The sequence below is a fragment of the Camelus bactrianus genome, chromosome 13, assembly GCF_048773025.1.
Source record: "Camelus bactrianus isolate YW-2024 breed Bactrian camel chromosome 13, ASM4877302v1, whole genome shotgun sequence".
Classification (NCBI taxonomy): domain Eukaryota; kingdom Metazoa; phylum Chordata; class Mammalia; order Artiodactyla; family Camelidae; genus Camelus; species Camelus bactrianus.
In genome coordinates this window covers 66,080,060-66,151,365 of record NC_133551.1, presented here as the reverse complement: position 1 = coordinate 66,151,365, position 71,306 = coordinate 66,080,060, and the positions used below count along the sequence as shown (strand labels likewise).

Sequence of the window (71,306 nt, the reverse complement as noted above, 5' to 3'; positions counted from 1 at the left end):
ACCTCCTTTCTGTGTCCTAGTTGTTTGGACTAAGAATGGGAGTCTTGGAAAAGAGGAGTTGCAGGAAGAAGCATTCTTATTTCACCGTAAGGCTGTCAGAAAAGCTGAGGGGTGGGTCATGTCAGACACTGTTGTTTTAAACCATCAGACAACTAACTCTATCAAATGCCTGGCCGAGAGAAAATTGATTTGGAGGAGTTTAATTCATCTGCTCCTCCAGATCAGCATTACTCAACTTGCCTAGCTTTCTATGAGCTTCTAAAAGAGTTTCCTGAAAAAACTGGAGATGGGCGGGGAGGAGGGTTCCATAGACAAACACAGGAAATAAAACATCCTTCACCTGAACATGAGGATTCACATGGGCATTGGAGTATTAAGAGCTCCTAGAGCTCCTACAGTTAACAAATTTGCTTGATTTTGTTTAATCCTGATTTTGTCCCAAGCTTATTTCCCATGATATCCTTTTCTTACTGAACACTTATTTAATGCTGTATACAATGCCGGGGTTCCAAGGAACACAGTTTGGGAAAGGCTGTTGGATCAAGCTAAGCCTTTAGAAAGTTGCATTTGACCCTGCTTTCTAAAGGCTCTTATTGGGTAGGTTGTATTTTGGGGCTGTTTTGTTGGCTTTCTTCAGAGGATATTCTAAGAAATAGTCTTAGGAAACCCGTTACTACATGTACATTCAGGGATGTGGCCAGGGAATCCTGTGCATGACACTATTTGGTGTCATTTGTATACATGTGTGAAATTTTTCTTGTTGGGTTAAGTGCTGGAAAAAGCTTTGTTTCCTCCGAAGGCAGATTGTGTCTGTTCATACTACTCAGATATTCTGAACTACATAGTTATAGTTTCCCATTTTGCTTTGGCCACCAGGGAGCTCTTCCATAGCACCTATGGAATATCACATTTGGCATGTGGTCTTGCAGTCCCTTCTTACCCCCCAAGCCCAGTTAATGGTTTACTTAGTCCTGAAGGCTGATGTTTTACCTTTGTATTTATATGTTACTTTTATATATTTTTGGTAAATGATTCCAAAATGTTTGTAGAAAGAGGAGATGTAGAAAAAAGAAGAAAAGAAATGAAGATAGACTAATAGGGAAAGAATGGGTAAATCCAGGCAGACCTCGGAGATATTGTGGGTTTGGTTCCAGACCACTGCAGTAAGGCAAATAGCAATAAAGTGAGTCATATGAACTTTCTGGCCTCCCAGTGCATATAAAAGTTATGTTTACACTATACAGTAGTCTACTAAGTGTGCAATAGCATTATGTCTAAAAAAAGCTGTACATAATTAAAAGTAATACTGTTGGGAAAATGTTGCCAATAGCCTTGCTCTACGCAGGGTTGCCACAAACCTTCAATTTTTAAGAAACAAATTATCTGCACAGCACAATAAAGTGAAATGCAATGAGATAAGACGTGCTTGTATAGGACAGAAGGCAGAGGCGGCGGGGAGAGTGTGGGCATGGAACCTGGCATCCTTTCTTGAGATTAAACCCCTGGGCTCGTTCCTCCTTCGACTCATGTTGTCCTGGTTACTGGAGGCTTGGAGACGACGTGTGCCTATCAGAACACCTCTCACTTGTCCTCTGCCAGCCACAGTCCAGGGAGCATGGACCTGGACCATGTGAAAATTAATCCCCCCAAGCGTGACCTGTGACTCATTCGACTGCTCTTCAGGGTGATCCACCCAAGGTCACGGAGCTGCCAAACCAGCCCCTCTTTTCTCCCAAAGTGTTCAGTCCTGACCTTTGCAGAGACCCCCAGGGAGGGAGACCCTCGACTAGAAATAACAGAGGCTTCCGGGCACTTGGCCTTGGAGTTGGTGGTAGGATGGCTGTTTTGGAGCAGACTGGAATGTCAGATGGACCTGTGTTCAAATCTTAGCTGTGTGTCTCTGAGCAACCAACCCAGCCTCTCTGATTCTTAGTTTCTTCATCTGTCTTGTGGAGATCAAAATAGTGTCTATGCCAGGAATCTTTTGGTCGTAAGAGTCAGAAAACTCAACTCCAACTAACATAGCTCACAAAGAAAAGGCATTCCTTGGCTCATGTGACTGAGACGTCCAAAGGTGGTCTGGCTTTAGGTGAGCTGGACTGTGTGGCTTTCATGAGAACCATCATTTGTTGAAGGCTTTCTTGGATTAGTCATTTATTCCTCACAACACACCTAAGAGATGAATATTATTTCTGAATTATGCATGAGAAAACTAAGTCACAGAAAAGTTAAGTGGCTTACACGGCTGGCCAGGATGCGACCTGGGGGAGTCTGGCTCCTAAAGCAGCACTCTAACCACTACACCTTGCTGAGTTAGATTCCTTTGCCGGCAAAGCGTGACAGTGATCATGTGCCCCTTATGTAAAGAGGGAGCCCCCAACGCCAGCCCTTCCCTCCCCCAGCACTCCTGCCTCAACCCTGCCATCTGTCATGAGCCTCAAGACTCATCTTTAGAGGACCTTTATCCTCGTGTTTGTTTACAACCACTAGGGATCCAGATCTTGGGCTTGCTAATCACCAAAAGGCTCTATCATGCCCTTTCTATCCCCTTCTCTGCCCCTCCCCAGCTCCGGAAAACCTCTGGAATTCACAGTTGGTTATCAGCAAAAATCCCCATATCTTGACTTCTTCCCTGGAAGTTCCTGTCACCCATGTGCTCTAACAGGACCCTGGCTCCCCCCTGGGACACTGCTGTCCCTGCTGCCCTCTGGAGCCATGCCTGTTTTCCCTCCCACTGCCCTTGAGCTGCTGGACCTGGAGGTGGGCAGCCAACCCCTGCACTTGTGAACGAGATCCCATCCCCTTGGGTCTGGTCAAGGACACTGCACAGGCAATTCATTCTTTTCTACAACATCACATCTTTTGCTCTCTTCTGAATCATTCCCAGTAGCATAAAAACATCTATTATTTTCTCATCTTTGAAAAAGTCAAACTTATGTTGATTCCATTTCCCCAGTTAGTTGCCATCTTATTTCTTTACTCTCTTTTGAAAAGAATTCGTTGAAAAAGTCATCTGTAGTCTCTGTCCCTTGTTCCTTTCCCCTAACATTTTATTATGAAAAAAATACTGTGCACTTGAAAGAATTCACGGTGAACACCTGTATATCCACCACCTAGAGTTTCCCATCAACATGCAACTATACTCACTTCATCATATATCTAATCATCCATCCATTCCTCTATCCATCCATCAATCCATCTAATTTTTATGCAGCTCAAAGTAAATTGCAGATGTCAGTATACTTCCCCTAAATACTTTAGTATGCTTGTTATTACCTAGTATATATTTGTTCACAGTTTTTTCTTTTGTGGAAAAATTTGTATATATTGAAATGTACCTGTTTTAGACATATACTTTTTTTTTACTTTTAAACTTGCTTAAATCAGACTTTCATCCCCACCATTCCAACAATGACCTCCATGTTGCTAAATCCAATGGGCAATCCTTAGTCCTTGGTTTACTGATCTAACACAGGCAGCATTTGACCTGGTTGATTACGCCCTCCTTTCTTTACTTGACTCTCAATACTTACCTTTTTCTCTTATCTTACCAGTCACTTCTCAGTCTTTTTTGCTAATCTTTCTCATCAAGAGGTCTGGATCCTCTTCGCTTCTCATCTACACTCACTTCCTTGGGAATCTTTTTCATTTCTTGGTTACTACATCACCTTGATGCTACAACTCCCAAATTTATGTCTCCAGCCACGAAGCTCACTCCTGAGCTCCAAATTTGCATATCCAAGTGCTCACATCTCTCTTTGGATGTCTGATTGATAGCTCAATTTCTCCACATCCCAACCTGAACTCCTGTTCTCAACCTCTCCCTCTCAAACACCCAGTCTACCTGCAGCCTTCCCCCTTTTTCCCAGTTGATGGCAACTCTGTCATTCAAGTTGATCAAATAAAAAAAAAACATTGGAGTTGTCCTTGACTTTCCTCTTCTTTCACACTCACAGTCAATTGGTCAGAAATCTAATTTCCTCCGTCTTCAAACTCTATCCCAAATCTAACCACTTCTCACCATTGACACTTCCGCCACCTTGTCTGAGCTGCTGTCGTCTCTCGCCTGGGTTCTTGGTGCTAGCTTCCTGATAGGTCTTCCTGCTCCCATCCATGTTCTGCACATTCTCAACACACCAGCTACAGTTAAACTTTAGAAATGATTCTCATCTCATGTCTCTCCTCTACTCAAAACCCCGCAGTGACTCCCAGCTCACTCTGAATAAAAGCCAAAGTCCCTACAGTGGCCCACAAGGCTCTCCATGAGCAGCCCTGTTATCTCTCTGACCTTCTCCTATTGCTCTCTTCCCTCTCACCGCACTTGACACACTGACTCCCAATTCAGACCGAGGGCCTTTGCTCTACCTGTTCCTTCTGCGTGGAATTCTCTTCTCCCAGATACTGACTTGCCTTTCAAGTCTTTGCTGAAATATCATCTGCTCAATGACGTCTACCCTATCCTGTTCGTTACAACAAACTCTCTCCTCCATCTTGTACTTCTTATTCCATTTATCCTTTTCAACATACTATATAATGTGTGTATTTATTATGTTTATTGTCTTTTCCTCATTCTACTTGGATGTCTAATGACATCTCAAACTCAGCATGTCCCGAACTAAACTCCTGTCCCCCGACTCCAGCCACAAAGCCCATTCTGCCTGCAGCCTTCCCAGAGGGCAGGTATATCTTTGTCTCTTTGGTTCACTTCTGTATCCTAAGTGCCTAGAATAGAGCCGGGCCCATAGCAGGTGCTAAATATTTGTTTATGGACAGGTTTCTATAGCTCTGTGTGTCTCTGCGGTAGACCGTGTTTTTCTCTGGCTTTTGAACAGCCATGGCCTTCCCTGTCCTTTTTGCTTGCTGGCAAAATGCTAAATTACGAAGGGTTAAACAGCACAGAAGTTGTGTTAATCCGCTAGGATTGCCATAATACAATACCACGATGGAGTGGCTCAAGCAACAGAAGTTCATTTGTTCAGAGCCCTGGTGGCTAGACGGCTAAGATCAAGGTGTCACTAAAGTTGGTTTCCTGATGAGGCCTCTCTTCCTGGCTTGTAGATGGCTGTCTTCTCGCTGCATCCTCACATGTCCTTCCCTCTGTGCACGTGCAGGGAGAGAGGGCTCTGGTGTCTCTTCTTCTTCTCATAAGGACACCAGTCCTGTTGGATTAGGGACCTATTCCCATGACCTCATTTAGCTTTATTACCCCCCTTAAGGCCTTATCTCTAAATACATTCACATTGGGGTTAGGGCTTCAACATATGAATTCGGGACGTGCATAATTCAGTCCATAACAGAAACTTATTTTTCTGTCCCATGAAGTCTTGATTGCTGATGTGGGGATGGTATGACACTCCACAGTTCAAGGATGTCCTTCTTCTTCCTCTGTCTTTACTGGCCTCCATCTTCAAGTTCACCTTGTACTCCAAGTTGGCTTCTCAGGTTTGCATTTCATCCTTCAGGAAGGAGGAAAAGGAAGACAGAGTGCACTGGTCCCGCCACTAAGGACACTTCCCAGAAGCTGCACTGACCAATTCTGCTTACATCTTATCGGCCAATCCCACAGCCACTCCTCTCTGTAAAGGAGGGTAGAACATTTAGTCTTTCTATAAGAAGCCGAGTGCCCAGTTACAATCTCAGTTTTATTACTATCACTTACAGAAACCTGATCGAACGAATAAGGCCTTTACTTGCATGTAACCTTAAGAAAATTATTTAACCTCTTTTCTGAAAAATATAACAGAAACTAGTTTGTGACAGACACACGGTTTATTTATTTTTCCAGCAAATGTATATTGAGCATCAATTATGAAGCAGTCCAAGGGTGAAGTATTAAGGACACAGTGGTGAACAAGAAAGACACAGTCTGTGTTCTTGGAGACAGCAAATAGAGAAAAATGTCAGTGGTGAAGGTAATAAGGAGAATTAAAACAGGATGACATGGTTGTAAGTGACTGGGTGGCTATCTGGATTGGGTGGTCAGGAAGTGAAAGTTATATTGAGATCTGAAGAAACTGAAAGTGTTCAGTCAAAAAGTAGCCATTGTTTTTAGCTATTCCAATGAAGAAGGAACTGAATCACCACGAGTCAGTAGATCTAGGTCTGTTCCTGGCCCTGCCTTCGCTTGCTTTGTGTCCTTGAGCAAGCTACTTAGCTGGTCTGAGTGTTTATTTTCTTGTCTTAAAAAGAAAATTGTTACCCTCCACGTTCTTTTCTTGAACAGATTAGTTCCAAAATCACTGTGTAGGGGAAAGCAAGGTAGGTGTCTGCGCTGGAAGGAGGTGGGGTGGGAAGCTGCAATGACCTGGAATCGGGTAGGAGGGGTGTCCACACACTGGTGCAGCCTGGCACAAAGAACCAGAGGTCAGTAAAAGGAGAATATTTGTGTGAGGTATGACCCGGTGTGTGTTGTCAGAGCCCAGGAGGGGTGAGACGGATACTCTATCGTGGGGTATCAGAGCCTAGCGGGGTGAGGGGCATATCTGCACAGGGCCGACGTGGTGGCATGCTTGGGAGATTTGTGACATATGAAGACTGACCAAGTAAATAAATATTAATTAAAAGTTAAAAATTATGAGACCAAGTTGATGTCAGTGAAAATGTCAGAGTAAAGGCCGCTGAAATTCCTTCCCTTTATAAAAGTGAAGAGAAAACAGGCAAAAATAGTCAGAATCCATTCTTTTCAGAACTCTGGAAATTAACCAAAGGCTTTCAGCAGTGCAGGGAGCATTTACTCTAGAAAAATGGCTACATCTTGGTAAGAACAATCAGCTTTGTGGTATTTTAATGTGTGATTCCCACCAGTCTCTCCAGCTCTATGGCAGCCTTGAAAGTTAAGACGGTGAAAACCAGCAGCCAGGCAGCCAGTGGAGAGGCACAGTGGGGTTGGAGATCCCTCGAAGTATTGCCCTCAGAGAACTGTCATTATTTGACTTGTCTGATGGTTAACTGGAAGACTTCATTTGCAAGGCTATTTTTATTTGCCCTGACTTGCAGCTCACCCAGTTTGCAAAGTCTTTTTTTCCAAAGGCATTTGTCAGCAACGTTTAGAGGGAGTTGTTTAATGCTGAGGCTGCCTGAGGTAGTGGATAACATTTGGTGTAAACAAAAGGTTAACCAAAAAGCTTGAAAGGAGAAGTTGGAGAATCAAATATTCACAGGGTCTGTGAAAACCTCTGGCATATTCCTGGGAATCCTAGAAAATCACATGCATGTGAGGGCTGTGAGCATGTGGAGGGTTACACGTGTGCTCAGGAAAAACCTGGGAAGAGATATCACTTTGCATCCGCTAGAATGATTACAATTAAAACGAAAACCTGACAACTGTTTTAGGGGGGAAGATGTGGAGAAATCGGAACCCCTCTACATGGCTGGTGAGAAAGTAAAATTATACAGACACTTTGGAAAACACTTTGGCAGTTCCTCAAAACGGAAAACGTAGAATTACCAAATGATTCAGCAATTGTGCATCTAGGTAGATGCTCAAAAGAATCAAACGCATGTTCACCTAAAAACTGTAAATGAAGGATCATAGTAGCATTTTACTTACAACAGCTGAAAAAGTGAAAACAACCCAAATACCCATTTACTGGTAGGTTAATTTTTTAAAGATGGAGGTACTGGGGATTGAACCGAGGACCTCGTGCATGCTAAGTGTGTGCTCTACCACTGAGCTATTTCCCTCCCTGCCAAATTTCTATTTACTGGTGAGTAGATAGACAAAATGTGGAATATACATACGATGGTGTATTATCCACCTGCAACAGTGAACGAAGTAATGACACACTACAACACGGGTAATCCTGTGCTAAATTAAAGAAGGCAGGCAGAAAAGGTCACATAGTATTTGATCCCATTTATAGCATCCAAAATAAGCAAATATGTACAGTCAGAATGCAGGTTAGTGGTTGACAGAGGATAGAGAGAGGAGGGGTTTGGGGAGCGACTGCTAATGGATTTGGAGTTTCTTTTTGGGGGGTGACGAACATATTCTAGTCCTAGATAATGATGATGGCTGCACAATCTTGCGAATATTCTAAAAGTCAATCAATTGCACATTTTAAACTGGTGAATTTTACAGTATATGATTTACATCTCAAAGAAAATAAGATCTAATTTTTCACTGTTAGAGGAGAAAGATACAAGTATGGAAAGGGAGAAAATTGGAATAAACTCTGAGGTTTTGGGTTGGAACTGGAGGTCCCATGTGAGCTCATGGCTTTCAGTACATACAGATGAAAAGATAAGAGACATAAATATAGGTCTCAGTGTGTGTGCATGTATGTGCGTGTATGCGTGTGTGTTTGCACGCACATTCCTTACCTCTGTCCAATCAAAGGGCCTGGGAGCAATGATGTTCTCGTAGCAATGAGCACAACTAGCCAACTCAGATCTTGGTTTCTAAATATCGTTCTCCACTAAGGACTTTGCTAAGGAGTCCAAGGGATAAGGACATGTTGAGAAATGGCTGATTCCAAGGCTGGAGTGGAAAGACTACAAGCTGAGCCTGGAACATCGTGTGCCAGGGAGGAAGGAGGTGCTCAAAGAAACAATGTCCCACTGTCCAAATCAGCGACAATTTAGCATTAAAATAAGCAGTGATAATAACAGATTCAAATCCGTGAAATAAAATAGGAAACCATGAGTCATCCAGGTCTAAATCCATCACAGAAGAGCTTGAAAATGCCCTGAGAAACAGGATATGGACATAACTTCAAAGTACCTCTCCATGCAATACTTATCAATTACAAAAGGGAAAAAGAATAACCCCATGGTGGGAAAGCCTGGCAGACACCACTTGAATCAAGGGATTAAAGTGAACATCAATAATGGATGGAAGTAAATGATGCTCCCCTAGTAGGGGATAGGATTGCAATGGGAAGAACTCAGCGCTGCTTCATTAGCTTTCCTGCCAATGATGAAAACCTAGATAGAATCACGAGGAAATATCAGTCAAATCCTTAGCAAGGAACACTCTGTGAAATAAATGGCTTGTAATCTTTAAAAATGTCAAAATTATTAAAGTCAAAGTAAAACTGAGGAACTGTTCCAGAGTTAAGGCGTTGAGAGAGACCTGCTGTCTCAGTGCAACATGTGATTCTGAACTGGATCTTTTTTGGTCTAATTGTTGGGACAATTGGTGAAACTTTCATGGGGTCTTTGGATTAGAGGGTGTTCATTTCCTGATTTTTATAGTTTTAATGGGGTTGTGTAAGGGAATGTCAGAGTGTGGGAAATATATCCTTAGTATTTGAGGGTGATGCATCAGATTGGCAACTTATTCTCAAATGGTTCAGGAAAAAAAGTTGTCAGTGGTGTGCTGGAGATCATATGCTTATATTTTTTCAACTCTGCATTCAGTAACATCATGCTGGTAGCTTGAAATTGACTGGTGCATTTACACCACAGAAATTAGCAAATGTTACAACACAGACCTTTTTTTGCCCCGGGGAGCCAATTGTTGAACATTTATCAGCATACCATTCTTTATAGTATCTTTCCAACTTTTTTTGGTGAATATTTTTATGGTTACAAAAATTATCAAATTAAAAAAAGAGAAAAGATTTAATAAGTTACTGTTTCAACCCCTCCTTTGAGCAAGACTTGCCATAAATATAGAAGGAGCATTTGTATAGTATTTTATAGTTAACAGAAGTCTATTTCTATACTTTCACTTAATATTCCTGACAACATTGTGAAGTAGAAATTGTCACACCCATTATAGAAACAAGTAAATTGAGACCTAGATTAGTTACGTCCTTAAACTTTAGGACAATGACTCTTTTTCTTCATCTATGTACACTCAGCGCCTGGCATATTCCTTTGCGTATAATAGTTGATCAATAAATGATGGCAGAACATCTCCAAGTAGAAAAGACAAGTCTGAAATCTGGAATTTGTAGCTCCAAATCTCAAGTACTTTTTCTGTTAAATTAAACTTTTAAACATGAAGTTTAATTACACAAGGATCGCATGAGTATATACCCGTCCTAAAACTTAATATACTACATGTAAGACCAACTTCTCCTTGGCCACTTTACTGTCCCCTCCGTGGCCCCCATCCTATCCCCTCTATAGGGGCAGCCTCTTATCAATTTGTTTCCCTCCCACAGACCTGTTTCAATACATTTGTGTCTCCTCTGAACCACACCGGATAGCAAATTCATGGCTATCTTTGACAATCCTGGAGCATTTATGTTTTCCCTGAGATTAAACTCTGCCTGCTTTTTCCATCTCTTTTTTCTGCTGAACTTGATTTTCTGTCTCTCTTTCATTAAAAAAAAAAAAGCATTAAGTTATCTTGCCAGTAATCAAGCCACCCTCCTCTGTACAGAGGCCTCAGAAAAATGTATTTCCATCTCAGAGTAAAGTCCTGGTTTGTAGTCTTGGCCCCAGCACGTCACAGGAAAAATCACCAGGGTTGTTCAGCTGTTCCTTGACAATGACCTTGTGTTCTAAAATAAATGGCTGTGATCCAAAAACAGGAAGAAGGAGAGACGGAATATTTTTCAAATGTAAGAGTATGAGGGTGAGAGGGGGCAAAGGGTGGGGGTTTGGAAAAAATCTCCTTTCTCTGTTTGCCTTCTGTGGGGAATGTCTTCACACTGGGATCAGTGTTGCCTATTCATCTTCAAGGAATTTAGCTGACTCCTAAAACAACTGAGCCAGCAGCTAGGGAGACCTTCGTCCAGTTGGTGTTGGGACTGAGGTCAGAGCACGTGGTCGGCAGTGTATGTTTTCTGCCAGTGGCGCAGTTTGCTTGATTACAAATGGATCTTTTATTGGAAATAAAGTGAAGCTCAATCAGAACAACTCATCTTAAATCCTTGTGTAAGGAGTATAAAGGATGTACTACTGGTGTGGACACGATCGCGCCTTCCTTTTCTGGGTCTGAGTCTCCGTCCTGTGCCTGACTCCCCTTGGTTGCTTCACACACAGTTCCTGGACTCTCCATCCATTTCCAAATAGAAAATAAGATAAAATTGAAAAAGGAATCTAGGCTGTATGCCCCTGAATCCCAGCTTGAATGTTAGTACCTGCCCTCTTTTAAAGTCACCCCAGGAGCAGAAACTCAGTTTTGACTACCATCTTAGAAGCATCATTATAATAGAAGCTCTAATTCTTACAGCTCAGTGTCCCAAAGTGAATCCCGTGGGATGTTTTGCAAACAAGGGATTCTACTATCAAACAGCTTGGGAAACGGAGTGTTAAGCCAAGTTAAACAGAATTCGAGTCTGGTTTCTTTTATTATACAAACACATGTTTTTGAATTGTCAAGGGATGTACAGGTAGATGTATATGACATTGTCTCCCAAACTTATTTGATCATCAAACCACCCCTCTCCCTTTTAAGAACATCTTCCAGGACTAGGATTCAGCAGAATATGGTTTCAGAAACTTGGCTGAGGTTTCATTTAGTTGAAGACTAAATGTGCGCCCATGTGTGCCTGCAACCACCACCAAAGTGAACCTTGTCTCTGAAAATAGCAAAGGAAAACGGAGCCGATGTGCCTTCCCTCGCAGGAAAAGCCGCTTTCTTCACACGCAAAGATGATGGAGTTTGATACGCAAAGATGACAGGTCACTGTTGGACACTGCAGCTTCAGGGTTGTGAGTGATGATCGGAGCAACCTCTCATCTTACAGAAGGGAAAACTGAGCCCAGGAAGGGAAACCAACTTGTCCTCAATCACCCAGCCAAGACCACAGTCCCTGCAGTCCCGATGTCCAACATCAAGGGGTTAAACGGCATTGAGCTCCAGACACTTAACACACTTTGTCTTGTTTCACTTTTTTAAAAGGTATGTGCACAGAGTTCATACACTTTTCATTCATGGCACCAGTAACTGTTTGTAAAAGGTGGGATTGCCAGAGTAAATTCAGGACAACCAGTTAAGTCTGACCTTGAGATAAATAACAAATAATACTTGTAACAAAAAACCTGTTCATTATGTAACTGTATTTTTACTTGCTAAATCTTCCAATCTTGCATGAGTTCAAAGTCCTTAGGGAACTTTTAGCTAGTGCAGTGGGAAGCATGAAAAAGTTTTGATATTAGGTTCACATCCTAATTTGGCCCCTTACAGACTCTGTGACCTGGGGCAAGTTGCTTAACCTCTCTGAACTGCAAAGAGTTGTAGTAAGAGTTAATTGAAAAAAGTATTTGGGAAGGTTCCTAGTAGGGCCTGGCATGTAGTTGGCACTCAAAAATGGCAACTGTTACTATTATTATCATTTGCTTAGAATAATGCCCTTTCTCAGGCTCTTGTCCTGGCCAAGAAAGCATAAATGTGGATGCTGGGGGATTTAGTTGGAAATGCATACTTGACTTGGACAACCTAGGCACTCACTTCACTTTATCACCCACTAAAACCAGAAAAATTCAAAGCAGAAGGCAGAATGTGGGTTTTGACATGTGTGGCAGGCACTGCGAGATGCCTGCCAGGGATAGATGCAAGTTTTGTGGAACCTGAAGTTTATGCAATTTGGGAGGTGTGCTGTTAAGAAAAGAGAATATAAAGCTAAATATATAAAATTAGGTATAGGGCACTAGAAGGGGAGTGACAAATGAGATACCATAAAACTTCAGCTAAATTAGCTCTTCAGTAATCTATTCTGATGCCTACACAATCCCATTCTCTACTTCTTATTTTTTAACATAACTTAAATTTTGTTCAGGCAGTGCTATGGGCTGAAGGTTTACATTCCTCCAAAATTCATATGTTGACACTTGATCCCCAATGTGATGGTATTTGGAGATGGGCCATTGGCAGGTGATTAGGTCATGAGGGTGGAGTCCTCATGGATGAGATTAGTGCCCTTAGAGACCCCAGATTGCTTCCTAGTCCCTTCTGCCTTGTGAGGACGTAGTGAGAAGATGGCCATCTGTGAACTAGGAGGCAGGCTCTCACCAGATACTGAATCTGTCCATGCCTTGATCTTGGACTTTCCAGCTTCCAGAACTGTGGGAAATAAATTTCTATTGTTTATAAGTCACCAGTCTATGGTACTTTGTCACAGCAGCCCCAACAGATGAAGACAGGTAGACATGGTCTCAGATGAAAAAATAACAGCTTCCTTTTCTAGATTCTCTTGCAGCAAGGCATGTCCATGGGACCTACTTCTTGCCAAGGAGATTTAACTTGTAGAAAAATAATCGTTTTCCTGATTAAAAGGCATAAATTTAAGTGACATACTCCTTAGCCTTTGCTCTTTCCCTTTTCCCTTCTACTCCTTGGAATGAGGACAGATTCTAGGAGGTGCAGCAGCCACGTTGCAACCATAAGGACAAAAGCCACACATTAATATGACTGATCAGAAGGATAGAAGACTCCTTCATCCTTGGTGGCACCATGGCACCACCACTCCTGTACTGGATGGTTTGTCTCTAGGATTCTTGGGATTCGAGAAAAATAAGCACTTCCAGCCACCATAGCCTGGTTTTTGTTATATGGAGTCAAATACAGTCTTAACTGGCACAGCATCCGACATACCTGAGTGGATTCAAATCATAATCCCAACATTTACTATTTGGGTGACTTTGGGCCATTTACCCAAATTATCATCATATTTTTAAAAACAAGGGTTATGGTGATAACTAAATATCAGAACAGAGAATTAGAAAACAGATTGTATATATGGGACATTGATATATGATAGACGTGTCTTCACAAATGAATGAAGAAAGAACAGATTATTTAGTAGGTGGTGTTGGGGAAATCAGCCCACTCTATGAAAAACGTTGCATCTCTGTTTCCTACAATATGAAAAAAAAATTCTCCAGTGGATTTAATACCTACCTATGAAAGATAAAAATTATAAAGCTAATAGAAGAAAAGTGCCATTGTTTATCTTGGACATATTGGCGTGGGTATGGATTTCAAAAACAAGAGCATGAAACACACACTTTAGAAGGAAAAAAATGGATCCAGCTACATGTAAATTAAACATGTTAATGTTTTTTAAACAAAGGGCATCATAAACAAAGTTAATAGATGGATGAACCAGAAAAAGATGTTTTTAATCTTAAACCAACACAGAACTATGAAGTAGGGTCTAGAATCTAGGCTTGCACTGTTCAATATACCACTAGCCACATGTGGCTATTAAGCACTTTATATGTGGCTACTAGAAATTAAGATATATTATAAATGTAAAATACATACTGGATTTCAAAGACCTAGCATATTCAAAGGAATGCAATATATTTCAATAATATTTATGTTGAGTACATGCTGAAATGATATTTTAGATATATTAAAATAAGTATCTTACCAAAATTAATTTAATCTGTTCCTTTTTACTTGTTAGTATTAGAAAAATTTTAGTTACATATGTGGCTTACATTCTATTTCTATTGGACACAACTGTTCTAGACTATATGAGAAACTCCTATATAGCTGCAGGAAAAAAGAGTGGAAACCCAAGAGAAAAATGAGTACAAGTTATGAACAAGCAATTTGTAAATTTACCCCCCAAATGGGGAGAAGGTATCAACAGGAATTTACAATGAAACCAAAATGGCTAAAAAGTGTATGAAGAAGTGTTCAGCCTTACTAATAACCAGAGAAAAACAAACAAGTGTAACAATGAGAGTAACTTGACGCCCATCAAATCAGCAAAAGTCAAAAGTTAAATAGTTTCAAATGGGGACAACATGTGAGAAAAAAAAAAAAAAAAGAGGCTCTTCATGCACTGCTGGTGGGAATGTAGACTGGCAGAGCTGTTCCTGAGTAAGTCGAGTGGCCTGATGAAATTATGTTTGTGGCTATTCAAGGCAGATACTCAGTTCGTGGGCACCAAGACGGCTTATGGGCAGTGTCTGTTCTGAGTGACCACTAACTGCCTGCATCTTGATGGTTGTTAAATATTGAATATCACACATGTGTATAACCTATAAACCAGCTGTCCCACTCCTAATGAGCCCCAGAGAAACTCTCTCTTGCATGTCTGTAAGATAATCAGAGAAATACAAATAAATACAACAGGATTGACTTGACACCTATCAAATGTGCACACAGTTTGACTCAGAATTATTTGTGGAACAAGGAGGTGGAAGCTACCTAGGTGCCCACCACTGGGAGTCTGTTAGTTAAAACCTGGTCTATGCATTCAATGAAATACGATATAGAATCCAGAACTAATGATCCAGTGGTATATGTAGCAACATGGATAGATCTCAAGAAGAAAGTGTTGCGGAAACAAACAGGAATAGAGTAAGATTATAGTATAATTCCATTTGTATGAATTAAAAAATCGATAGGATACAACTGACTATAACTCAATAAAAAAAGAAAAAATCAAAAGGATACAGTTTCAAATTTATATTTATATCAAAATAAACATATGGAAGGTAAATTAGATGGACTTATCTTAAATAAAATCAATTTGGATGCCTATAGTGGGGAATAGAAGAAGAAATGGAAGATGAAGGGAAAAGGAAAAAATAGAGTAAAATTTAAAATGGGGGCTTTAACTAGGGTTGCTCCATATTTCACAAATAAAAGTACAGGACACCCAGTTAAATCTGAATTTCAGATAAAGAACAGATAACATTTTAATATAAACATGTCTCCATAATTAGACATATGAGTATATCTATAATGTTGACAGTGGTTAAATAAAAAGTTAAACTCAGATTCAACTGGACATCATGGGTTTTACCTGGTAGTTCTAGACTCAGTACATTGGTAGGTTCTCTCCTCTGCCTAGCTGAACCGTCCAGGCAATCATAAAAGTATATAATCAGATTAGAGTTCTTGGCAGCTTGGTTTCTGCTTCCCACAGTGGAAACCCTGGGTGGACCCTAGCACTGCCCACACCTTTCCGGTTGGATCACTGGATATCACAAAGCTATCTCCTTGGCAGAAAGGCGGAATGAATCAAGAGTCTCTGGCTGTTTATAGCAGTCACCATACGCTACACGGGTTTAACCCTTTTACTGTGTTAAACGCCTGTCTTTAGGACCCCCTGGGAACTTTCAGTCCATCACTCCTCACTCACATCCTATGGTGAAGAAAATCTGGGAAGACAGAGAGACGGAGAGACGGAGAGACAGAGAGAGACAGAAAGAGATGAATGGGCAAAATCATAGGCATTACTGCCAGACTAACCTTGACTCAAATCCCAGCCCTGTCATTTAATTAGCTCTGTGATCTTAGGCAACTTACCTCCTGAGCCTCAGTGATTTCATCTGTAAAATGGAAGAATAAGTCAGATACCTCACAAAATTTTGTGAGAATTATAAGAAATAAGAGCGGGAATAATGATAATAAGAAAACATAAGTAAAGAATTTAGCACAACTGTTGGAAATATTTATGTATCATGTATAGAAAAAAAACTTGGAAGGAAATCAGAAATATGGGCAGTGGTTAGTTAAGTAAATGACTAAATGAGGCAGATCCTGTAAGGTGCTGAACACGTGACAGTCACTCAAAGAACTGTTAGTTATCATTTTCTTTTACTCTTTCTTGGTGATGGGCTCATGAATGGTGGTTATTTTTTCCCTTTATACTCTTCAGTCTTTTTTGCCTATTTTCTACAGTGAAAGCATAACAATGTTTGAAGCAACAAGCGTTTGCGGGGCACCCACCATGTCCTGGGCACTGTGTTGGTTGCTTGGCATAAATTCAGAACAGATGAGGTCTTAGTGGAAAATCCAGGCTGAGGTGACGGGATGGTATCTTTACTGTTGCTGTTCTCCCTCCTGCCATTTTGTGTTGCACTGTTTGTAGACTAGATACAATGCATGGAAAAGCAACATAGCCTCACGGCCTTAGCATTTTCATTTAGGCTTTTGGATCACTCTTCACCATCACATACCCTCTTTCTTCTTCTCCCCCTACTTTTTTTTTTTTTCACTACTTTCCCATAGTAAAGTACTAGAAAAGGGCATTAAAAATCATCTAGCATTGCCCATTAACTTTACAGATGGAGCATCAACCTGCAGCTTCTCTCCTCTCTCACCATCTTTTCAATTTCTTCTGTTTTCTTTTCTTTTCTTCTCCTGCCACTCCATTTCCACTTTTCTCCTAGTTATACACATTCTTGATGAGCCTGTGTTGGTGTAAGATGTGTCTGGTTGGTGCTTGTTCCTCTTACTGGCTTGCTGTGTGCTCTGTCTCCCCAGGCTGCAGGGAATCTTGCGTGGAGGTGTCTACTACCTCTCCGTCAGTGTTCTTGCTCTTTAGGAGACAGAGTTGGGTGGTATTAAAATACTCTAGACCAAATACTAGGAGTCTCCAAGTTCAAGTCCCCACATACCAATAACACCAGCTGTAATACATCCTGCAATTGCTCTGTGCCAGGCTCTGTACTGAGCCCCTTTGATATGCCTTCTTGCTGATGCTGAGACACCCAGAAAGATGTCTGAAGAAAGACAGCTTCACAAAGTAGTTTATTCTAAAGAATGAATGAATACTAGCGAGGCCAATCACCTGAATTCACTGGTTTTAAAAACTGTTTAGGTAGACTGTTCTAGGAGAACATTTTTGAGATGTATGTCAGATAATGTTTTGCCTATATTTTCTTCTAGGAGGTTTATTGTATCTTGTCTTATGTTTAAGTCTTTGATCCATTTTGAGTTGATTTTTGTGTATGGTGTAAGGGAGTGTTCTAGTTTCATTATTTTACATGCTGCTGTCCAGTTTTCCCAACACCATTTGCTGAAGAGACTGTCTTTATTCCATTGTATATTCTTGCCTCCTTTGTCAAAGATTAGTTGACCAAAAGTTTGTAGGTTCATTTCTGGGCTCTCTATTCTGTTCCATTGGTCTATATGTCTGTTTTTGTACCAATACCATGCTGTTTTGATGACTGTAGCTCTATAGTGTTGTCTGAAGTCTAGGAGAGTTATTCCTCCAGCGTCTTTCTTTCTCATCAGTAATGCTTTGGCAATTCTAGGTCTTTGATGGTTCCATATAAATTTTATTATGATTTGTTCTAGTTCTGTGAAATATGTCCTGGGTAATTTGATAAGGATTGCATTAAATCTGTAGAGTGCCTTGAGAAGTGTGACCATTTTAACAATATTGATTCTTCCAATCCAAGAGCATGGGATATCTTTCCATTTTTTAAAGTCTTCTTTAATTTCCTTCATCAATGGTTTATAGTTTTCTGTGTATAATTCTTTCACCTCCTTGGTTAGATTTATTCCTAGATATTTTATTACTTTGGGTGCTATTTTAAAGGGGATTGTTTCTTTACTTTCTTTTTCTGTTGATTCATCGTTAGTGTAAAGAAATGCAACTGATTTTTGAACGTTAATCTTGTAACCTGCTACCTTGCTGAAATAAAAGCAAGAATAAACAAATGGGACCTAATGAAACTTACAAGCTTCTGCACAGCAAAGGAAACCATAAGTAAAACAAAAAGACAACCTACGGAATGGGAAAAAATTTTTGCAAATGAAACCGACAAAGGTTTGATCTCCAGAATATATAAGCAGCTCATACGACTTAAGAAAAAAATAAACAACCCAATCCAAAAATGGGCAGAAGACCTAAACAAGCAATTCTCCAAGGAAGACATACAAATGGTCAATAGGCACATGAAAAAATGCTCAATATCACTAATTATCAGAGAAATGCAAATCAAAACTACAATGAGGTATCACCTCACACCAGTCAGAATGGCCATCATTCAAAAATCCACAAATGACAAATGCTGGAGAGGCTGTGGAGAAAAGGGAACCCACCTTCACTGCTGGTGGGAATGCAGTTTGGTGCAGCCACTGTGGGAAACAGTATGAAGATTCCTCAAAAGACTAGGAAAAGGCTTACTGTATGACCCAGGAATCCCGCTCCTGGGCATATATCCAGAAGGAACCCTACTTCAGAATGACACCTGCACCCCAATGTTCATAGCAGCACTATTTACAATAGCCAAGACATGGAAACAGCCTAAATGTCCATCAACAGATGACTGGATAAAGAAGATGTGGTATATTTATACAATGGAATACTACTCAGCCATAAAAACCGACAACATAACACCATTTGCAGCAACATGGATGCTCCTGGAGAATGTCATTCTAAGTGAAGTAAGCCAGAAAGAGAAAGAAAAATACCATATGAGATTGCTCATATGTGGAATCTGAAAAAAACCAAACAAACAAAGCATAAATACTAAACAGAAATAGACTCACAGACATAGAATACAAACTTGTGGTTGCCAAGAGGGCGGGGGGTGGGAAGAGAGAGACTGGGATTTCAAAATTGTAGACTAGATAAACAAGATTATACTGTATAGCACAGGGAAATATACACAAGATCTTATGGTAGCTCACAGAGAAAAAAATGTGGCAATGAATATATATATGTTCATGTATAACTGAAAAATTGTGCTCTACACTGGAATTTGACATAACATTGTAAAATGATTATAAATCAATAAAAAATGTTAAAAAAATTGTTTAGGTACAAAAGCACCTTTAGTCATAGTGCTCTTTTGTGGAACATTATAAACTTTTATATATACTGCCTCCAAAGAACAAATGAATACAACTATGCTATATGCTCAAGTCTTTAAAAAAAAAAAGAGAGCAAGAAATTGGATAAAACATGGCTTTCTTTGAGCCTTCTCTTTAATTTTAGGCTGCTACTTATTTATTTGTTTAGTCACTTTTGAGCATTTATCAGACAGTAAACAGATACTATACTTATTGGGGGTCAGATTCTCAGCAGACAAATGGTAGTAAGTTCCAAAAGTCTGGGAAAAACATCTTTATGTGAGAAAAAGATTAAGATTCACAAACATTTAGAAGCCTTCTGGGAATGTTTGCATTTTGAAAGAGGTTTCACTTCTTATCCCAAAAGCTTGACAGCTCTAATTGTGAAACGTAAGCCAGTGTGATGTGTCAAGATAAGACGTCTATTTGGAGGCAGGGATACGCTTCCAAGGCCACTCAGCTCATGCAACTGACACAGCACTTACCTTGTCTTGGAGAGGCCTTTCCAATGCGTGGGCCTTGGGTACCAAAACATTCCCCAAGCTTTATCCTAAGATAAGACAGGAATAGGGATCCTTGGGCTCCCCCTTGAAGGGACTTGACCTTTGTACAACTCTGAAGAAGTGAGAAGAGAGCAACGACTGAAAGAGCATGACCCAAGTGCCACTTGCCCCATCTGGGTGGTGGAGCAGGTGTTTCCAGGTGTGTCCAGGTTGCCATGTCAACAAGCACGTCAGTCTGCACCCACACTGCTGTTTTCAGAAACCCTCTCCTCTTCCTGGTGTCCTTTGCTCTGGGTTTTAGCTGCCTCAGCCATGACTCTGAGTGAACCTGGGCCCCAGAAAAACTCTCTGTCCCAACTCTGTCTGTCAATATCTAGAAACACATCTGTAGATGGAGAAGGAGAGGCTATGGAAGATCACTGACCTCAGAGTGTTGAACCAAAGGCCTGCTGCTTCCTAACCAGATGGCTGTGACAAGTGTCCTAACCTCCCCAGAATTCAGTTTTCTAATCTGAAAGTGAGGATCATGATAAAATCTTCATCACAAGGTTGTGTGAGAATTAAAATAATGTACGAAGAGGCTTTAACACAGTGGTGATGCTCAATTCGTAGTAACTTGGATGGTTATTAATGTCCTGAAAATTCAACATATGGGATCATTCAGCCCTTTCGGAGACTCACGGACCCAGCATCCCTCTGCCTGGCAGTCCAGAGTCTACTTTGCATATTTCCTAGAAGACAAGTGGCTTTCTCTTTGAGAGTAAAGTCCCCCAGGGCAAGAGAGAATTCAAGGGGGTGGAATGGAGCGGGTGTTGGATTCTGATCCCTGTGGATGACTCACCTGCTTTGACTTGAAACCTGCATTTGCAAATGGGGACAATAAAACATTTTCCCCTTCACTGCCTCACCCTTGTCTCCTAATGTATGAGGCTGACGGGAGCATTGATTAGCCTGTAAATTGTCTGGTCTAACCTGGAGAATAACATCTAACAGAAGCGATGAAGATGGTTGCAGTTTACAGAATTGAAGACTTGTTTTCAGAGCACTACTTCCTGATACCTGGAACTGAAGACTTTATTCTATGTAGACTCAGGCATGTGTAGGTGGAAATAGCATGGAGATTAATATTGGAGAACCAGTAGTCCTAGGACTGATATTTGTTCCTGAATCAATATGGTAGGATAAATGATTCTCAGACCCTTGGCAAAAGGGAAGTTTTACTTAAAACCTCATGGTTAGAAGCACATTCTGGAGTTGGCCTCTCAGGTTTGAATCTCAGCTCAACTCCTGCTAGCTGTGTGGCTTTGGGCTAATTTACTTAATCTCTCTGTGCCTCAGTTCCTTTATCTGTAAAATGGGAATAATGGTAGTACACAACTCATAGGATTGTTGTGAAAATTGAATGAGTTAAAAATCTAGTTTTTAGAACAGAGTGTCTGACAGAATAGGGGCTTGATACATGTTAGTATCTATCTGTCAATCTATCTATCTATCTATCTATCTATCTATCTATCATCTATCTATCATCTATCTATCAATATCTTTATCATCTGGACTGAGCAGTACAATGTAGAAGAAAGAATCTAGGATTTGAAACAGATATACCTTTTGTTCCAGATATACCTCTTGTCCCTGCCTGTACTACTGAGAAGTTTTGTGATCTCTAGATACTTAACCATTCTTAAGTTTCTGTATTCAGTAATGGCTGGAAGCTGGAGATACTTACATGAGCTGTATAAAATACAGAAACATCTTAAAACTAGTAAATAGCTAACAAGATAGTGAGGAGAACCGGTTGAGATCTGGGAACACCTAGGATCCCAGAGAATTCGCCTTACACTCAGGGCCACTTTTGCTCAAGAACATTTGCTGATATCAAATAGGCAGCTCTTTCAGAGATAATAGAACTAAAGGAGGATTTTGGGTCTCATCAAGGGTAATGATCCTGGTAATTTTCATTTTTAGCTGGGACTCAAAAGCACTGTACCCCAGGAGAAGGGATGAGATGGAAATAAACTAGCTCTTGCTCAGACTGTAGCCAGTCTTTGAGTTATCAGGGCGGTCCAGAAAACCTCAGTCTTTTGAGTTTGGTTGGTTAAATCATCCTGGACAGTTCCTATCCTCAGGTATTTAGTAGAAGCTAATGAAAAGTCTCTTTTGGGAGAACATAGCATCTTGCTAAGTCTCAAATTATTTTAGCAAACATATTTTAAAATACAAAATCCAACAACTAATTAAAGATAACCAAGCACACTAAGAGACAAGGCACCATGAGCAGAAGTCAAGAGAAACAACAGACAAGGGAAACAGATCCATAAGGATCACTGCTGTTGGAATGACCAGAAAACAACAATAAGACAACCACACTCACTATGTTCAAAGAGATTCACAGAAAACTGGAAAATTATGTCAGGAAACAGGAAGTGACAAAAAGTGACACAGCAGATTTGAAAAAAGAACCAAACAGAAATTCTAGAACTGAAAAACATAAGAACCAAAACTAAGACTGCAATGGATGGTTTTAACATCAGATTTGACCCAGCTAAAGAAAGAATTAACATCAGAAGCTGTAAGACAGATAAAAAGAAAATCTCCAGGAAAAAGCATAGGGAGTCAAAAGACATGACCTATGGAAGAGAAGTGACACAGAATGTCCAATTTAGGATTAACTGAATTTGGCTTTTCCAGAAAAACATTATTTTTCCCAGAAGAAAAAAGCAGAACAGAGCACAGATTATATTTGAAGAAAATAACGGAAACATTTCCAGAGATGAGGGCACATCTTTTCAAAGACACAAGAAACCCAAATATTTCTAGGCAGAATAAACAGAAAGAAATTCACTTGGGAACATCTAATGGTAAAACTGCCTCAGTGGTTCCCTATTCCTGGAACCTTCTTCCACAAGGCCCATTCTAGCTAAATCCTATTCACAAGTCACATTTTATTTTCTGTCTAATGTAGATTAGAACACTTCATGTCCATCCTCCTTCCCCCACTTCTGAGTTAGGTGGCCCTTCTTCTTTGTTCCACAGCATCCTGGGCTTACTCAGATTTTCTAACTTATCATACCTGAAATTGCCTCGTTCTCTGGCTGTCTCTCACACCAGGCTGTGAGGTCCATGAGCTGGAGGAATGTGTCTATGTTGCTCATTGGTGACCCCAGCACCCCAGCACAGAGCCTGGCACACACAAAAAAGCACTTAAAAATGTGTGTCAGAAGATGAAAATCATCTAAACTCTTTGAGCTTCTGTTTTCTCATCTGGGTACAAATGGGTACAATGATACCAATTTCACGCAGTCTGCATATGGTTATAAGAATTAAGTTAGATAAAACAGGTACCAGACCTCGGTTGATGCAATAGTGCTATATATTTGAACTCCTTAAACCTCTGTTTTCATATTTGTTCAGTGGGAAAATAGTATCAGTTAGGTCATTTTTAGCATAAGCTGAGACAAGCTATCAATCACGTCGTAGTTGACAGTGAGCTAACGGCAGTTAAATGAGCCAAAAGAGGGCCAAGCCCACTTGTTAAATTCCTACCACATGCCATTTGCTGTGCTAGGAGCATCATATTCTTTATCTCATTTCAAGGTGGATGACAACATGAGACATACAGTTCTCCTCTTCCCTTTTAGATACTCGAGAACTAAACGCCTTGCAGAGATCACATCCGAGAACTTTCTTAGAGGAAGAGGAAGGAGAGAGAGAGAAAAGATGCTTTAGATCTTGGGGAAGCTCTTGATTTTCAACTTCCACTGCAAACTCTGAGCTTGAGGAGGAGAGAGTTTACTTTGTTGAGCAAGATTCTCTCCTCCTGCAACCCCAGGCAATTAGAAAAACTTTTTTTGACAAATCAGCAAGGTCCTAGGATCCTAATATTCCTTATCTTATAGTCACTAGCCTTCTCAGAAATAAATATCCAGTATAGTAAAAACCATCACCTTCTGGAAAGGTGAGAGGGACAAGGGGTCAAAATCCCATGAGGCTGATTTCAAAGGATTCAAAGGATTCAAAGCCCTGGAGTCATGTTCAGCCAGCAAGCACTTGGAATAGGCACTGCATGACAGACTCATCCAATCTTCACAATGCTTTAAGATTGCATTAGTTAGTATAATCCTACTAGATGCTATAACATGTTTTTTAAATTTTGTTTTATGAGGGGAGGTGATTGGGTTTATTTACTTACTTATATTTGAAGGAGGTACTGGGGATTGAACCCAGGACCTTGTGCATACTAAGCATACGCTCTACCACCTGAGCTATATACCCTTCCCTCAGATGCTACAACAAATAAAACCTAAAATTTCAGAGGTTTAACACAAAGTTTGTTTTTTTCCCTCACTTAACAGTCCAATGAGGTTATTTCTGGTCAATGTGTGGTTTTCCTCCATTTGGTGACTCAGGGACCCTGGCCTGGAAGGGCCACACATCACTTCCGTTCACATCTCAGAGAGAAAAATTTGTCTTTGGCTGCATCCGGGTGCAAGATGGGCTGGAAAATGGAACCTATGGAAGAGGAAGCATGGATTTTTGGTGTAGAGCTAGACATCTCTTCTGTAAAAGTGTCATCATTATCATCATCCCCATTTTTGGATGGGGAAACTGAAGCTCTGGTACTGAAATAACCTACCCAAGGTCTGTAGCTGATAAGTGGCAGAGGCTGGATTTGAACCTGGGTGGTCCATTTTCAAATCCCGTGTACTTGCTATTGTAATCTGCTAGCTCACAGTGATGAATAAAAGAAAAAGAAAATGTCAGACACACCTTTGGAATTTTATTTTCAAAAATAAAACACTTGAAATAAACTCAATAAGCACTTGAAAAGAGTCACTCAAAGTAGCTCAAATGACACCATCTCAGAGAAGCCTTCTCTGCTCTTCTTTTCTTCCAAACACCCTGCACCCCCAGGCACTCTGTTTCATGTAACCTTGTGTATTTTCTCCACAGTGCTAGCACTGTTGGAAATCAGGCACATGTTTCTTTCCTGTGGATTGACTAACTCCCTGACTAGAATATAAGCTTCCTGGAAGCAGGGAGCTTGCCTGTCTTTGTATCTCAGTTCCCATCCCAGAGCCTGGTACACAGCAAATACTCAATAAATTTTTTGTGAATTTAATGAGTGGGCGTATCTACAAAGTGCAGATGCATTCATTTTCATTCATTCTCACATTCATTCACTCATGTATTACTCATTCATTCATTCGTTCATAGACTCTTTCTCAAATGACAGAGCCTAATCTGAAGATAGAGAGATGGTAGTCCTTGGTCTAAGGGTAACTTGTGAAATCCTGGAAGGCTTCCTATAGGTGGTGGTATTAGAGCTTGAGGGACTATTTAATTGTAAGCTGAGAAAGGGGTATCGTATTACTTGTCTTGACACTTTTACATTTTCACTTGGTCTGTAACCAAAAGCATTTCTCCCCTGGGCTTTGTTCACTACCATTGTTCAGCAAAGACACCAGCCTGGCCACCACTTCATGACTGCAAAGCTCCTGAACATTATAGACAATAAAAAGAGTAGAGAATGGACTCACAATGGGACAAGGTGGGTACCAAGGCAGGTTCTAGGTTCATAGCAAAGGGCTGGCAGCTTTCTTTAGCCTATAAATAAAATGACCCAGCCATCAACAAGATGGCCAGTCCATCTCAAATTCTGATGCCACAGCAATGCCAATGTCACAGCTGTAAGCATGAGTCCCCAAGGAGAGGTTTTCATGTTTTTCTTAAAAATCTGAGTTCCTATTCTCCAGTTTTCTTTTTGGGTAAGCCACGCCACTGGTATGGTAGCTACTCCATTCCCGATGCAATGAATATGCTTAGACAACGTCACGGGTGACATGCCTGGCATGAATCAAAGTTAGAGTCAGATGCTAGAGAATGATGTATTTGACCTTTCCCCATAAGAGGCTGCTCCAGTCCTGGCACTGTGAGTTCTGTTGCCCTGGGAAGCTTTAGGGAACAGGATACGAGCAAAGAGAGGTGTTCCAAGGACTACTCACATCTTTTGGGGGAATGTTTTTCTTATTTCAATGTCCGAAAGCCAGAAAAATACAAGCATGCAACAATGCAAACAAATGGAAAATAAAAATCACCTCTAGTTTCAAGGGCCTAGAGGTAATCAACTTAGCATTTTGATATCTATTCTTTCACTCTTTCCGTGCATGCTTTTTTTTTCCCTCACGAAAAGAAGATCCTTATCACTTTGCGAACTGCTTTTTCACCTAATAACACATTGCATACATTATTCCATTCCATTTCATTTGATCGATCATCTTCGATAAGACTACTTGGAATGGCTACAGATTTCTATGATAGGACCACATCCTAGTTTATTTGGAAAATCCACTATTGGTGGGTATTTAGGTTGTTTACCATTTTCCCCATGATAATGCTGTAATGATTATTTTTGAGGCTAGACATCGAGTCAAATGGTGTGTGCATTTTAAAGGCATGATTTGTTCTTCACCAGCAAAGTGGAGAGATCCCAGCCGCTCTAGCTGAACAAATTAAAATAAAGGCTGATTTAAATAAAGTATGTGTGTGTGCGCGCGTGATTAACTGTAAATACAAAAATTATATGCTCATTTCTTTGAATAGATCTACTCCAAGGGGGTCATTTTGACCCCAATTCCTTTTTCATCTAACTGGGAAAAAAAAAAAAGAGTTATTTGCCTGGGGATGAGAAGGTGTGGTGGAACCACCAGATTTTTTACCTCCTTTCAGGATGCTTCTGAGTTTGTGCTTTTGCACCTGGAGATTTCACAGAGGGCTCTTAGGTGAGCTGGGGACACTGAGTTTTTTGGAGACTCTCTCTCTAGGTAAGGATCTCTCCTGAACTTTCCTGATACACACCCTTTGATTCCCTCCATCTTCTCCAAGAAGAGAAATGGACACAGAACCGAAGCCAGCCTCCTGCAGTGTCAGAGATGTACCTTCTTCAAGGGACAGACATGTTCTTGAGGAGGGCTGAGGACAGCTATTTCCAGCACCGGTAGCTGGCAGCAGCCGTCACTCCGAGCTTCTGGGTTTTCATAACCATGTCCAGTTTCAGGTGTCAAAGGCAGTTCCCTGCCAACCCAGCCTGCCAATAAAAGTCGCTCCCATTTATAGAACTCTTGCTGTAGATCAGGCAGTTTAGACCCATCAACTTGCAAGGCGGGCGTTAAAATCTCTATTCTGCAGATGAAAAGACAGAAATCGAATGGTTAGCTAACTCACCCAGCATCACACACTCAGGAAGTGGGAAAGTCAGGATTCTAACTCCACTCTGTCTGATCCCAGAGCCCCTAAACTCTTGCCGCTATGCCTCATTGTTATTCTGCTTTATTGTTATCCTTGGGTTTTGCAGTTCATTTTACAGGTAAACTTTAAACTCAGTCAGGGCTAGGAAGATTTTGGCTACTAAAGGAACTGGATTTTTTGGTTGCCTGTGTTATAAGGCTCCACCAATGCCATTTCCTATCAAACATAAATTGTGATTGTCTGAAAAAATTGGAGATAAATTCTCAAAGAATCCTGAGAACATGTCAATGCTTTTATCTGAAACTGTGGGCTTTTGGTTGCCATGGTGACAGGGACCCCTCTTTCAGGAATAGACTCAGGACCCTCTGGAAGCTTTGCCTGATGCTCCTGCTCTGCCCCCTGACTTCTGGATGGGATGTCCTAGTATCCTAAGTCTGGCACTAGAGAGGTGACATCACAGTGAAATGTTCAGCTTTGATGTCTGGCTTTCCCAGACATGAGAGCCTTTCCATCCCCAGTGCTCTCGGGTACCCAGCAAAAGGAGCCTGGGCTTTTCTAGCACAGTAGTCCTCACTCTTTCACTTCCTGCATTTTTCCTTTAATGGACACTCAACACCCATTAATGGAGCCTCTAACGCCATAGATAACTAAACCAGAGTTCCAGCACGGGAGAGCCAGTCTAATGGAGAGAGGCAGATAGCAACTCTGAATATTTAATAGCAAAAGCTTGAAAACGAATCAACAAAAGCTACACATATCAACATAGATAAATTAAAAATATATAATATTCGGTAAACAAGTCACAGAATGATACATTCGCCTTGGTATCATTTACGTAAACTTAAAAATGCTAAACCATACTGCATGTTGTGTGGTAATACAAATCTGTGCATGGTAAGCACCAGATTTATGAATGTGGTTACCCCAAGTTACTAGGGAGGGGGCAGCTGTTGGGGAGCAGTGTATGGGGGGCTTCTGTAGTATATGCCATATTTTATATCCCAAGAAAGGAGTGTTAGTCATGTTAGTGTACAGTGCATTATTCTTTATCCATATTTGTAATTGTTAATATTTAATTTCATTTTGAAAGTAGTTTTACAAACTGTGGTTACCCAGGGGAAAGGGCGGGGGGTGGGGGAGACGGACTGGGAGTCTGGGAATTGACAGATACACATTACTATATGTGATAAGAAGCAAGGACCTACTGCACAGCACAGGGAACTATATTCAATTTCTTGTAATGAGTTGTAATGGAAAAGAAACTGAAAAAAAAAGTATGTATATGTATAACTGAATCACTTTGCTGTACACCTGAAACTAGCATTGTAAATCGACTACACTTCAATAAAAAATAAGAATAAAAAAAGGTAGATTTAAAAAATACACACACATATGCACATATAGTCCCATCTCAATTTTGTATTTAAAAATGGACTTATGTTCATGGTAGAGAAAAGATGGGAGGAAACAGTAGGTTAAACCACAAGAAACTATCATTTGTGCTGGTTAAAAAATGCTCGATTATCAGCAATATATGGGTCAACCTAACACACTAAAATGGCAACAATCACTGTCTCCGAGAGTGGGATTAAGGGGAATTTAAAAAAATTCTTTCAAGTCTTTTCAGATTTTCTCCCATGCATATATTTTTCATATTAGAAAAATTTCGCTGCAGATTGTAGGAGAAGGAAGAGAGAAAGCTGTCTTTCTGCTGCCCCCTTGTGTGCCCTGCAGCACAAGGCTCCCCTTCCCTTCACCTGCCGGCTTAGTTAATCTGCACCGCAGGGTGGCGTCCCGGCACAGGTGCCCATGGTGCAGTTGCGGGTGGTTTACGCCGGATGTCTGTAACAGCAGACACTGTGAGCAATTAGGATCTTTCGCACAGAGGCACCAAACAAAGAAATGGTTATGGAGCTGTAAAGACAAACCCTGCAGCTCAAGGACTAATAAAAGTCATTTTGAATGAGTATAGGCATCGAGATCAGGGACAGGAGCCCCCATTCCCTTAGGCAACACTGTTTTCTCTCTTCAAGGGTCATTGATGAAATGGAAAAAAATCAAGTGAGGGTCACATGAAAACAAAAACTGATGTCTTTTATTCCGCTGGAGAGCAGGGTGATGTGCTAGTCAGTTGCTAGAGAAAGTAACAATGGAGGATATTGAACTATTCACTTCACCCATATAAATAATTTGGTATATGTAATAGATTTCAGTTTTAGAGCCATTTAAGGGAAAGTGGGGAGAATGGGCAGTGGTGAGGTAGAAAATAAGGAAGTCAGGGAGAGAGGAGGAAGGAAATGAGTATTTATTGAGTCAGATACTTGGTTAGGGTCATGATATCAATTCCCTAGAACAACTCTGAGGAGTCATGATTGCTTTCATTTCTCAGACAGGGAAACTGGAACTTGGAAAGAGCATGGGAAATACTGCTGATCATAGAAGCTATGGGCAGCAGAAATGGGATTTGGACTTAATTCAACATGACTACTCCAAAACTCTTTTCTTTTCAGTCCACCATATGCTGAGTGGGTGAAACCAAAGAGGTGCTGGAAATCCAGAGAAAGAGGATAAGAGGGAAAGCAGGACAGACTGGGGTACATAGTGGGGCCAACCAGCACCAAGAACAGGAGCCACAAATGAAGAAAGTGATGGAGAGATCAAGCTTCACGTGTGCGTGCATGCACATATGCAAACACACACACACACAAATACACCCCCCCCCCCCACAACAGACACAGAAACAGAAAATGCCTGAGAGAGAGAGAAATACTTTTGGTGACTACCATTCTCCCCTGTGGTCTACTAGGAGATGACACAGAAGATAACTAAACCATGTTGCATTCTCACAACATTGGATACAAATGATGTAATCAGACGTGGCCTTGGTACTCCCTGCCCTGAACTTTGCTTTCTCAGAGACTCTCAGCCAATTAACTGCACTGAGCACCCATCCAAGGGAACGTGCAGAGTGGGTGTGGGTGGTGGGGTGATGTGATGCTCTTTGCCCTGAGTGTTTGACGTCTATGTGTGTGCTTTCTGCCCATCAAATAGAACGACTTATCATTAAGTCAAATTTCCTACTATGGAATCTGTGATGGTTTAGACACAGCTGTGTTGATATTTAATTTTGCTTAGGAACACTTGCCCTCCCTGGAAGAGCCAATTAACAGTAAAACAAGACTGATCCGAGAGTGATATGGTGAGAGAGGCAAGAAAGCAAGATGCCAAGAACTCTTTTCTTTTCAATTTTAATTGGAGTACTATCAGTTACAATGTGTCAACCTCTGGTGTACAACATAATGTCCCAGTCATGCATATACATACGTATATTCATTTTCATTTTTTGAAGAACTTTTAAAGACTTAGGAAATACTTCTTGGGAAAAGCAATATGCTTATTACAAATTTGTGTTAGCTGATAAAGCAGGTCCCCAAAAGAACTCTATGGGCTTCAATTTGCAGGAAAGAATAGATTTTATTAGTCTAGTAAAAAGAATTATATTAATTTTGTTATATACACAATACATTATCATATTGCCCTCATGAAGAAAATATGTATAAAGGTAAGTTCACTTTCACTCTTTCTTCCCTCCCCATTCTTACCAATTTGGTGTTTATCTTTCTGGACCTTTTCCTACATATGTGAGAACAGTTGATCCTCCGTATCTACGGACTCCACACCCACAGATCCAAGGTTGGCTCAAGCACAATCCAAGGTTGATTGTATCCGTGGATGGGGAATCCTGAGTACAGAGGGCCAGCTGTACTACACCATTTTATATAAGGGACTTCAGCATCCATGGATTTTGGTATCTGTTAGTCTTGGAACCAATCTCCTGTGGATACCGAGGGGTGAACTGTACACACTGCAGAAAACATACAGTTCTTCTGTCTTGTTTTATGTTGTTGTTGTTGTGTTTTAACCTAAAGTCTACATGGAATAGATCTCTTTGCCATGTGTTTTTTCATTCCCCCTCACATCCAGGAGAGCTTTCCATGTGAGCTCATCTAGACCAACCTCATTTCCCCTTCACCATTCTTTGAAACGGTTGCCTAGTATTTAACAAATGGCTCTTGCATAATTGAAGAAGGCGTTTTCCCATTGATGGATACTCACACTATTTCTAATTATCAGCTTTTACACAGCACTACGCCTTAAATACCCTTGGAAAGAACTCCTAGTGCATGAGTGCAAGATTTGTTTAAGATAGTTAATAAAATGAGGTATTTCTGGGTCACTGGGCATTTAAAATGTTACCAGGGACTGCCCAAATTGCCCTCCCAGTGGCCAGACTAGTTTACCTCCCAGCAGCAGTGTGTGAGACTTCTCATTTCCCCACACTGTCATTGGTATGTTCTTGCAAGTCTTAAAGACGCATTTATTTCTTCACGAAAGTTCTACTCATCACGCTTTTTTACTAAATTGAACTTAATGCCGCTCATTGAGGTTTCATGATTATTTTAATGACTTCTGGTGATGCTGGCAGAGCGTTCATTTAATTCACAAGTACTCCTTCCTTTTGGCCTTTAGATGTAATTTATAAGCAGTATTGATTCGCACTCAAAGGGAGACATTGTTCAACACAGGCCTCTGATGACAGAAGAGAAACTAGCTCATTCAAGATTCTGGGCATGGCCCGACGGGCCAAGGGCTTATGAAAGAAAAGATTTTAACAAGAAGGGCAAGTGTTTGCATTTCTGTCAATATTTCCACATTTTTAAAATCGAAGTATGGTCAGTTTACAATGTTGTGTCAATTTCTGGTGTACAGCATAATGTTTCAGTCATACATGTATGTACATATATTTCTTTACATATTCTGTTTCATTATAGGTCAGTACAAGATATTGAATATAGCTCTCTGTGCTGTACAGTAGAAACTTGTTGTTTATTTATTTTATATATAGTAGCTAGTATCTGCAAATGCCAAACTCCCAACTTATCCCTTCCCACCCTCTTCCCCCCTGGTAACCATAAGTTTGTTCTCTGTCTATGAGTCTGTCTGTTTTGTAAATAAGTTCATTTGCATCTTTTTTTTTTAGATTACACATATAGGTGATATCATATGGTATTTTTTTCTCTTTCTGGCTTACTTCACTTAGTATGACAATCTCCAGGTCCATTCATGTTGCTGCAAATGGCATTATTTTATTCTTTTGTATGGCTGAGTAGCATTCCATTGTATATATATGTACCACAACTTCTTTATCCAGTCATCTGTTGATGGACATTTAGGTTGTTTCCACGTCTTGGCTATTGTATATAGTGCTGCTATGAACATCGGGGCACATGTATCTTTTTGAATTAAAATTTCCTCCAGACATATGCCCAGGAATGGGATTGCTGGATCATATGGTAAGTCTGTTTTTAGTTTTTAGAGGAATCTCCATACTGTTTTCCATAACAGCTACACCAAATTACATTTCCACCACAGTGTAGGAGGGCTCCCTTTTCTCCACACCCCCTCCAGCATTTATCGTTTGTGCCTTTCCACATGTTTTGTGGTGACAAACCCTTCTTCCCCGGTTTCAGAGCCCAGGAGTTTTCCACAATCAGAGGAATGATTCGCACAACTCCATTAAGCTGGTACTTACCGCTGGCCTGGAGTTTTATATTTTTATATAATCTTTACAACTCTCCCTCCCATCCTTATGTTACCGTAGTCATTTTACAGAACAGAAAATTGAGGTTCAGATGTTAAATAACTCACCTGAAATGAAACCAGGATGGAAACCCAGGCCTATGGGCTCTAAAGCTTTGTGATCCACTTTAATGCAGGGACAGTTAACTAGAAAATCAGCCAACAGTGGTATGTGACAACAGACATGGTAGGAAGGTGTATCAGCAACAAATATGGGCAGTGTAAAGGAGTTCATCATGAAATAAATTCAGGTACTTTATAGGGTACACTGCATAGAGTAGTTTATGAAAAAAATTATACATGTAGTATAACATAGTGGTTAAGAACATCCACCCTGAAGCCAGATGGCCTGTCTTCAAATCCTGCCTCTGCCACTTTCCAGCTGTGTGACTTTGGGCAAGATACTTAACCTCTCTGTGCCTCAGTCGTCTCGCCTATAAGGTAGGGATTAAAAATAACACATATTTCCTTCCATTGTCATAGTGATTAAGTAAGGCAGTATTTGTAAAGCAATCAGAATAGTGCCTTGTACACAATAAACATAGTAAAGGTTTTATTATCATCATTTTTATTGTATTTGATCTTCACTGTTGTTACTCCCATTTTACAGATGAGAAAAAGGAAACTAGGGAGGTTAAGTAACTCACCCACGATCATGGAATCAGTCAGTGATAGGCTCGAACCAGAACCTGGGTCTCTGCCATCCTGTTCAGAGTTTTTTTTCACTCCTTGCACTGCCTATCAACTTAACTAAATACAAACAGAGGGGTTGTTGCAGGCCTGGCAATGTCTGTGCAGGAAAAGGTGGTGGCCAGGCATAATTTACACACATTCTTTCTAAGCAAAAAATATGGCTTTGTAGAGGAGGAATTTCAGGAACTTCAGAGAAGTAAAACATTCCACAGTATTTCAGTCCAATTCTGTTTCCTGAACTTTTCCTAGCATGAGACTCTGTTTTTCCAATCTACTTCTCTTCCCTTCCATCCCAGACCTGGCATCACCATCCCCATCTCTGTCTTTGGATGGCTACAGGAACTTCCCACCTGGCATCCTGCTTTCAGCCCATTCTTCTAACTATAGCCAAAGACATATTTCTAAACATAAGCCTGCTCATGCCATCTCCTGATTGAAATGCTTCCATGGCTCTAAGGACTTGGGCAAAAACCCTTCATATGGCCTACGAGATGGGGCCAGAGCTGGACTTTCCTTCCATTTCCCGTCTCATAACTCAAGCCCCCCCCGCTCCCATCAGAGTGAATTTTCTTAAATACCGATCTCTGCTTTTGGACACACAATCCCTTCTCTCTTGACTGTCTTCGTCTGGCCAAGTCCTACTCATCCTTTAAGCTTCAGCTTAGAACTCAGCTCTTTCGGGCATCCTCTTTTTGCATTTTTCACTCCACTTTTTGCTCCATGGCACCCTGTACCTCCTCCATCATAGCATTTGTCATGCAATATCATAATTGCTGTTTCCTTGCCTGTATGTCCGACTGGAATGTGGGCTCCTTGAGGGCAACTGCCATGTCTCCTGGGTTCAGTGTCACATCTGGCATCTAACGCAGGGCCTGAAACGAGAGTTATTTACACCATGAAGATAAATACACACACTAGTTGAAATTGAGGAAGTGGAGCGTCAGAGTCAGAGAGAGAGGGAGACAGCTCACCATTTTTGGAAACCTGCAGAATGAGTCCCCAGATAGACTGAAGCTTGCTTTTATGTTGCAGGCTTGATATTTATCCCCATGGGTAGGAGCTGATTGGTGGGTCCTTACGCAAATGAGGGATACTGAGAGGTAAGTTTTGATTGGTGGGTATACAGAAAGTGAAAGGGGTGTGTCTGAAAGAGAGAGGGCCGGGGATGAACTTTCCCGCCAGTAGCTTTCACTCAGGTCTCTGGAGGCGGAAGTTGCTATGCAGACGAGGTATGCCGAAGGGTAAATCCTGATTGGTGGGTTTTACAGAAGGCGGGAGTTGTTACTTAGGGTCCACTGGGCTTGTCCCGAAATAGTGGCGGATCCGGGAAAGGAGTGGTGGATCACGAAGGGGAGGTTGGTCGTGTCTATCATGGAGGCTGTTCCCAAAGGGGAACTTGGAGATAGGGTGAGAAAATAAGATTATTAAGGGCAGAAATGTTAGCAACATCCCCATAAATGGTGAAAGAGACTGGTTTGAGGAGCAAGAGGTGGAGGAGACAGTGGCATCCTTGTGGGAAGAGAGAGAAAGAGGGGTTTACGGCAGGTGAGAGGGGATTACTGATGGAGTTAGTTTCCAGGGTAGGTGGATGTGGATTAGGGTTACCAACTACCCCGGTTTGCCTGGGACTGTCCCCATTTTAAAAGTAGAAGTCCTGCGACCCAGGAGAACGCTTAGACCAGGTTGAATCAAGATTACCAGAGGAACCAGTGGTTTTGGGCAAGGACTACCTCTCCCTGAGTTAGGAGGGAAGGTAGAGAGGTAGAGAAGGGGAGGAGTAAATAAAGTGTATGGGCTTTGGAACTAGGGCTCTCTTTGACCTTACCCTGCTTTGTTCTCTCTGTCGCACCAGCCCCTCACTTGGAGTACCACCCACCGCTAGGGGGCGGAGTGGATCAAAGATCGGTGCCCCTCTAGCTCTGCCAGGTGCACCCTTTATGGCGCCTGTCAGCCGAGCCTGGCGGAGGGGGCGGGGTTCCGTCACGTGACAGGGGAGCTCGGCGCCGGCGCAGGCGCGGTGGCCGCCTCGCCGTCGCCGGGCTCGGGCTCCCGCGCCGCTCTTCCTTCTCGCCGCCCGGCGGTCCTGCGGCTTTCCCTCCTGCCGCTGCGGGCCGCGGGGCCAAGGCCATGTCCCGGAAGCAGGCGGCGAAGAGCCGGCCGGGCAGCGGCAGCCGGAAAGCCGAGGCCGAGCGCAAGCGGGACGAGCGGGCGGCGCGCCGGGCCCTGGCCAAGGAGCGGCGGAACCGGCCGGAGTCCGGCGGCGGCGGCGGCTGCGAGGAGGAGTTCGTCAGCTTCGCCAACCAGCTGCAGGCTCTGGGGCTGAAGCTGCGGGAGGTGCCGGGGGACGGGTGAGGCGGGCCCGGGAGCGCGGGGGGCGGCGCCGGGGGACGCGCCGGGCACGGCGATCGTCGCCGGTTCTCGTCCACCCCTTCATCGGGTGGTCCTGAGCGCCAGCCGCGAGCCAGCCGCTTCCCAGTGCAGGAGGTCCGGCGGCGAGCGAGGCGGCCAGGTCCTCCCCTCGAGACGCTTGAGTAACCCCCAGTTCCTCTAATCGTGGCAAAGGCCCCAAGCAAACTATGAAAGGGTCCTCAGAGAGAATAGTGGAGCAGGTCTTCCTTAGATCGGTGCCCAGGAAGACCCCCTGAAAGGTGACATTTAAGCTGAGACCTGAAGGAGTGGGATGGAGCCGCTCAGTGAAAGAGCAGGACGGCACGCAGAGCTGTCACAAGGACGCTCAAATAGAGGCATAAGCCCCACTTGGTATAACGCTTGGCCTTCTTTGAGTCCTTTCTGTTGGATATTGGACTCCTTGTACACTTGGGAAATTGGGTCTGTGAGGGCCTGTTGTTTGCTGAGCTGAAGGCAGCTTCTCTAATTCTTACTTCCATGGGCTTCAATTTCTCCTCTAAGCAATGGCGCTTACCCAAGCTTGCTTGGGGCTTAGTCTGGAATCTAGATCCAGCTCTTTTAGGGAACACGGGATGGGAGAGAGTGGGGTGGGAGGGAGAGAATGGGTGAAGGGAAGGAAAAATGGCCTCGGGAAAGGGGGTATGGATCCAGGAGCATGGAGGAAAGAAGGAAAAGGGTAGGGGAGAGGGGAGGAGATCAGTTAGCATCCCACTGCAGGGGTAGGTAAAAGGGAGTCTGATTGCCAGGGTTTGTCCCTCTAAAAGAGACAGTATTAATAACAGCCTTGCCATTGTTGTTCCTCCCTTCATTTGGGGGATCAGATAGGGCAGAGGGAAGAAAAAGATGAAGCTAAAGACCGTACAAAATTGCCTTAGGTATTAATGGTAGAAGAGGGGAAGAAAATGTTTTCTGGATGTCACATGATGACATTGAAGCTTATTAGTCAAGACTGTTTCTGAACTGACTTTATTTACCTTTCCCACCTTTCCTATATATGTGCAGTGCTTCAGGCAAATTGGATTTATAGCAATTTATTTACCATCACCCGGCACAGTGCCTGGTACACAGAAGGCATTCAGTGCATTTTTTGTTGAATGAATGATAAAAATATCATAGAGGGAGGCCAGCAAGACTCTCAGCAGGGCCTCTCAAAGGGGCATTTTCTGAGTGGGATTGCTACAGTTAAAAGCTTACTTTGCTGGGTCTTGCTTTTAGCCTAGTAGCTTGATTTTTGTCAAATATAGTTTATTAAATATTCAGGGACTTACTTATCCTAATCATACTCACAAGCACAAGACGTTGCTATATAAGCCAAAATACCAGTTGAGTTCTGTGAGATTGGCGTGAGGCTGGCAGTTCCTTGCAAATGATTGGATTGCTTGTGTCTGCTAAACCGGGTGTGATATTCCCACTGTCGGCGTGTCCAGGAAACTAAAAGTGCTCAACAGAAGGTTGCTTATGAGCAGGAATGGCAGCATGGGGAGTTGTAAAATCCTGAGGGGGTTTTCATGATGTTGTGGGAAACTTTGGGAGTACTGCCTCTACTCTCCTGCCCCCAAAGAGAGCATTCTTCTTTGGTTAATTCAGCGAACATTGGTTGAGCAACGTGCTGGGAATACGTTGGAGACTTAGGTACTTAAGGAGTTCATGGCCTAGTAAGAAAGAAGCTTGATGGCAGATCTCAAACATTTTGGTGTTAGCTCCCGTTTACACTCCTAAAAGTTACCGAGGACTACAAAGAGCTTTTGTTTATGTGGGTTCTAGTTATCAATGTTTACTATATTAGGAAGTAAAACAAAAATTAAAGATGTAATACACAAACACACATTCCATTAGCTTTCAGAGTGATAACATCATACATATCAGGTGGCCTCTAGAAAACTCCACTGTACCCTTGTGAGAGAATGAGAGGGAAAGAAATGAGTAACATCTTAGTTTTGGACTCGTGGATTACCTGAGAGGGTCTCAGAGACCGCCCCCCCCCAAAACTGGGCCACACTTTAAGAATGGATGCTATAAATAATTAAAATTCAGGTTGATATATTCTTAACAGTGACTGATTATAGCTGTACTATTGAGAAGGAAGTGGCCAACACTCCCTGAAATGGTCAGGGGAACCTCATTCATCCAGCAGATGTTCACTGAAACCTACACCATGCCAGGTGCCTCTCAGAGGAGGTCACACTCAGACTGGGTCATGAACGAACAACAAAAATATGCCAAGAGAACATTCCAGGCTGAAGAGTAATGAATGTAAAGGCACAGGAGCACATTATTTTTGAGAGACCTGCAAGTTGTTCAGGGCGACAGGAGTGCAGGGGGCCAGAGGCCAGAGGCCACCGTGACTACAATGCTCATGTCTCTCACTTCTGAGGTCCCTGTCCAAAATAAATGATAATGATAATTCCACCTTTGTAGGCTCTGTGAAGCTAATCCCTTCCTGTTTACAAACTCTTCCCATGGGTGCCATGAGGTGGACTGTTCAGCCCTCTTTAGCGTTGTTGCTCTTTCGGATATGGGGAGACAGGTTTTATCACTGTGCAGTGGATGGCGTTTCCTGTGTATGTTATGGGTTAGTAGGTATCAACAGATTCTTTGTTAGTAGCTTATTGACTACTCTTGGTGAAATATAAAATTGTGGCAATAAAAAGAAAAGTTGACCATCTCCACTCTTCCATCTTTCCATTCTTTTCTGATCACAATATTGTGTAGCCGGAGAGAGCACCTCACTATAGGTATCCATTGCTGGTAGTATATGATACTTGTAGCATCCTGGAACCTTTGGGTGCTTGGGAATAAATGAGCAAGTGTTCTCTAATGTAACCTTTGCATGAGTTGAAACAGTGTAGCATAGATTAATCAGGGAGTTACTTATGGGTCTTTGTAATGCATCATCGCCTTCATATTTGTTGTATTGTCTGGAGGGTAGACCCACATAAATTGGATTCAATTTCAAAACAAGAAAGACATATTTTAACCTTGATAAATTGTCCTTAAAAACATGATTGGCTGTGTCGTGAAAAGAATCTCGAATTGGATTAGGCAGTACAATATTAACATCTCTCTGAACTATATCCATTTGTATCTTACTAAATGTAGCCTCAAATTACATTACTAATTAGTAGTGTTCTAAAATTAAGACATTAAAGAATCACTAATTTTAGCCATGTATTTTTGTCTCAAACAGTTTTATTTTTAAATTTTTATCTTATTTTTATAATTGTAGAATCTTAGTGATGGAAAGGCATTCACACGTCATCTTGTCTAATTGTCCACTGGTACCTGCATCCCTGTACAGCAGCCTCATTTTTTGTGTCTCGCTCAGTGGTTTTCAACCTTGAATCACATGGGAAACTTTGGAAAAATAAAGTGCCTGGGCGCCCCCCCCCAGATCAGCCACACCAGAATCTCAGGCAGTGGGGCCTGCTTATTGATCTTTTTAAAAAATGTCCACGTGTGATTCTGATGTGCAGCCGCAAGTGAGAACTGCTGATTTAGAGCCTGGAGTCTCGGCATACAGCAGAATCTCCGGGAGGACTAATTAGACACTTGGAGGGACTAGATTGCTGGGTCCCAACCCCAGGGTGTCTGACTCAGTAGGCAAGGGGTGTGGCCTCAGAATTTTCATTTTGAGCAAGTTCTCAGGTGATGGTGATCTTGCAAGTCACGAATCATACTTTGAGAGTCCGTGATGTAGACCAGTGCTGTCTAATAGAGATAAAACGGGAACCGCATTGGAGTTAGCCAAGCCGCAAGGTTTGGGGACACAGTTTTACACGAGACTTCCCTGACTTCTGACACCAGCTGCAGTTTGTGGTTTCCCAGAATCACTCTCAGGTTTGATAATTTGCTAGAAGGACTCAGAGAACTCACTGAAGGCTGTTAATACTCACAGTTACAGTGTATTACAAGGAAAGGATACAGATCAAAATTAGCCAAAAGGTAGAGTCTGGGAAGATTACACAGTGCACAAAGAGGGTTGTCAGCCAGGCAACCTCACCCAAACTTCAGTGTCCAGAATTTTTATGAGGGCTTCATTATGTGAGTGATACTGAATGACTGCCTAAGTGGTTGAACTCAGTCTCCAGCTCCCCAGTCCCCCAGGTCTTTCTGATATCACATGGCCACATGGATTAAACACAGTTAATACATAAAAAGTATTTAGAACAGTCCCTGGCTAAGTGATGGGGGTTTCAGTGCTTTTTCTTTGCATACGTTTGTGTATGTTTCTCCGTCTATGTATATAGTATGCAGATGAACACGATTGAGCTCATACAGTGTACACAGTTTTATACCTACTTTTTTGGCTTACATGGAGAACATTTGCCCATTACTGAAAGCATGTTACTTTCCGTAGAACAGCATTTTGATATATCAAATATAAGATAACTAAAAATGCAACTTTGTGCTAAATCATACCTTCTTTTAAACTGGATTCAAGAATAGACTAGTGGTGGCAGATGTTAAAGGTTTAAGAAAAGTTTGAGAGAAACACTTAAAATTGAGAACATTTTCTCCATTAGCTTACTTCTTTTTACCCTTGTGGTTGGAAAAAAGGCTGCTATTGTTAGATATTTAGCAACAGACATCCCATTCTAGTGTATAGAACTATTATGTTCCAAACTCTTCTAGAATCTTGCCCCAGATTGATATCAGAGTTTCTTGGATTCTAGTTTATAGAATCAGTCGTCTTTAAGTTCTCTTCTCCCTTCTGCAAAAAAAGGTATAAATCCTTATACGTTTTGAAGAGATTCCTGCCTCTCTATAATTTTCTATTGAAAACTCACTTTTCTGAGTTGAAAACTGAAAATCCTCCATCATCTACACATTTAAGTATCCGAAGTCTTTCCAGAAGTGATGAGTTTGAATTTTGGAATTAGAATATCATAGATTTTCATTTAGAAGAGTAAACAGTTTGGTGCAAAAGTGGGCTATTGTTTGGCTTCAAAATGGCTGTTTCCTTGGTTTTGAGGTTACCAGATTGCACTTGTCTTGTTTCAGTCTCTGTGTTTCTGGGCCCTGTATTTGTGATATAGTTCGGAATTTTAGAAGCCTTTAAGGGGTTTGAAAGTAAAGATAACACTTAAAATTTATTACCAGCATTTTAATTTTTGAAACAGAACAAAACAAGAAGCAAACTTGCAAAGAGTTTATTTGGCAAGAATGACAACAGCACTGTGGCTCCTCAGGTGAGAGGTGAGGAGCCATGCAGGGAGAGGATGCTTGCGCGGGGCACCTTGCACCTGCCTGTTGTCCAAGTGCTCTCCTTCCGTGCCTTTCTCCACTGTGCTCTTAGGACTCAAACAGGATGTTAAGTTCAGTTATTTCTGTTGGGAGCTCTACAGATTGCTGTCTTTTGGGTGCTCTTTGTCAGGTGAATGACTGGTTAGCTGGGCAGCTGGAGTGAAAAGGGTCTCAGAAGAGAGGCAGTAGATACAATTTATCACTTTGGAAGGGGGTCTGGGAGCTACGGCCCCCAGGCGTGAAATGGCCAGTAGTGTCTGGACCCTGTCTGAGGTGGACAGTTATCACCAGCTTCACCTGTTGAAGCAACTGAGACCCAGAGAAGTCCAGTAGCGCTCCTGAGTCAGCCAGCTGGCGAGTGGGGAATAGAATCCTTGTTTGCTGCCTCTCAAGAAAGTAATGTGGTTGAACATCTGCCCTGGTGCTCTCCCCCTAGTATCTGGGAAGAATCCTGGGCTGTCCACAGTCGAGGCTTTGTCTTGTCTCTGGGTGAAAGCTTTCCATGGGTGGCCTAGCAAGAAGCATCACTATTTTAGATGAACCAAGTTCATTTCTAAAAGGCCTTGACCAGTGTTTCTGTTTCAATAGCAATTGCCTATTCAGAGCTCTTGGTGATCAATTGGAGGGACACTCAAGAAATCATCTCAAGCACCGACAGGAGACAGTGGACTACATGATAAAGCAGCGGGAAGATTTTGAACCCTTTGTAGAAGATGACGTTCCTTTTGAGAAACATGGTAGGTTCATCGTGGGACACCGGATCCTCCAGGAGTAATGCATTGGGTAATTAAATCCATCAGCATCCCCCACCTTCCCAGCCAGGGATTGGATTACATCAATTATAACGTTCATTTATTCAACAGATATTTATTTGCCTGCTCTGTAATAGGCAGCATGCTAGACAGGTCAACAGTTTACATATTAAATGTGGGTATATGGTACCCATTTTGTGGTTTAGTGCTATGTAAAATGAGTTGTGTCATTGATCCAGTTAAAACATTTTAGGTGAAGTGAGTTTTTAGTTTGAGACTTGAAACTTTGAATATCTTCAGTGTAGATCATGTGGTAGATCTGGGGGTATGGCAGGACCTTAGACGTACAGTGGGAAGGTGTTTCCATGAAATGTCACTGTGCCGGCCTGATGGTTGGTTGGTGCTGCGGAAGAGTTTGTATTTAAGAAGTGAGAAGTGGCTCTGACAGCAGAAATGAAGAGAAACCTGGAAGTCTGCTCGTGCTACTTGTGTGCTGGTTGAAGACTAAGCTTCCTGCATTTATCACCCTTACCATTATGTGTCCTTAATGTCTGTCTGCCGTGTCACACCATGAGACACTTGAGGGCAGGGGTTCTGTTCCCCAGCGTGGCGATGGCTGGGCACATGGTAGGCACTCATTTTTGTTAACTGAATGAACGAATGGCTCACTTAACTCCTCAGGACCTCGTTACCCTTGAGTCTGGCTGTATCTTTCAGGATGATTCCTTTCCTTTAGACTGTGGCTTTGTAGAATCAGCACCATCTTTTCCCTAACTATGCAGATACCCAGATCAGAAACCTGAATGTTCTTCATGCGTTCCTCCTCATACTCAGTCATTCAGTAAGTCTTATCACTTCTACTGCAATACTTTTTTTCTCGTTTCTAGTACCTCATCAGATCAGGCCTCTATGGCCATTTGCCTGGATTTCTTCAGTACTCTTTGGGCTGGTCTCATTGCCTCCTGGTCCCTTCTGTTTATTTTCCAAATTGCAGCCAGAGTAGTGATCTAAATGTATATCTAGTAGGTGTTCCCCTGCCTAGCGCCTGTAAAGTCCAAACTCTAGCCCTTTAAGATCTATGATTTTATTTCCCTACCCTCTTTTCTTGTCATTTCCCAATATATTTTCTTGCTCCCCAAGCTTGCCATCTCAGCATTCTAAGTTCCTGCCGATACTGTGGAGTCCACAGGCTCATCCTGTTCTCTTTCTCACCTCTGCTTGAAACATCATCCATTCTTCTGTCTGTCTCCTACCTGCCCTCTGGGAATCAGCGTAGTTGTCTCAGGTGAGAAACTTACCTAGTACACCTTATCTCCCTCTCCTCACTGATCAGACTGGCTTACGTTCCCCTGCTAGAGTTAGCCAAGCTACAAGGTTTGGGGACACCAGCTGCCAGTTCGTGGTTTCCCAGAATCATTCTCAGGTTTGATAATGTGCTAGAAGGACTCAGAGAACTCACTGACGGCTGTTAATACTCACAGTTACAGTGTATTACAAGGAAAGGATACAGATCAAAATTAGCCAAAATGTAGAGTCTGGGAAGGTTACACAGTGCACAAAGAGGATTCTCAGCCAGGCAACCTCACCCAAACTTCAGTGTCCAGAATTTTTATGAGGGCTTCATTATGTGAGTGATACTGAATGACTGCCTAAGTGGTTGAACTCAGTCTCCAGCTCCCCAGTCCCCCAGGTCTTTCTGATATCTCATGGCCAGAGAGGTCCACCATGAGTTGCCTCATGCATAAACTTAGTATAAACTGTCAGATGTGCTGAGGGGCCCACTATGGATAACAAAGACACCCCTGTCACTTGGGAAATCCCAAGAGTTTAGAGGTTATATCCCAGGAGCCAGGGGTAAAGGCCAGACCTCTCTTTGGGTAAGGCCGAATTCTTCACTACACATTTCTTTCTGAAAGCACTTACATATCAGCAGTGTCTGTTTTCTTGTTGTTTGTCCCCCCACTGGTTGTAAACTCTTGAGGACAGACTGACAGGCTGTATAACGGAGTGGCCAGGAGCCAAGGTCTTAGAGTCAGGCTGCCTGGGATCAACTCAGCTCTGCTGTGTACTGACTCGTGACCTTGGGCACTGTTACAAAGTACCCTCTGCCTCAGTTTCCTCATTGATAAGGTGGTGTGCATGATAATACCTCTTTCAGAGAGTTGTTTTGAGAGTTAAAAGTGATTTATCAGAAGAAATTATAAAATCTGAATCTATGAGAAGTGAGTGAAGCAGTGCTGGGCACGTAATAAGCATTCATTAATGCAAACTATAGTGATTACTGTGGTAATTGTTACATTTCCAGTGTCTTTCAGAGAGTTAGGCATTTCTGAAACATTCAGAAATTATTTATTGAAGGAATAAATAAATGAATCCTTTCTTTTGAGTGATTGGTGCCCTTCCGAGTAGCAGTCTACGTATGGTTCAACCAGCTTATATTCCTAGACTCTGACAAAGCTAATGGACTTTTTCAGGTATATACCCTTGTTTCTCATTGTTTGGAGCTAAATAGATATCAAAGCGTGTTACTATTTGGATTTTTCCATTATAAAGACTTTTTTTTTTCACTCCTCTATTTTCATGCAGTGGCCAGTTTGGCAAAGCCTGGAACATTTGCTGGCAATGATGCTATTGTAGCCTTTGCAAGAAATCATCAGTTGAATGTGGTGATTCATCAACTTAATGCCCCTTTGTGGCAGGTAGGTCACCTATGCAGGAATTTATGTTAAGCTCTTATTTAGGAATTAGCTGTGGGGCTGTCCTAAGGTGACTGGGCTTGACTACTGAACTATGCAGGGTAACTGTGAGCCTAACCGAAGACAGGAGGCTTGTGGTGGCTTGGAATTAAATAAGCCCTACATTACAAATGGGGTCTGGAGTATAATTCAAAAACCTTTAAAATGCCAGAAATATTATTCAGCAGTCAGTTAATTGGGTAATTTGAGACAGAGGGCCTAATGGGGAAATAATTCAGATAATTTTGCAAAAATATCTAAATGAGACTTTAAAGGATTTGCATACAAATTCTAGTTTGACATTTACCTGTGTCATGGGTATGTTTTTAGTTTTTAGATGGAGGGAAACAAAGACTAAATTCACTGGACTAACCATTGCTAAAAAGTATGTTCTGAACAACAAAACTTACTTCATGGCCTAAGCTGTCAAGCTTTGTTTCTGTGCTCTGTCCAGCTGTACAGAGCGGTTCCAGTGGCTTTTCTGTAACAAATAAGATTCTACAACAGACGTTCAGTTTGTGCTGTTGGGCCGCCTAAGCCTTCCCTCCCCCTCCTCACCCCCACCCCCACCCCTTTGCCTCTGGTATTCTAAATTAACCTAATCTCCCAAATAATGCATCAAACCAAACATTGTGGAGGATGGAAGGTCAAAGGGCAGGTGAAAATGTGCGCAGACTACCACCCGCTACTCTTCCTCAGTCCTCCGGGTGCTTTTCACGTTGTGGCCCAGCTTCTAAAGACTGCTCGTGTGCTTGCTGCCAGTCCTCCCCCCTCTCCCTCCACCACTTCCCTGTTTCTAACTTTTCTTCTAATTGAAAGTAGAACATAATGATTATAGAACAGTTTGGAAATTCCAAAAAGCGCATAAAGGCAAATAAAATTACCCAGAGCCGCACTCCCCAGAGGTAATTACTGTTAACTTTTTAGTATGTATCCTTGTTATTCCCACACACTGTTAGCTGTAAAAATATTCTCACTTCACTGGGAAAAGATGTCTGGTGAAGTCACGTGTTTTAAGCACGTTTAGACACACAGATACATCCGTATGTATGTACACACTCACTTACCTATCCCTATGTATTATATTATTATAAAGGCAACAGTGGCCTTTTTCTCGTCATTCTCCTGTACCTACCACTTGCATTTATATTCCTTTGTAAATTGATTGTTCCTAGCCTTTGCTCATTAAAAATAAAGTCAACTTTATCGAGATAACGATTTACGTAAAGCAAAATTCACCCTTCTCTGATGTACAGTTCTATGTGTTTTGACATAGCCACGTAAATACCAATATTATCAACATATAGAATATTTCCCCTATCCCAAAAACTTCCCTCGTTCTCCTCTGCAGTCACTAGCCCCCTCCCCATCATCCCCAGCCACTAATCTGACTTGTCTCTTACAGCTTTGCCTTTCCAGAATGTCATATAAATGGAAGTATATAGCTTTTTATGTCTGGCATAATGTCCTTTTAACAAAATTACACGACAGCAAAATAGGTTAGATACTGCATGGTTGGTGAGGACTTTTACCTGACAGGGACACAGCGGGCAGCATGGGAACGGTATCTGTGTGTGTTGTTCTTTGGGGCCTGGTACTGACACCAGGGAGAGCTATCATGTTTTTAGTGAGGCTGTCTCTGTCTAAGGATGTCTTTGAGTCGAGAATACTGGTTACCTCCTTTGTTGTCCCAGTTTTTGTCTTTAAATCTTTACTGCTTAGCAGAAGTCATCAAAATTAGCGTAAGTCATCAAAATCATTTGAATATACAGCATAATGATCCTATCCTTGAAGGAATGTACTCAATGCCAATTTAGTAATTGTAGCTCGCCTTTTCTTCCATTGATAACTTTCTTAAAGTTTCTTAATTATCTAGGTAGTTGTGGAAGATAATTCTACATAGTTAGAATTTTTTTTTCAGATACATGTATTTCTATCGTGTCCTTTTTCATGGATTGCTAAACACTGATGAATGTGTTTCCTGTAAACTGGCACTATTCACTAGGTTTCCCTCATCTCCCTCCACCCCAGTGAAGCATCTTAGTTTGAGAATTGAAACTGGATTGGTTGCTGCTGTCATGGGTAAGAGTGCTTGCATTAATAGTGAGTAGGTTTATATTCACAACCTACACTTTTCTAGTTACGAATGGAACATTTGCTTCTGTAAACAATATAGATGTGTGTAGCAGAGAAAGCGAAAGTCCTCTGTCATCTCCCTCGTCGTGAACTTCACGCTTAACAATTTGGTGACTGTTCCTCAAGTTGCTTTTCCTACTCATGATGTGCGCAGAGTGTCATTGTTATTTACGTACGTAAGTGTGCTAGCGATCATGTCATTGAGAGGTTCCTTTCCCCGGAGTCCTCCTGGGAGGTGAATGGGTCCCTCTGTTGTGCATGTGTCAGAACCCTCTGCACCTTGACACCTAGCATTCTCCCTGGAGAAAGCTCCCTCCGTTCTGACTTCTAGGCCTCTGTGGTTCCTGTTTGCTCCATGGTTTTGCTGTGTTTTTAGACCGCAGTTATTGTTTAATAATAGTACCTTCCTGCCTATGACTTTCAGCAAAAATGAGAAGGAGGTGCTGCTATTTGGGGGTTTTAACAAAGAGACAGTTACTGGGCTTTCTGAAGGACCGATTAAGAATTACCTTGGAGTTTCTGTGGAGGTGGTGGTTTTGGGGGGTATACGCAGGTTCCACCTTACTTAGGGCATCTGTATTGCACAACTGCAGGGAGCACTGTTCTTGTTGGGCTGTGCTCCAGGGGGACCATTCACACAGAACAGCTTGTGAGTAGCACCTCCAGGCTTGTGCGGTGCAGTGGTACTGTTTGACTGTATATAATTTTGTTTTGAAATTGATACACGTGGGAGATTTTGAGTTTGTTAATGATTCTCAATATGTGGTTGATGAAGAATGCTATTTTTGTTTTAAGGACAGGGGTGAATTTACTGTGAAGCCAGGGAAGCATGTGTTAGGTTCCTCTTTTTTATGGCCCCCTTTCAAGGGCTTGGGAGAGCTTCTAGCAATTTTGTATTTTTAATTTTATATTCTTTTTCTCAAAGAGGGTCCCAAATTGTTTGAACTTCAAGCCCAACAAACCTACGTCTGCCTCTGGCCTTCCCTCTTGGAAGGGCCTGTGCATTTGAGGGGCTGAGAGATACTGACACTCCTGAAACTTCAGCTTATTTAAGTTCATTGTAAATCTTCCCCTGGTTTTTGAATCTGTATTTTCATGTGGATTTATTTCCATATAGTTGCAGATTAAAGCGCGTTGAAGCATATGTGCATGAGTGGGAGAAAGGTAATTCAGAAATTGCTTAGGACATAACCCAGTTATCTTCCTAGTCTGTCCTGTATAGAGCCCGTTGGCTGGGCTTCCTGGGCGTTCCAGGTGGCGGCTCCCTTCCGAAAGTGACAGTGTGCAGATCCTGGCTGGCATCTTCCCTTCCTCTGCCCGCAGATCCGCGGTACAGAGAAGAGCAACGTGCGGGAGTTGCACATCGCGTACCGGTGTGGCGAGCACTATGACAGCGTCCGGAGGATCAACGACAACTCGGAAGCACCTGCGCACCTCCAGACTGATGTGAGTGAATCTCTATTTTCTTCTCTATTCTCAGCCCCGCAGGAACCAGGTTGAGAGCCGAGTGCCCTGGAGCTAAAAACCGGTGATGTTTTTATAGAAAGTTGCCTCTCTTGAATCTGTAGGCTTGATTTTTTTTTTTTTTAACTGTTAGCTGAGAGCAACAGTTAAAATTGTTTGTCATTCTTTGGCTTTGCCTAACAGCGGAGGCTTATGATTACATGAGTATAATTTATAAAAATATTTTAGATTACTTTTGTTTTAAAATTAATCCATGCTTCATATCTAAAATTTGGAAACTATAGAGAAGGTAAAGAAGAAAATAAAAAATACATAAAATCAGTAATTTTTGTTATTGTTTTGATACTTATGTAACTTTGTTTCCTGCTTTTTTTTCAATTAGCATGATTTCATAAGCCTTTTCTTACATTATTAGACATTTTCATAATTTAAAAAAATGTGAAAGTCACTCTCTCACCTTTGTTTTACTTTCCTGGATGCAACCAGTGTTGCTAATATATTGTAAAATTACCTAGAGATATTTTACATACCAAGCAGATGTATGGGTATGTGCATGTGTTCCACTTTTGCTGGATTACATTCTCCCTGTGCACAGGGGTGGCATCCTCTACATACTGCTCTGCACCGTGATTTTTCAGTAGAACATATCTTGGAGTTTAATTCATAGCAGCACATAAGGAACTTCCTTAATCTTTTTAAATGTGCATAGTATTCTGTTGTATGGATGCATCATAGTGTGTTTGAATAGTCCCTTTGAGGGACTTTTAGATGGCTTTGCCACTTTGCTTTTGTAAATAACATGCAGTACGTATATGCATATCTTTTCACGCATATGTGAGTGTATCTGTGGAATAAATTCCTGGAAGTTTCTTCTTACACATCAGAGGATGCGTGCATGGTAATTGTGGTAGGGATTGCCACCTCGCTCTCTGTAGAGGTTTCCCAGTCTACACTCCCACTTGCGGTGTGTGTCTCTTCCTGTACCTTTGCCAGCACAGCGTGTTATCAAGTTTTTAAATGTTTGTCTCTATTAGGGGAAAAGTTGTTTTCTTAACATAGTTTTAATTTATATTTCTCTTATTAGTTAGTTTATGCATCTTCTGTGTCTAAAACCTTTTTGTATTTTTGTGTGTGAACTGTATGCATTTTCTTTGTCCATTTTTTTTTCCTGTTCAGTTTTCTTAACGATTTTTAGGAGATCTTTATATAGTAGGGAAATTAGCCTCTATCTGTGGTATAAGTTGCGAATTTTTTTCACAGTCTGTCATTGTCTTTTTATTCTTTTCCATATGGTCTTTGCTATGAAGGAATTTTAGATTTTTATGTGGTTAAGTTTATCAGATTTTCTTATGTGTCTTCTGAGTTTTGGGTCATAATTAGGAAGCTGTTTCCCACTCTGAGGTTAAAAAAGAATTCTCCCATAGTTTATTTTAGTACTTCTATAGTTTCATTTTTAAAAAGAGAATTAGATCTTGTCTCTATTTGGGATTTATAGTCACATAAATGTGTGAGGGTATGGATCCAACTTTATGTCTTTCCTTGTGGTTACCTAGTTGTGCCCAAACTATTTATTAATTATAAATTTTTCCCCACTGATTTAAAGTGCTGCTTTTTTCATATAGTAAATTTTCATATGCAGTTGGGTCTATTTCTAGACATTGATTGTGTTCCGCGGATTTCTCTGTTCATATGTTAGTGTGTTCATCATTTTAATTAAAGAGTATATTTTAAAATCTAGTAGTTTTTCACTCATCATTACTTTTCTTTTTTTATAATTTCCTGTATACTCTTGCTTTTTTTTGTTTTATATATGAATGTTAGAACAAGTTTGTCCAGTTAAAGAGAAGTCCTGTTGATTTTTGTTTTTATTGGGATCTCATTAAATTAATAGATTAACAGGCAGAAATTGATATCTTTATGATGTTGAATATTCCTAGCCAAGAACCTGATAAGCTTTTTATTTGTTAAATTGACTTTTTTGGTCTGTAGGAGCATTTTCTTCATATAGATCTTTTCTCATTTTTTTCTGAGTTTATTTTTAGGTGTTTTGTGTTTTCTGTTCCTGTTGTAAGGAAAGGATCTTTTTTCCCTTTATATTTGTATGTATGAAAGTTGCTGAGAAAATGTTACTTATGTACATACCCAGCTATTCTCCAGAATTCTCTTTGTTTTTAATTGAGGTAAAATTCACATAACATGAAATAACCATTTTAAAGTGTACAGTTCAGTGGCTCTGAGTATACCCACCACGCTGTTCCGGAACACTTGCAGCACCCCAGGAGGAAACCTGCTTCCCATCAAGCAGTCATTCCCCATTCCTTTTCTACCCCTTCCACCACCAGCCTACTTTCTGTCTCTATGGTTTCACTTATTCTGGATGTTTCTTTTAAGTGGAGTCCCACAACTGTGTGGCTTTTTGTGACTGCCTTTCGTTAGTGTGATGTTTTCAAGGTTCATCCATGTCATAGCATGTCTCAATACTTCGTTCACTTTCAAGGTTGAAAATACTCCATTGTATTGCTCTACCACTACTTTTGTGTATTCTTTTCATCTCTTGATGAGCATTTGGGTTGTTTCCACTTTTTGGCTATTGTGAATAGTGCTGCTGTGAATATGTGTGTATAGTATTTATTTAAGTACCTGTTTTCAACCTTTTGGAGATACAGTTGACCCATGAGCAACGCGAGGGTCAGGGGCACCGACCCGGCACAGTTGAAAATCTAAGTATAACTTACTGTTGGCCCTCTGTATCCGAGGTTCCTCCATATCTGTGTCCATATCTGCAGTTCCACATCCTCGGAGTCAGCCAGTCGTGAATTGTGTGGTACTGTAGTATTTACAAATGAAAAAAATTTTGTAAGTGGACCTTCCAAAACCCATCAACTATATACCTAGAAGTAGAATTGCTGGGTCGTATGGTAATTCTATCTTTAACTTTCTGAGAACGTGCCACACTGTTTTCCACAGTGTGTAGCTGCACCGTTTTACGTTCCCACCAGCAGTGTATGCGGGGTCCACTTTCTCCACATCCTCACCAACACCTGTTGTTTTTCTTTCTTTCTACTTAAAATGATGGCCAGCCTCCTAGATGTGAAGTGGCGTCTTGTGGTTTTGATGTTCATTCCCTAAAGTTTAATGATGTTCAGCATCTTTCATTTGCTTATTGGCCATTTGTGTATCTTTGGAGAGTCTATTCAAGTCCTTTGTGTGTGTTTAATTGGGATATTTTTGATTTGGTTGTTGAGTTCTGAAAGTTACGTATTTTGGACACTTGATTCTTCTATAAACACATGATTTGCCAGAGCTCTTTTTGCTTGGAGTAGTTTTTTTGTCGATCCTCTCTTTTTTTAAGGTATAGAATTCTATTATCTGCAAATAGGCAAACTTTTCTTCTTCCTTTTCAGTGTTATACTTCTAATTTTGGGGGGGTGGCAATTGCATTGCTGTTACCTCCAAGACATTGCTAAATGATAATGGTGGCTGTGAAAATCCTTGCTGTGTTCCTTACTTCAGTGGGAACGAAGCATTGTTCTGTGGATTTACCACAGTTATTTAACCATAGCCACGCTGTGAAACCTCTAGGTGTTTCCAGTTATTCACCACTGTTAGTGGCACTGGCATGAGCACTTTTACATACATCGTTTCTACCCTTGACATTCTTTCCTTTGGATGAATTTCAAAGACTCTTGATACACATAGCCAAATTGTTAGGGTAAAATTTTAGAACAGGTTGCTTTATATTAACATTCTAAGGCATATACCGCACATTGCTGGATTCCACTTACAGTTTTACATACAAAAAGTAGAAAAGTCCTTGCTCATTTCCCATCTCCCTGCATCAATAGGAAGCAGAGGGAGGAAGTGGTTGGGAGCCACAGAGGGATGGTTTTGGCTGTTCTGAAATGGGCTTAGGTTGTAAAGGTCTGTGGATACCAAGTGAGCTGCTCTTCACGTTTTTAGAATTTGGATTGGCAGATCCCCTTGGGTGTGGAAGCACGGGAGGTTGGATGAGTCATGCTCACTGCGATAATCTGGTTGGGACAAGATTGTCAGCACACTGAGCTTGCTGATGATCAAACAGGATCTAGGGAGCCAGATGACAGTGGTATACCGTGTTTATTCAAGACACGCTGTCCGCTGAAAAAGCCCGTCGGGTGCCAGTGCCAAGGACTGATTCTGTTCCTAAGCTCACAGCCCTGGAGACCTGCTGAGACAGACGTGTGCTGTCCGAGTCAGCAGTCATTGCCACAATGTCGGTGTCTAGAAACTGTCAGTGCTCTAATGCCGTTTTCACTGAAGAGTCTATCCCATGTCGTGGGCCCTTCTTCTTAATACTTCAGCTGTGGCCTGTAATCTCAGTGTCTGGATGAAATTTAGCCTGGTGGTTGCCATTCCTTTAAGATTGTTCCTGGAACCTTTTCCCATGTATTTGAATGTTTTTGAGCTTAGAGTGTCTCCCTATGTTGAAGATTCTGAACAGAGTTTGCTAGAGTTCTGTGATTCTTCCTCTGCATCCTTTAGTTTCAGATGCTTCATCAAGATGAATCAAATAAAAGAGAGAAGATCAAGACAAAGGGAGTCGACTTTGAGGACGACCTGAAAGATGAAGTAGAAGACGCCGTCCAGAAAGTCGGCAATGCAACTGGGTGTTCAGTTAGTGTCTGTCACGCAGCAACAGTGGTTCACAAACTTGCTCTGCCTCGTTTACCTGCTAGCTTTGTGCCAGCACTCTTAGCGTGCCAGCACCCCATGGGCCAAGATAGGTCCAGGATCTTTAGAGTTTGATTAGGTCATGTGATATGACTTAATGAGAGCAGTTTATTCATTTCTCTCTCGTTTGCCAGACTTTACCCAGTACCGTTCAAAATCCTGAGGAAGTATGTGAATTTATTCTTTTTTTCTGACTAGTGCAGTTTTATAAGAATTAATTTTATTAAATGGTTATTTCAGATGACCAGTTTTACTGAAAATTAAGACATTTTCTAAATGGAAGGTCTTGAAACCTTACCTCAATTCTCACTATCGCATCCTTTTGTTTATAGCAAATTGCTGAAGCCGCGATAGGTAGAGAAGTATACGCAGAGTCTTGACGTGGTCCTTTGTTTCTTGCGTAGGATTTTAATTTGATAGTCCAGAACCTGGAAGCTGAAAATTACAACATTGAATCTGCGATAATTGCCATGCTCCAGATGAACCAGGGGAGAAGAAATAGTAAGTCCATGGTTAATATGGATAAGCTCTCAAAATGGATGTGTTGGTGACTTTCCAAATATTTATTTTTAATCAAGTGACAGGTAGCAATTATGTTGTCACCTATTCTTTCAGCAGTTGTTTACTGAGTACTTTGTATGTGCAGGCGATTTTACCAGGTGCTAGCCCTGCATTAGGGAGGGGATAGTCTGGGGGGGGGCAGGGGCGTGGTGGAGAGTCATAAGTAAATTAGTGTAATACGTAATGGAGGGGGTACAGGATGCTAGGCGAGCGCATGAAAGGGCCTCCTAGCCCAACTTTGGAAAAATGGAAAGTGTCAGGGAAGGCTTTATCCTTTTAGAAATTACATCTCATTATAATACAAAATGGATAACTGACAAGGAATGGAGAGAAAAATTATTTTTCTCATGGAAATATTTAGATTACTAGCATCTATCAACTGGTGATAATTCGGAATTTTTTTGCTTGAACTGAATTTAATTCTGTGATTCAGAGGAGGGAAAAAAAGATGTTAACATCTGTTTTCTCAAGTTACTTATTTTAAATGGTTTCAGTACTTCTTGCCAGGCATTATGTGCCAGGCCCTGTTCCTGGCATTGTAGTTTTCTGATGGGGTATTTTATTTTCCTCTTAAATGTTTGCTGTCCAGTATCTGTGCTGTCCCGTATGATATGTACTTGACATGTGGCTGAGACTGAGGAGCTAAATGTAGAATTTTATTTAACTTCATTTGATTTTAATTTGGCCACATGTGGCTAGTAGCCACTCTATTGAACAGCACAGCTTTAGAGCCAGTTTCCTTTCTAGTTTTTGGGTACAAGTGAAAGATTTCCCCATAAAAATTCATGTTAAAAAATGGTTAATCTAATAAAACACTCTTCTGGTGGGAAGCTGATGATAAGACTGGTCAACAGGTTTTTAAAAAGTTTATCTTCCAAATTTTACCAATTGTTTTTTTCCCCTATGTTCACCACTGTATCGGCTTGATATTAGAATTATGTCTTAAGGAAACTTGCTCTTCAAATGGCAGTGATCTAGGGACCCAGGTAGTTTTGGAGTCATTTAACAGTAATTGCATTGTGTAACTATCTTAGGTTTTCGATTTTAATAAAATACTTTTCTTTGGAAGATGCAGAGGAGAACCTTGAGTCCAGTGGCCGAGTCCTGAAGCAGTGTGGCCCTTTATGGGAGGAGGATGGCAGTGGCACCAGAATCTTTGGGAATCAGGGCTTAAATGAAGGCAGGACTGAAAACAATAAGGCACGGGCCAGCCCTACTGAAGAAAACAAAGCAAATAAAAACCAGCTCCCAAAGGTAGGAAAGATGGGGTTGCCAGGGCGAGTGGTGGGGCTGCTGTAAGTCGGGGGCAGTGGAGGGAACCTGGAATGCAGTTTAGTGTGCAGTTTTCTTGTGATTTATAAAAGTGGTTATTGTAGGAAATATGGGGCGTGCATGAGGGTATACTGTGAAGCAGAGCGAAGACCTTGCGTGTCCTGTTTGGAGTCTGCAGTGATGACTGGAAGGAAGCACACCCTCAACTCCTGCTCTGTCCACATGGATGGGCCCCTTTTCCAGCCTCACCTTACTGTGTGCGTGGCTGCTTTCCATGCGAATCCATGTGACAAAAACCCCATTTTGTATAAATGCCATCATTTTTGGTGAACACCTTTGTGTATAAACTTTGTATTTTGCATTCTTTGTTTGTCTAGAGTCCCAGAAGAGGAATTAATGGGTTAAAGGGCATGGATATTTGAATCTTTTTTAAGGCCTTTTGGTAAATTGTCAAATGCTTCCCAGAAGGGTTGTACAGCTCCCTCTCTGCCTCCACTCTTAACAAATCATATGTGGCACCATTTATTTTACTGAATTTGGAACTTATTTTAAAGACTTTCACCAAGAAATTCTGAGCTCAAAAATGCAACATCGTGTAAAAAGCCACAGAGGCTAGGATGCAATAAGCTTCTGAGGATTTCTTTAGGATGGCCTGGGACGTTGAATTATGTCCAGAAAGGCGTCCTGTGCATGTTTGAGTGTTGTCTCCTGCTGGACTGGGGTTCATGTTTCTTTAGGTCATTTTGAATTAGTTTATGAGGGGAGTGGAACTGATTTTGTTTGCCATTTAAGTGTGAATTTGAGCAGTAAGGAAAGTAAATCATTTTTGGTCTAGTAGGTGGCTATTCCCTGTTCTTGTTGAAAGGCTGCCTGTGCCCCTTGCATCTGTCGGGCCCGCGTCCCCCTGGAGCTGGTGCAGCGGGTGCCAGGCCGGCGACTCAGCCGGCAGTCTTCTCTTTCAGGTCACAAACAGGCAGCGGCGCGAGCAGCAGCGGCTAGAGAAGAAGAAGCGGCAGGAGGAGCGGCATCGGCACAAAGCCCTGGAGGGCAGGGGCAGCCACGGGGACGGCAGCAGGAGCGAAGCGGATGCGAGCGCTCAGGTCACCTTGGTGAAGACCTTCGCCGCTCTCAGCATCTGACTCAGGCCTCCCGGGAGACGGGAGGGGCGAGGGGAGAGTGGAGTGGACCGGCTTTCCAGCGAGGCTGTCCTTTTCCAAAACGGAACTCATCCCACAGTATCCACACGGCCGCTCCCACACCGAGTTAGTGTCCTTCAAGCTGCCTCTTTTTTGTTCGAAGTTTTGTTAGTGCTGTGTTTTATTTAATGAAAGTGCAGTGAAGCCATTCATGTTCTGTAATTAAAGTATCGAGTTTTAGGGCTGGATAGTTAGGTCAAGAAAAACTTTGTAAGTGTGGTCTTTTTTGCCCTAAAAATCAGAGTTCAGTAACCCTGGGATCTTTCCTGAACACTTAGGGTGAGTTTTGCTGTAACTGGTCATGAACTAGTTTAGATTAATTGCTAGGAATTGAGAATAACAAGTTTCCTTTGTTTTGCTTTCATTCTCAAACAGATATTAATATGCAGGATAGTCTATAAGCGATCTCCAACTCAGGTACCTGTTCAGAATTAATTTTCTTCTAATCCAAGTTAATGAGAAAATAATTCAGGAAGTGTTTTCCCAAAGTAATATGATACACAGGTTGTGGCCTGTAGTCGGGGTGGAAGTTAAGTTACCGCATTTTTCTTCTGGATTCTGATGTTATTTCAGATGGGATGCAGGTGCTGTTAGTTCGTTTGCTCTCAGGCCATATGATAAATGGGCCTGACTGTTACTTAGGCCTGGACTTTGCTGGAAAGTTGATAGTGTTGCTGAGTTTTGGGTACTTGTTTCTTGACAACGAGAAGACGGCATGTTACGGCTTCTGATGGCAGTTCTGGGCTTCTGATAGTATGGAAAACGGAGTCCATAGTTGTAAAGGGAGGAATCAGGAGAGTCCTGAGTTTGTGCTCAGGAAGAGTTTTTATAGGGGGAGAGTGTCTGGAAGAATGTCTGAGGCTTTTCATGTTCCCATGTTAAGTAACTGTCTTTTCTTCCCTACCATTCTAGATTTAGAAAGATGCCTTCAGAGAAATAAAAGGTAACTTGACCTGTTACTCAATTTTCTTAGTATCGTGAAAATGAAATCCCATGAAATGCTGCACTTACCTCTTTTTATTTAAGCCCTGTTTGGGATTTTGATGTTGAAAAGCTCTCTAGCACCCTCCGGAAGCTGTCAGTGACTTAGGTCACACCAGCAGGCCAGAGAACGTACTTTGGCTGAGGCCTTTGAATGACTCCACAGTGCTGAGATAGGTGGACCCGGGCGGTGGAGAGATGTCACTCCTCGTACTGAATTAGGTGGGTGTGAGCTTTAGAACTGTAAGGTATGCAGTGGCCAGTCTTGGACAGTCTTTGCCTTTTGGGGACCTAATATTTGGAGAAATAACATATGCTGACTCAAAAGGTAAATTATTAGTTACCTCCCCCATCTCAAATTTCAAAATTTTAAGAGTTCCGAGACAAAAGGAAAATTATAAAAGGGTTTTGACATGTATACACATGTCAGTGTAGGCTGACCTTGGAGCCATTGGGTTGTCTTCATCAGGTGATTTGCTTTCTTCGGTTTTAATGATGTGTTTTAATTTTTTGTTTGGTGACTTTTTGTGGTTGCAGCATCAGTGGTCTCTTGGAATTGTTCTCAGGACATCCTGGAACAGGACATTGTAATATTTAGCAGATTTAGAAAGTGCACGGCGGTTTTTCTTTGCACACTGTGAAGTCCTGAGTGAGAGCCTCTAGTCCAGACAAGTGAAGGGTAGGTCTCTGTTGCCTTACTGTCTCCTAGGGAGTGAGAGCCAGTGCTTTAGGATCTGCTGTCTCGTGACTTTCCGCTCTGGGCACATTCTGACCGTGGCCGAGCATTTCTGAGGGAACACTCTTTCTCGCCTGCTTTGTCCTGTGAGAGTACCGGAGACTGGGTGCTCCCAGAAAGATCAAGATTGTGTAGCAGACATTCAGCAGAATTCAGCGTCAGAAACGGCTGAAGGGAGACCCATTACCCGAAGTAGTAGAGCTGCTTTATTGACTTGGTTAAATGAAGGTGGCCTTGGGCCCTGTTGGGTTTTAGAAGTTGCTAAAAAGTCATTAAAGAATATTGGGCACATTTATTTATAAATTACCTAATTCTGATGCTAGGCTTCCCACATTTCTGGGGTAAAATAATAGTGGTTTTAGAAACTAATCAAATGGCTTCAGTAGTTTTCTTTTATTACCATGGCATAGTTTTCCAGTTGTAATTGTCTGTGTTTAGTATGTTAACTGTTAGGAATGGGGTACATGTATCCAGTGTTAGTGATGCCTTCTAGCTAAAGGCACGAATTCAGACCTCGCCGCCTCAGCCTCACCCGGGTGTGAGGTGCGTGGGCACTTCCCTGCCCGGGCAGGCCCTTGAGGCTGACTTTCTCGACAGCCGAAATGGAGGCCCCGCGTGTGTAGTCCTGGGGTGGCCGTTGTCAGCGGCGGTCCCTGGTACAGTCACTCACATGCACACCGTGTCAGGGAGTGAGTCTCTCTTCACTTCCGTGGCTGTTAGAGGTCTGTTACGTGGGATTGTCTCGGTGGCTTTGATCAGGAGAAAGGGGATGGGGCAGTGGTCCATAGCTGCTTACTAGTCTTATAAACTGTATATAAAGGTTTTATGGATAAAAAAAGATTTTTTTAAAGGTCAAAATAAGAAATACAATTTTAGTGGCAACAGCTTTGTGCTAGAGAGTATTAAAACAGCATAGAGCCATGACTTCTAAATTAATATAATTGCCACCAGGAGATATTAGAGAGAGGGACTGTATATGTATATTTAATTTTTCAATAATAGAAAACATGTTTTCAGGAGCAAAGTGTGGTTGAAGAATTGTGGCAGAAAAAAGAATCATGTTAGTTGCAGTTGTCTATAGTTGCTTTCATAAGCTTTGAAAACACTTCTAAACCCATTTTGATTCCGAGGGCTTGTGAAGTGGGGTCTCCCTCGTGGGGCAGCTAGAGCTGGGCTTCGAGGGGGCCTTTGTGGCGGCTCTGTCTAGCACCCTGCCCTGCTTCCCTGGGGAGCTTGGACGATGGGAAATGATATGGTCCTGGGTGGGAGGAGGGCCGCGCTAGCGGGGGAGAGCTAGCGACCAGATGGACTTGGCATTGAACTGTGCTCACAGTCAGTCCCTGCTGTCAATGTGCAATTTCTCTCATTCTGAGAAACTCTCTAGACTGCCTGGGTTTTACTGGGTCCACATAGAGTGCTGTCAGTTTACCTCTGTGAAATGTTCAACTCGAATGTGCAGTCGGTTGAAGGAAACTTGGACTCCCTGTCAGAGCTGACACTCACGCCGACCAGAAAGGTCTGCGAGGGTGGGCGACTGGATCTTCCTGGTTTCTGCGTCACATCTGTGGCCCTCTCTGACTCCCATTTTGGGTAGATGCGTAGCTCTTCACCTTTTTACCTCAAGGCTCTTGTCTATCTATAGCAAACCTTTTAGACTCAGAGTCCAATGCAGTTTTTTTGTTTTGACATTTTCACGATTCACTTTTATTCATCTCAGCTTTCAGAACAGGTGTTGCTCAAACTCTGGGGCCTTCCAACGGCTGTTCTGAGGAGATTTAATAATGGCACTTTTTACGAGGTGTGTTTTTCTGACTGTAAAGCAAATTGTATTTTTCCACTGATGTCGTTAAGTTGCTGATCTCGATGGCATGTTTAAATTATAGCAAACCTTCTGGCATCACATATCAGCAGGGGAAATGGATCGTTGATTTGAAGGGGAGATACTGAGCACCAGTCACGAAGTGCGTGCTGTGCGGAACTCAGAATGTGTGCCACAGAGCCGGGCCCCGGGGAGGAGTGGGGCTGCGTGGGCTGCCTGTCTCCCTTCTGTCCAAGGTCACGTTCCCTGTAAAAACCTCAGGCTCTTCACCATTTCTTCTGAGGGATTACTTTCTAGAGCCTCGCTGTTCTAGTTGGAACTAGTTTGTAGCTCGATTTAAATGTTTAGCATCCTTGCAAAGTTACTTGAGAAGGGGCTGGTACCAGTAAAGAGTAATTTCTGTAAAAGCATGAACTCCCCTTGGTGACTTTGTTTTAAGCAGGGCCTACCCGTGATCCAGAACTACTTCTGCTCACCGCGCTGGTGGTCATGGAAGGTAAGGACCATGGATGAAACCTCGGTGGTCTGCCCTTCTTCTTCTGTATGTCAGCATCCACCAGGTCACTGTCGCCAGCTGTCTGTGACAGCCGTTTGAGTTCAGTCACAGACCTCTGCCTGTGGTTTGATCTGCTCGACTAAAGCTTGAGGAATGCTGGCGTGGGCTCCTCTCATGTTCATCTTCCTTGGGGAGAAGGGCCCTCGGCCGCCCTGGCTACCCTCCCAGCATCCTCCACCAGCGCTGCGCTCAGTGAGAAGAAGGAAGGAGCCAGGAGTCAGACTTCAAGCTGCGTGTTCCTCTTGCTGATGTCGGAGTGCTGGGGGGTGTTGACCACCTCAGTGAAGGGGGGCGCTTGGGTCTGAGGGGAACGCAGGGGCCTCCACGGGCTCAGCCGCCTTCTCTATTCTCTAGTTGCACTATACATGTTCTCGCTGCAGTCTGGAGATAATACTTAAGACCTCCCTGGGGTCATGATCCGTAGACTTGGCAAGTCTTGCCTCGTCTATGGAGCTCGACTGTCTGTGGAGAAACGTGACCGTTGTCTGATGTCCGCAGTTCATTTCCCCTAGGTTGTTTCTTTCCTCAGATTGTGTTACTCTGAACCATTTTGTTTTTTATTTACTGAAGTACTGTACTTGGCTATTTGCAGTGTTTTCAGAACCAAATGTTTCTTTTTTGTGTTTTTAATCTCCAATACTTGGTGCAATAGAAGCTGCAAAGATGTGCCACTTTATCTACAAAATGGCATTTTGTATACCAATAAATTCTAGTTTAAAGACAAAGCTTCAAGTTGTTCCTGTCACTGTCTGACCACCGTTTGAGTGCACGTGTCAGAGAGCACGTGGGGAAGTGACCTTTTTGGAGATGTTCACGTGGAAGATGTGTATGTTCTTCTGGTTATGTAGCCGTTTGGGATCTTTCTGAGCTTAAACAGCTGATTGTAGCTTCCGTTCAGGTGAGTCCGGCCACCACACCCCCTGGCAGGGCCATTGTTACGATTGTGGCTTGATATCTAAGAACGTCTCTGATGATGGCTAATTACAGAGCAGCTGTCTGTTGGCCGCCACCTTGGGGTTTCTCTTGAACTCTGAGGGTTGGTTTGACCCCGTCCCAGGAAGAGCCACCTCCTCCCGACACACATGGGCGGCAGTGACTGCACGACTCACCTGAAGGATGTCCTCGGGGTCCCTCAACGCAGGCGCCAGGGCTCCAGTCAGTCCCTGGGGCAGGATTGGTCTTACTGGCCTCGCCGTGTCCTCGTGACTGTGGCCTTGAGGTTCCTGCTCTCTCTTGTTCTGTTTGTGCTTATCAAGCAGCCTTTGAATTGGCTCTGCAGCACCATCCAGCACCACCCTGGATGAGAGAGGAATTCTCCAGCTACCGGCAAGGCCGTTCTCTCTCTGTCACTGGCCTCGTGTGATTTTTTTATTTTTGCCTCCTTCCGTCACTGAGAGACGACTGGGTGCACAGACACTCCAGCTCCTGAGCCCACGAGGCCCAGATTCTGGACCCTGTTAACCCAACTGAGACTCTGAGAGCCTCGGACCAGAGGACTAGAGGGCTGTCCCGGTTTACGTGTTCCCATCCCCAGCTGGAAAACTCACGGCCTCCTTAACTCCATCCCCGCAGTGATTCAGCGGAGGCCACGGCCGCCTGCTGGGCGGGGGTGTTCCGGGGCTTCCCTCCTGGGTCTTGGTGACCCATGAGATCAGATGAGTCTAAGGACAGCAGCGTCCTCAGGCCAGGCAGGGAATAATTAGAGAACGCAGTTAATTATTTACATTTTCCTCCAGGCTGCAGCCTTGCTTAGTCTGGGTGAGTGACAATTTATGATGCTGAAGACTGAGGTACCATAAGGGGAAAAGTGGCTGTTCTGTGTCTCTCTTCGGTAACTGCTCGTGGTTGCCTAGGAGAAAACAGGGTTGCAAACCCATGTTTATAAAGTTTGCCAGACACCCCACAAGGCCTCCCCCAGTGCACAGAAAGTGTATGGTGGCCTTGAGATACAACCAAAATTTGATACAAAAATGCTCTGCTCCAGTATGATTTTGGCTGGACTGCTGGACAGAATGGCCACTCTCAGACCATAGTGATGCAGCGATTTAGAGCTATTTTGATTGAATAGGATCGAGACCCATCCTACCAATTCATAGATTCTGGCTTGGCAGAAGGAAAAATTTGCCACCTTGGAGAAACCTGTCTTTATCTCCCCATGGTAGAGAGACTTAGATATCTCCAAATGTTCAGGTTTTAAATTTACTCACCAATCCAAACATCCGAGAATCCATTCATCATTTACTGAACAGATTCTGTCTAAGAGTCTTTACTTCTGGGCGTTGAATCAGACATGGACTCTGTCCTAGAAAAACTGTTCAGTCCAGCAGTGACAGTGGCCACGTAACCATGATCCAAGAGAACACAGGCCATTGAAGGAGGTACTGATAGGAGGGGCTATGAGTTCAGAAGAGAAATCAAGGAAGGCTGGGTGGGGGAAGTGACATTTGAACAAGGCATGAAAGGGGAGACAGGAGGAGGAAATAGGGAGCTAAGGTATTTGGGCCTGAAGGGCCAGCATAAACAAAAGCCCAGAGTGGGGGAGTGGGATGCCCCACGTGTTTAGGACAGTTTATCAAGGGTATATCATTAGTTTGCAGAAAGACTAGGAACTCCTTTTTCAAGCACTTGCCACATGCTTTTTGCTTCTGGAAGAATAATGATGTGCTTGCTGAATGAATTCCGAAGATCAGGTGTGCCTGGTCCCTCATGACCGCATCCTACGGTGTCACGAGTCGGCCTGTGTGTGCGTTTTGACCTTGGAACACATCCCCGGTAGCAGCCCTGCACAGCGTCTCTCTGGCCAGTTTTGCCTCATTGCCTGTGTGGGACCGCAGTTCAGGGTACTGAAAGGTAATCATTTACACTTGTCCATTCAAGATAAATGAGCACTCAGAGCAGTGAACTAGGGGGGCTATCAAATATATTAGTACAGTATTTATCACGTGTATGATGCCCGTCCCCTAAAATAATTGTAATTATCACGTATCCGTGGATTCAGTTGAACAGATAGCATCCACTTAATGAATTCAACAGGGCAGACAAAAACTCAAAGTGACCTAGCCAGGCCCTTTGAATTCATTGTCTCACTTAAACCTTAAAACCACTCCACGAGACTGATGGTCCCACCCCCCATTTTACACATGGCGGAATAAGTAATGGGTCCAAGATCACAGCTTTGAATCCAGGGCAGTCTGTCCCCACCATCTAGGAACCCAAAACAACCTAAATACTGCAGTTAGATTTTCCTGGGAAGGTACAAACATTGCTGGCCATTCAGAGGAGGGTGAAGTCTTCTCCAAGGGGAAAAGCATCTTGGAAAAGGTGGTATTTGAGATGTACCTTAAAGCACGTGGATGTTAACGTGATGAGGAGCCTGTGAGGGAGGCTTCTAGACTGAAGGAAGCTATTGCACAGAGGGGTAGAGACAGGTGGGTGTGTTCTGGCAGCGGTGAGGAGCATAGGGAAATATATATGGCTGGATGAAGGAGGCCGGGAAAGCAGATGATACCAGGCTTGAATGTCAGGGGTTGCTGGATGATGGGGAGCCACTGATGGGTTGGGGGCAGAAGAATGACATAACTGGAAGTCAAACTATGGGAAGGTGAAGCTGGCGCTGGTGGACAGGATGGAGAATAGGGGGCTGAAAAACTTTTGGTCCTGACAGCCCGATCTTAGCTCTATTATAACACTTCCTGGTGTGCAGTAACTGGTGTCTGGCTGCAGACTGACCACATCAGGTTTGTCTCTATCTCCAGCATTCAGCAAGGGGCCAGGAGCATAGTTTGTATAAAAGTGTATTGAAGGAAAGAATGAAATTTAATACAGTATTCAGTTCTCTCCCAGTGACACTGCCAACAACCCCAAAGAAGCAGACAAATATGTGTGAAATCATAATTGGACTCAGGTTAACTTGGGAATTCCAATGTGACTTGGCTTCTAATCACTTATTCAGCAAGTTATTTAATTGAACACTTGGTTAATAGCTTTTCTTAGGGGCTAAGTGGGAACAAAAGCAAAAACCATCCAAATCCTGTCATCCAAACTGGAGAGGCCAGCTATGAAACATTCAGGTAACAAAGTCCCTTCTCCAGCCTTGATTTAGTCCCCCTGCTGCATTCATTCATTCATTCATTCATTCACTCGTTTCATTCATTCAATGAATTAATAAACAAATCGTTTAGAACAGTGCCTGGGGAATGCCAAAGGCTTAATAAATGTTAGCTACTATTGTCATGAAGATTATCATTCATTCATTTACAGGACGCTTGTGTGCTAGGCGTTATTTTGTATACATTCACACATGCCAAATTAGTAAAACCTTGCTACAACCAACCTGCCAGGAAAATGTCATTGTTCCATTTGACAAATGCAGAAACTGGGGCTGTGGCCATTTTGCAGCACTTTTTGGATTGTAATGTGTGCACAAATCCCCTGGGGGTCTTTTAAACCAGCAGGTCTGGGGGCAGGTCCAAGAGTCTGCATTTCTAACGAGCTCCCTGAGCAGTAAGGTCTGGATCCCATGCACTTCTGCTAACTGGCAGAGCACGGAGCTCTCCCGGGAACCTCCGACAGCAAGGTCAAGGTTTTCCTTCCTTTTTTTCAGTTCTTTCCACCAAGTCTGCAGATGGAAATCAAGTGTGTATCCTACAGACACACACTCTGTATCAGGATTTAGACAGACTCATTCATTCACCGAACATTTACTGATGCCTGGGAAAACAGATTGCACCAGGGCTTGTTCTTAAAGTTCTGATTTTCACCCTGTCAGGTGGTTAAACAGCTGTAACATCGCCGGGTACTCAGTCCATCGCTGCCTTAAATCCATCATGCCCAGAACACAGCCTCTCCCCATCTCTCCCAAGTCAGTTACTTTTTCCTTTATTTCTTATCAATGTAGTGGCACCATCACTCTAAGATGTTTGTAAGGACTTACTGATTATTTCTCAGCATATTTGTTATTGAAAATGGGAGGGGACAGATTTCACTAGCCCAGGAACACACTTTGTCCCCCATGAAGGGAAATCCAGGTTTAAGCCAGATTTGTTTCCTCCTTGTAGCTGAACAAAATAGACACCAGAGGGCGCCTCAGGACTACTCTTCCCAACAAACACCCTCTTCCCTGCAGACCCGCTCGTGCTTTAAGAACTGGTCTCCTGGTGCCTCTTCACGGAGGGTTTGTCAGTCACAGCAGCCAAGCATGAACATCTGTTGTCTCCTGTTTTTTGTTTTTGTTTTTTTTCCCTAACACAGAAATTCACCGTTTAAAGTTTATGATGATCATCCTTTTGATTGCCTCAGGCTCTTTCCTGCCCTCAAAGTCCTGAATGTTGTACACACGCCATGAAAAGGACGAAAGGAGTGGACATTTATTACCCGTCTGCGGTGAACTTCGCCTGTGCGATGCTTTTTTACACGCTTTATCTCATTGAATAGACTCATCCCAATCCTGGAAGATTTTTATCAGCATAGTACGGATACTGGAGATATTATATCCATATTTAGAAGGAGAATCTGCTGAAATACACTGCTTCTAGGGGAGGCTGCATTCCATTTGATGGGAATCCTTTGGTGCATTAAACTGGCTCCAGAGTTGGCCCCAGGATGCTGGATGCTGCCATCTTTCCTCTTCCCCTCCCTGTATCAGGAGCCTGACCTGGCCCGGGCATCCTTATGGCTGAACTTCCCTGGGTACTCTGGGGTGTCTGAGATGACAACCAGAGGGGCAGAGTGTCAGTGGCTGAGACTGACTCACGAAGAAATGGAGGCATCCTGGCTCGGGAGTGAGGACACCCTCTTAGGCAGAACTTCCGCTCTCTGAATCCCCAGATGCCCCTCTGTCAAAGGAGGGACTTGAATAAGATGATTCGAGAGCTTCTTCTTACTCTTAGCCAGCATTCTGATGGGAGGGGTTTGAAGCCCGATAACATAGTGGGGACAATATTTTTAGGCTGATATTTCACATGCCTCTCAGATTACGCCATACATCCAGAAATGTTCCTTCCAGAGACTGCCATTGTTGTCTTGGATAAGACTGTAGAATGTTAGAAAAAGAGAATCCCCCAAACTTACTGTAATGGGAAATTAAAAGAGCAGAATGTTGGAATTGTGTGTTTGGGGCCACCCATGTCAGACCAATGCTGGGCCCCAGTGCTTAGCACTTTTTTTGGCACTTGGTAGGGGCTCAAAACACAAATGAATGAATGAAACTGTAGACTAGTTAAACCCATAATAGAGTCTGAGATCAGTACTGGAATAATGGGAAAACCTTATCACATTCAGAAGAGGAAACAGATCCCAGGGGTGGGTTACAGAGCCTTCTGGGTGCTGAAGGGCCCCAGGGGCATGGCGTTTCCTAGGGGGAGATGTGGCCTGGGAGGCTAGTGGTGGTCCTGGCCAGACAGAGTCTGGGAGCTCTCAGGGAGTGATGGGTTTGCAGGAAAGGAATTTTCCAGAGGGAGGGCCTTGGGTGCCAGTGTTCCTGAGGTCTGGGGCAACAGCCGCTGGAGGCAGGGGCCGCAGGGAGGAGGCCGGAACACAGACTTAGCAGGGCGGGGTGGGTCCAGTGCACAGCTTGTTGGGGTAATTGACATATTTGCGGTCGAAGGTGCCCAGGTTGTGGCGAAAGCAGAGCGCGGCCCTCTTGTCACACTCACAGGTCCATCGCTGGCAGGTGGTTCTGCCGGCTGGTTGGGACGAGGCGAGTCAGGGACTAGGCACCTCGGGCCTGCCACTCTCGGACCCACAGGGGACTGCACTGGGGTCCCTGTTCTCAGCCCCATTCTGCTGGAAGCCCATCCTCACCAGGGAGGGGCATGTTTTGGGGATGGGTGAGAGAAGGGGCAGGCACAGTAGGGCCTGCTGGGACCCGGGATGCTAGAAACCTGGAAGTTTGTCCTCACTGTTCCTTCCTCTCCCAAGCCCCCTCCGCTGCCTGTACCCCACCCCCCCACCATGGGGAGATCATCTTGTCCACTGGCTCTCCTCTGCCCCAGCCCCAGGTTGTGTGTGTGGGGGGTGCTTCTAGGCAACACCTCCCCCTATGTGATGCCTTGCTGCTGGTGGAGGGCGGCCATCAGTCAGAAAGGAAAGCTATGAAATGAAACCGCTCAGTCCCAGACGACCTGGGTGTGCCCCAGAGGGACCGAAGCTGGGGGCCTGCTTGGGCCCATGCCCGTCTCCCGCAGGGAGACAGAGCCCATTTTTCTGGTATTTCCCTGAGGGTCTCCCCTCCGCGTATGCGCCCACACCCGGCCTGGGGATCAGAGCCGGCGTCAGCTCTGCGGGCACCTGAAGCCCCAAATCCTCCTCTTCTCTCCACTGCGTCTGCTCTGAGTGGCTCTGGCCCCTATTTGTCCCCATGAGTTCATCCCACAGCTCAGAAATGTCCCTGTACCTCATGTTCTCTCTAAAAGCTCGGCCTCCAGCTCCCATCAGGGTTCTGCTCACACCTGCCCTTTCAGCAACACTCGGAGTTGGAAGGGGCCTAAGCGCCACGTCAGCTCCTTTGGGCGGCTCTTGCCAGGAGCCCGACTAAGCTGGGGAAGTGAGTGATCATCGCCATTTTCCAGATCGGGAAGCAGAGGCTTCTGAGGGGTTACATCCCTTGCCCAAAGTCACACAGGGGGTAGAAGGTGAACCCCCCAGCCTGTGTCTCTATTCACCTGGCACCTCCCCTCACTCATTCTCTCGATGCCGTCCCTGATAGGTGGCTGTCCCAGTCTTGCATGACCCTCTTCTCATGACAGGGAGCTCACTGCCTGTCAAAGCCGCCTTGCTGAGTGGATGGTGGCAGGAGACAGAAACTCTGAGCCAAAGATGCTCCCAGTGGTTCTGGTCCTTGCTCCACCGCTCCCCCAGATCAGGCCTGAGAGATCTGAGTTGAGTCGTCTTTGACCTTCCCAGCTCCTCCTGCTGTGCCCTGCACTGGGCCTGCCCTCCCTGCAGGCTGCTGCTGGTTTTGCAACAGGAAAAAGGTTGCATTCTCTGATCTGAGCTTCCACCACACTCTCAATTAGTTCAGTTAGCTTCCCTGGGCCTGGCACCAGGGAAGCTAATTGTCCCAAGTACCCATTGGACCTGGCAAAGAGGAGTCAGCCTGCGGGAGCAAGGTCTGCTGTCCCAAATCCAAGCTCCAGCTCTCTCTTGTCTGGGGCAGTGCTCTCAAGGCTCTGTCCTGGGGGCCTGTCTCTAGCTGCCGCCCCAGCCTAGGGGAGGCCAGTGTGAGAACACAGCTCCTCTGGCTCTCGCTCAGCTCTGCCCCCTTCCTTTCTCTCCCCAGAGGCTGGAGCTGGGAGGCCTTTGGGTCGGGGGAAGTGCCTGGGGCCAGGGCAGGAGCTGATGGGTCTTTAGACTGGGTGCCACGTGAGCATCTGGGTGGGTGGACAGGACTCTCCCCAGTTCCCTGATGATGGAAGACCCCACCCCTCCAGTCCAGGGTCTGACCCTGACAAGGCCCAAGAGTCACCACCAGGACGAGGTTCCTGGCTGAAGCTCTCCCCCTCCCAACATCTGGGGGTCTCTAGGGCTATTCACTCACCACAGAGGATTTTGTGCCTACTGACAGAGAAAAGATACTTTTCCAGTTTGGGTTCACATCCCAGCTTCTCCAGACACCCATAGCAGCAGTCATGGGCATGGCAGCACCTGCAAAGGTCATGGTCAGCCTGGAGGGGCCTGTGGGCCAGGCTGGGCTGGACCAGGGGCTGCCCAGGGGCCCGGGTCCCTTAAGAGCTCAAGTGAGCCCCCACTTTCCAGGTGTCCCCAGCTCCTCCTTCCCCAGGATGCTTCCCCAGCTCCTTCCTCTTCCCTATTCGCTCCCCCCAGCCCCTCCATCTCCCAGAGAGGCCCCGCTGCTGGACCACCTGCTCACCAGTCTGTCTGGTCCACCGGCCAGTGGGAACCGCCAACTCCACAGTAACAGCCATAGTCATTGTATTGCAGTGCAGGCTTCCCCGTCATCCTCTCAATCATCACCCCGAACTGGACCAGGTTCCCGCCAGCCAGGGCTACTGCGGGGAGGGAGGGTGGAGGACATCAGGTTCCCCGGGGCCCCACCTTCTGCAGCCAGCTTCCCCTGATGTCCCCTCAAATCTGAGTCAAGACCTCTCTAATTGTCTAGGTAATCTCACCTCCCCAGGCACCTCGCTCCCAATAATAACAATGCTAATCAATAATGACATCACGATAGCATCGCACCTCCATCCTGGAGTCCTCATCCCCATCGTGTCGGCACACTCAGCCCCCCTCCCACTCTCCTCCACCATCTCCCAGAGCACCCCCCACCCATCCTCCTGGCTGCTTCCCAGTGTCTCCCACGGGGTCCTGATCATCTCCCCAGCTGTCAGCCCCATGCCCCCAGGAGCACTCTGTCCCCGCCATGTCCCATAGGATGCCACTGGATAACCTTCTGAACTAACTGGATTTCCCTGGATTCCTCCAGATCCTGCTGATGCAGCAATGGGGGGTGGCCCACCCAGGCAGGTTGGAGCCCAAGCTCAGGTGATGGCTGGAGTGTGAGTGGCAAGAGCCCCATGTGTGCTGTCTGAGATCCCTGCCAGCCCCTCTCCTATGCCCCCTGGGGCCTCCTGGGCTTCAGTCGTCCCCCCTCTCTGCTGGCCAGTGTTTGCTTAAGCAGAACTGGCTTCAGAGGTCCCACCACGCCCTCCCCAGGGACCGGCTTAGGGACCTCCAGGGAACTGGAGCTGGGGCAGGGGAGGGGTGAAGGCAGGAAGGTTACTTACCCAGGAGGCAAAGTGAGGTCAGAGTAGGGGAAGGCTTCATCCTGGGGGGAGGGGAGGTGAACAGACGGCAGAGAAGCTGGGCTGCAGGAGAAGGAAGTGAGCAGGGACGCCTCTGATCTCAAGGCACGTCCCCAATTAGTTAAATACCTGGTCTTGTCCACTCCCCTTCATCAACCCCCATTGCCCAGTGATGCAACAGTACTTCCAGGTCTGACACTTGGGCCAAGTCCCCAAGGGAGGGGCCAAACTGGGGCCCATGCGCTTTGCTTTCAGGCAGTTTGGGGGAAGTTCGGGGGTGCAATCTGTGGGCTTTGATCGCACTGCCTTTCCCATCACACCCTCCTTTCCCCAGATGGCTGCAATAGCTTCCGCCATGGAGCTGTGAGCCTAGGCTGTTTGGTACTCTGGACTCTTAGTATCTTTTTCTCACCCCCATTTTACTGATGCAGCTACTGAGGCCCAGAGAAGCTGAGAAACTTAAGTTCACATGGCCTGGGAGTGCCAAGTGCAAGTCTGTCCTGTTTCCATGCTGCTAGCTCCTTCAGCATGGCCCCTGCTCCCTGCCCTGCCCCTCAGCCGGCCTCCGGGAGGCCCACGGGGAGAACAGAGACGGCAGCCTGAGTGCACTGCAGGGCACCAGGGCCCGGGGGCCATTTGTCCGAGAACCTAGAGTCCAAAGGCTAGGAGCTCAGCCAGCTGAACTTAGGGATCTTTCCTTTTTGTTCTTTTCTGGGCAGGCTCCTGCTTGTTGGACTGGTAGCAAAAACACCCCCAGATGTGAGTTCTGTCTCCTTAAATCCTCGAGCAGTGGTGTAGTCTGGCTGCTGTAGAAATAGGCTCTGTCTGAGTCAGCTGGAAAAGCCACATTCCAGCATGGACTAGAAGCTTCTATCCTTTTAATGTCATCTTAGGGCCTAGAGAGGGGAGACAGTAGTCTCCTGGTCCAGCTTGGCCCCCAGAGAGAGCTGCTGTCCCCGAAGTCAGGTCAGAACATGGAGGCCCGGCTTCAGAGTGGGGCTGGAGGTCAGCGGGATGGAGGGGAGGGCCTGGCTCTGTCGTGCTCAGAAACGTCGAGGTCCCACTAGCCGTGCGCTCACAGCGGCCCCCTTGGCTGGTTGCTGCCCCCTCCCTGGAGTTCACTCAGGCAGAATAGAAGGCAAGACGCCCTGTCCTGGCCTGAGCCTTCCTGCTGTCCCTGCCCTCCCTGGTCCCGGTCTGCAACTGGGATAACTTGACCAGCCACTTCCATCAACACCCAGGCCTGAGAGCTGCTTGGTCTGTGGCCTCAAAGTCCTGATTCCAGGGCATACTACGTGGTCTTGGGCAGGTCCCTTCCTTTGCTAGATCCTCGGTTTTCCTGTCTCTGCTGTGGGGATAAGAAGGCATCCCGGCCTTGTCTCCTTCATGGGATGGATGGGGTGCTCCCCTGCAACTAAGCAGTACCTGTACCCAGTACTTACATGCGCC

The 71,306-nt window shown here is 43.6% G+C and overlaps 2 protein-coding genes across 5 annotated transcripts; one reads left to right on the top strand and one right to left on the bottom strand.

Annotated features, from left to right (window-relative positions):
- Positions 1-35,647: 35,647 nt before the first annotated feature.
- OTUD3 (OTU deubiquitinase 3) lies at positions 35,648-60,824 on the top strand. 4 transcript variants are annotated; one of them, XR_012511424.1, is made up of 9 exons: positions 35,648-35,876; positions 41,770-41,918; positions 44,520-44,632; positions 48,128-48,250; positions 52,790-52,921; positions 53,383-53,479; positions 54,609-54,793; positions 55,774-56,073; positions 56,920-60,824. XR_012511424.1 is itself a non-coding variant. In XM_074377273.1 (8 exons), exons 1-8 carry the CDS (start codon positions 35,656-35,658, stop codon positions 55,948-55,950), a joined length of 1,191 nt encoding a protein of 396 aa, XP_074233374.1. In that variant the 5' UTR covers positions 35,648-35,655; the 3' UTR covers positions 55,951-60,824. The 4 variants fall into 4 exon arrangements, 2 of the variants coding, with proteins under 2 accessions (XP_074233374.1, XP_074233373.1); XR_012511423.1 differs by having other exon boundaries at positions 56,383-60,824; XM_074377273.1 differs by having other exon boundaries at positions 54,615-54,793; positions 55,774-60,824.
- A 2,516-nt stretch (positions 60,825-63,340) lies between these two features.
- On the bottom strand, positions 63,341-69,990 carry PLA2G2E (phospholipase A2 group IIE). The gene is made up of 4 exons (XM_010957439.3): positions 69,840-69,990; positions 68,969-69,107; positions 68,636-68,742; positions 63,341-66,782 (listed from the first exon to the last, which is right to left on the bottom strand). The coding sequence occupies exons 1-4, from the start codon at positions 69,877-69,879 to the stop codon at positions 66,640-66,642; spliced, it is 429 nt and encodes a 142-aa protein (XP_010955741.1). The 5' UTR covers positions 69,880-69,990; the 3' UTR covers positions 63,341-66,639.
- Between the last annotated feature and the right edge of the window lie 1,316 nt (positions 69,991-71,306).

Coding starts and splice junctions, on each gene's coding strand:
- OTUD3 (XM_074377272.1), top strand. CDS start 35,656: ATGTCCCGGAAGCAGGCGGCGAAGAGCCGGCCGGGCAGCGGCAGCCGG. Junction 52,922..53,382: donor GCAATGCAACTGGGTGTTCA/GTTAGTGTCTGT, acceptor TTTCTTGCGTAG/GATTTTAATTTGATAGTCCA. Junction 54,794..55,773: donor ATAAAAACCAGCTCCCAAAG/GTAGGAAAGATG, acceptor CTTCTCTTTCAG/GTCACAAACAGGCAGCGGCG.
- PLA2G2E (XM_010957439.3), bottom strand. CDS start 69,879: ATGAAGCCTTCCCCTACTCTGACCTCACTTTGCCTCCTGG. Junction 69,108..69,839: donor GACCTCACTTTGCCTCCTGG/GTAAGTAACCTT, acceptor CCCTCCCCGCAG/TAGCCCTGGCTGGCGGGAAC. Junction 66,783..68,635: donor TAGGCACAAAATCCTCTGTG/GTGAGTGAATAG, acceptor CGTCCCAACCAG/CCGGCAGAACCACCTGCCAG.